This window comes from Cavia porcellus, unplaced genomic scaffold, assembly GCF_034190915.1.
Source record: "Cavia porcellus strain 051 isolate PalLab524CR breed Dunkin Hartley unplaced genomic scaffold, mCavPor4.1 scaffold_17, whole genome shotgun sequence".
NCBI lineage: Eukaryota > Metazoa > Chordata > Mammalia > Rodentia > Caviidae > Cavia > Cavia porcellus.
The window spans coordinates 51836851-51908939 of NW_026947500.1; the positions used below are offsets into that span (position 1 = coordinate 51836851).

Genomic DNA, 72089 nt, shown 5'->3' on the forward strand with positions numbered 1-72089 from the left:
TCTGGGAAGATATCCTGAAGAGGAATAGCTGGTTTGAATGGGACCTCTGATTCTAGTTTTCTGAAGAAGCTCCATACTGATTTCCACAGTGGCTGGATGCAGGAATGGTTTAACATATGCAAATCAATAAATGTGGTTTACCATATTAACAAAGCCAAACTAACAATCACATGAGCATCTCAATAGATGCAGAATAAGCTTTTGACAAAATCCAACACCTACTCATGATAAAAACCCTATAGAAAATTGGAACAGATGGTCTCTGTCTCAAACTGATAAAAATCACATGCTACAAAACTACTAACTTCATATTAAGTGGTCAAAAACTGAAAACTTTCACTCTATAATCAGCAACAACATAAAAATGACTACTATCACTATTTAATACAGTTCTGGAAACGTTAGCCATATCAATAGGACAAGAGAAAAAAGAAAAGGAATCGGGATGAGAAATAAAGAAGTTAAATTATTATCATCTTTAGATGACCTGATGCTCCTCATAGAACACTTCAAAAACTCCACCAAAAGACTTGTAGATCTAATAAGAAAATTCAGTTGTGTAGCTAAATACAAAGTAAACACTCAAAACTCAATATCATTCTTGTTACACAAACAACAAACTCACAGAGAGGGAAGTTAGGGAAACTACACTTTGCACAATAGTATCCAAAGAAATGAAATACTTAGCAAGTAGTATGGGACTGGGGGGACCCACCAAGAAGGCAATCAATCAGCTTTTAGGGCTTGAGACCAGTGTTCTGAGCATCCTTTGAGAGGATGACAGTATGCAATATAGCAAATATGGGGGATTCCCTCTATCTTGTCTTTGAAATCTAATGTTATTCTCACTGTTTTGCTTTGTTCTGGTTAATTGTTTTGCTTTTACTCAATATTTTGTTTTGATTGGTTTTATTCTGTTTTGCTTTGGTTTGATTTTGCTATACCTGATGCAATGGATAACTACTGTGAAGATAACAAGATACACTATGGTAGCTATTGTTGTTTCCTAGTATCCTGCCTTGAAGTTCTGTATCAATTTTGCTGCTTTGTTTGGATTGGATTTTACTGTTTTGTTTTTTGGATTTTACTATCTTTAAAATAAAATATAATAAATTATAGTACTCTGGAAAAGGATATTAGAGAGAAAATCAGACAAAGGAAAGATATCCTTTACTCGTGGCTAGGAAGAACCAACATTGTGAAAATTGCCATAGTCCCAAAACAGTTAACAGATTTAATGCAATTAAATTAAAATATCATTAGCATGGCTCACAAAGCTAGAGCATTCATTCCTAAAATTTATTTGGAACCAGAAGTGTCATAAAATATCAAAAGCAATTCGAGACAATAAAGGCAGATCAGGGCACATCACAATCCCAGACTTGAAATCAGATTACAAATCTACTGTAATAAAATCAGTATTATATTGGTAAAAACACACATACCTGGGAATCAGAGGAACAGATAAGAATATGCAGAAAAAACTCCCCACACACTCAGTCAACTTATCTTTGACAAACATAACAAAAATTTTCCATTGGAAGAAAACTTCTTTCATAAATAGTGCTGGAAAAACTGACTCTCCTCATGCCAAAAACTAAAACTCACACATGGCTTTCACCATGAATTAAACTAAAATATAAATGGATCAAAGATCTAAATATTAAAACAGAAACACTAAATCTTCTAAATGGATGAATAGGTAGAACTTTTGAAGACACATGCGTAGGCAGAGGTGTCATGAGCAAAAACCTGATGGCACAAGAAACACTACAAAGAATCAACAGCTGGGATCTCATCCTATCAGAAAGCTTTGCCCAGCAAAAGAAATCACCAAGAGAGCAGAAAGACATCACACAGAGTGGGAAAAAATTTTAGCCAGTTGTCCCTCAGTCAAATGAGTAGAACATGTGTATAACTGAAAAATTCAGACCTCTCCCCAACTCAAAGACATAACCCAAAAATGAGCATCTGAGATGAATATGCAATTCTCTGATGAACAAATACAAAGAGCAAATAACTATACGGAAAACTGTTCAACATCATTTGTCATTCGAGAGATGTGAATTAGAAAACACTGGCAGTTTCTCTCAGTCTTGTAAGAATGCTATCATCAAGATCACGTTTCTCTATTTGTGTGAAAATTAAGTAGGACAATAAATAAATAAAACAGTAAAACCATGTGCCTTGAACACATTGTGGGGCATGGTGGTGATGCTCTGATTTGTAGGGATGATATTGTGGTCCAGGCAGATGCTGGCATGCAGGGCTGTAGCTCAGGTCAGTAAAAATTCTTGAGTATTCTCTCCCATTTGCTTTGTATCTCACACAAGGTCTTTTGAGAGTTTCTCTGCTCTCTAGTGATGGTCAGTCTCCCTTTTCTCCAAGAATATGATCGAAGCTCCCGCAATTGCATTTAGAGCATTTTTTTCAACACTGCATTTTGGAAATCATGTTTCAATTGAGATAAAAGACTCTATTGTCCTTTCACTTGCTATTATCAACATAAACCCAACTCACAGAAAGCAAAAGATGACACTTTCTAGTTTAGGGCTACTGTTAGCTCACAGACATGATATGGGAATGAGTTGCAGATTTTAAATGTTTTATTTAAATGTTGTGTAGTAACAAAATTTAAAATTCTCATATAAGTTTCAGTATTTAGAATTATGTATGTGCAAACTAGCTATTATTTCCTGCTCCATTTCTTCTAAATTATTTATCAGTTCAAATTAATTCATACGTTAAATTAGCAATTTTAATTTATGAATCATCACCAAGAGATATCATGTCCACCAGTCTTAATACAGGCAACTCTTTTTAACACTTGCTGTGTTTAGTTAACTAAGGATAAGTTATTTACATAGCAGTGGCATGTGTATGTGTGTATGTATGATGTTCTTATATTGCCATTGAGGAAACTGCAAAATTGAATAGTCTTGTTATGCTGCAAGAGATCCGTTGAGAAACTCTCAAGATCCAAGGGTTAAGACAACCTTGCTCAAATTATGCTAAGTCATTTAGATCATGTTGCATTTTTAAAAAGAGTCATTGTAGTACTCTGGGATTATGTGTGTTTGTGTTGGAAGTACAAAGTGAAATCCTGATGTCACTAATCATTCAAAGCATTATCCTACTTTTGGTTAAGAAATATGTTTTCTCATAAATCACAGAAAACTTTATGATAGGCATCTTGATATTTATATACCATGCTCACCTCGCCTTCTTCTTGAAGATATCCTTAGGTTTAAATAACTCATCATAACTACAGTTAGGCTGCTGCTTTTGCGTAAATTACATATCTGGTGAAAAAGGTTATACAATGTGGAAGCTTACCAGTCTCCTGGAAGAGAAAGAAGGTAAATGTAAAGTAGCAACTATGAAATCTTAACAAATTCCAAAGTAGAAGACTTTCTCTTAGAGGAAAGGACTTTCTCAGGAGGTAGAGAGTATGTTTCCATTACTCTAGGACTGGAGGGGAAAACAGAGAAACTTAACATGCATCTACTTCTAATCTGCCATCAATTATTTCTGTACCATTGGAACAACCACTTCTCCTTTACTTATATATAAAATAAATATCATAGGATTCTTTCTCTCGTATAATGTACTGCAAGATATCTAAATGACGATCGGTCTACAGAACTTTTTTCAAAGAACTTATCGTTTAAGACATTTAATATAATATTTACTTTTGAGTGTTTCTCCTATGTAGCATGCTCCCTCGTTGTAAATCTTCAGATCAGAGAAAAGTCTTCATGTATTGACAATGACTCTCTCACACAATAGATGGTACCTAAGACTCAAGAAATATAACCTGTGCCTTCTTAAAGGATGTCATCCTGTTTGCTATTGAGATCCCAGACACTTACAGAAGAATGTCTGGAGACAGTTGCAAAGATGTCAGGCTCCCTTGAGAATTTCCTGTGGGAATAACTGCAGATTATCATTTCTCTCTTCTAGGGAAGACAGATTGAACTGTCCACTGGGGCCAACATTATCACTGAATTTTAAAAAGTAAATGTATTTTAGCTGATAAATGAAAACGTTAACATTTTATAATTGAACAAATTATGCTGACATGAATTTGGGGATAAATAAGTCCTATAAATTTTAAATGAGTTTAGAAAAACTGTGCCTCCTAAAGTATTTTTCATCTATTTACAACAAAGTCTTTCAGTATCCTGTCAATCTAGTTTGGAATTATATGTCATCGAGGTAAGCCACTTAAAATGCAACAGAGTGGGCCCAAACCATTGTATAATAATCCACCAGTCATCTTTCTATCTAGAAAGTGCCATAAATTTTCTTTCTGTGAATAAAACCTAAACTTTTTATTGATTCACAAATCTCTCAGGTGTGCACTCCCAAAGCACAGAAATAGCCCCAGCTCCAGACTGTGCCCTACAGCTCAGTCAAAGTCCCATGCTCTGTGTTCTTCAGGTGCTAAAGTCTGCCTGGTCAATCCCTTAGTCTCGGTTTATCGTTACCTATAGCTCTCCTACTCTGCAACAGAATCTGATAGCTTCCTGCTCCTATCTAACAACATCTTGGAACTAATTGCTCCACACTTCCCCCTCCCTCCTTCCCTACTCCTCTAGTCTCTGGTAACCACTGCTCAGCACCCTGAGGTGTGGTCTCTGGTTCCTCCCTTCTGGCTGTGCTCCCAGCTTCCACTTTGTGAGCAGCTGTTCTCTACCCAGGCCCTTTCACTATGTGCTTCCTGCCTTGCAGACAGCTGACTATGGACTGAGTCCTCTAAAAACGTAAACCACTTGCTAAAACCTCCTGTGAGTCAATGCTTTGAGCAGACTACTCTGGGGGAGAGCTAGATGCCAGCCCTCTCCTGTGAGTCTGCACACTTTGCAGCCTGCAGGGGAGGAGAGCAAGAAGTCCTCAAGAAGCTAAGAGATTCTGTGAATTGGTGCCATGAGCAGGTTAACTAGGAGAGAGCCAGACGCCAGCCCCTTTCAGTCCATGGGCATGGAGAGCATAAGAGCCAGTGTTCCTCCCTCCCACTCCCCTGTAAGGATCAGCTGACCCAGAGAAACACAGGCTGCAGTGTTGTCTATTGAGGTAAAACACAACTTAGTGTTTGTAGTGTTTAGTGAGTGTTTCACTGACTCTGTAGGCCTAAAGCCGGTAGTTTGATCATCTATTCACAGGATAACAATATGCAGTGTAGCATCTATGGGAGATCCCCTTCTGAAGGTGGTAGCCATTGTTAATTCCCTATTACCTTGTTTTGAAGTTGTGTATCATTTTCTTTGTTTTGCTTGGTTAGGTTTTATTCATTTTATCTTGTTTGACGTTGTTGTATCTGATGGCAGTTAGTGATTTGAGAGGGAAAAGAATGATATAAGGAATTTGAAAATAAATCAGTTCCTGTGGTATATATAAACAACACAGAAGACGAAAACAAAGGGGAAAACATTTATGGATCTCAGGGCCACGTTGCACATCACCAAGTGACCAACAGATGCAGGATTTGAGAATTCCAGCAAGCCGTTAAGTGATGAAGAAACCAGATAAAAATTTAGCAGCAAGTCTATAAAACCAAATTTTATAAAACATATGAACATCTCCTTGCAAAATGCTCACAGTTCTCAGGAAAGAAACACAGAAAAAATTAACACATAGCTTGTATTCAAAAACTTACCATGAGGGAGAGAGGATCACAAACACAACAAGAGCACAACGGCATGTTTCATCCTAGACTCACAGGCACTGCTGGCCAGAGTGACAGGGGACCTCATGAAGGCCATATGTGCTAAGAAGAGTTAGTCTAAAATAAACACAAAATGCCAAAGAGCAGCCCTTCAAAGATAAGTGTCTTTCAATGAAACTACTTTTCCTGAAACATGGGCAGCACGAAACCTTTGAGGTTAAAAAAATTGGAGGACCAGTCACTGTTAGAACTACCATGTAAGAAATGGCAAAAAATTACCCCTATGGAAATTAATACATCCCAAAGCATAAATAGATTCCAAATGAATGCTGCACTGTATAGCACAAGCATATAGAATCATAGTTTATCAGCAGAAAATAAAACTAAAATTAAATAAAGACGTTTAAAGAAAGAAATGTTGATAACTGGCAAAGATTATTTCTGAAACATTACAAAACAGAATAATATTTTTGGATTTGTGATTTCATTATTATTCTTATATAGTTTTATAACCTATAGGCAATGAAATATAAATCTGTGTCATGGAGACAAGGTATATAAAATGTACTTGGTGTTGATATTAACTGAACTGGGGAAATGTAGCTGGATCAGAGTTGAGATTTGGTATGGCATTGAAGAATCTTTGTCATCGCACTGTTATACCAGAAAGGGAACCCTCAACATTTCTAGGTCTTGAATATGCTTCTAAGCTGTGTGTGTTGGTTTGTACACTCCCAAGTCACAGGGTCCAGGTCATCATGTGAAATGAACGTATTCCAAGAAGCGCTACCTTGTATGTGCACATTCTATTCATTCTGACTATCTGCAAAGCCTGTAGACAAGATTTGGTCCTAAAGGACAGTGTCTTAAGGATGAATTTCTGAACTGGTTCTTGAGTTTCAGGATTTGACTCTAAACTGATCAGATTTGAACATATTAATGAGTTTGTAGTGAGGAGAGACTCCTAATCTACGGTGTGTTCTGAAAATACAGGTACGTGGCAGACCACTCTAGAAATTTCTAAAGAAACTCTGCAGACAAAAGAAAGATCCAGGAGAACTCCTGTCTCAGTGTGAAATTGTGTGTCCCCTGACAAATTCCCATGTTGAAACCTAAGACCAAGATTATTCTATTAAAAGGCAGGACCCCAGAAGTTGATGAAGACATAGCAGGGAACTGTGTAATATTAAGTAAAATAATCAGATCTTAAATATCATGTGACCTTTCTCTTGAGTAAGGCTAAGTGTAATGAAAACCAAAATGAAGATTCACTGGAAGAAAATGGGGACAAATAAGAATTAAACAGACAGAGGACGAGGTGGGGCAGGAAGCAGAAAAATTTAAGTCACTGTCATGTACAATGACTGTCTATATTAAATGTTGTAAAAATAAACTAAAATGTTAATATTAACAACAATAATGAAAGTGGGGAAAGGGGATCTAGAGGTGGAGGGAAGGAGTGAGGTGAGTGGGAAGAGGAGTAAAAAAGAATCAACCCATATGATGTGAGTGCACCCACGCCCAACGGGAAACGTGCTAACAAAATAAAATTTAGAAAATCTGAACCAAGAAGATGTAATAGCCCTGGAAAATCCCTCAGTGGGCAAAGACTTGAGGTAGTAATTTAAAAGTCTTCTAATTAGGTTTAATTCTTAAACAATCTGAATATGGGTGGTAATATATGACTATATTAAACATGCAGCAATTTCTCCTGCATTTTCATGTTGTTTTATCCTTCTGACAAGTAAAATATGAATATGTTGGTTGTACAAAGTGATTTAGTAAAAACAAATACTAATTCATATGAGACATCATATTTATGCATCTCTCACTAAAATATGTAAGGTATATATTTTCTTTTAAAAAAAGCATAATTATACAAAAGTAGGAGGGCACACACAGACACACAAGAGCAGATTTCTCATGGCTATCAGCTCACCTGACTTGGAGACCACAGCACCCCTTGATGTGCTCTCCACAGGCTGGCAACCAAGCATAACATATGGTGAATTCAGAATCAAAGGCTTGAGACAGGGGAGGGAGATTTAATTGGTGTAAGGGTTGGAGACCAAAGTTCTGGGCCAGTTCCAAATGGGTAAATATGATGTTAAAGGGGGAAAAAAGATAGATAGGAGATACATGGTGGAGGGGGGGGGGAGAAAGAGAGAGACAGACACAGAGAGACACTTGTTATCTCTGTTTTTAGTTGTATACTTGCAATGAGGATGAGAGATCTTCCTTTCTAATCCACATCTTCATTCTTGACTCTTGAGTGGAGATCAGAATAGCACTTAAATGTTTTATGGGCTACCTGGGCATGATTAATGCAGTAACACCAAGATAGCCTCCTTCAAATAGACTCATTACATTGAAGTCTGGAAGAAGCTGACTTTATTCATGTGTGTGTGATAGCTTGGCATACCTGTGTGACTTTTTACTTTTCAGGGGCTTCTGTGAGTCTATTTGGTACATCTATTTGGTTTGATGTCTAGTAGGAGATAAATCCTGTATAATGCCTGCAACATCAATATTGTTAAGGACGGTTTTGACAAGTAGAATCTTGTCAAATACTTGAGACATTATCACACAGATATTTATTTCAATACCCAGTAATGTTTTTTCTTTTTTATTTCAAAGAGTTTTGCAAAGGTGAGTATCACTACAAGAATCTATTTTTAATTTAGATCTCAATGGGTAATAAAGTATTTGGAGAAGATCTGAGAAGAACAACTCTTGGAATTGTGTAAGTCACAAGGCCTAAAGCAAATCCCTACATATTATTTTGACTCCAAAAAATGAATGCACAATTGACCTTTAAGAATGCACTCTTAGGGGCTGGGGATTTAGCTCAGTGGCATAAGCGCCTGCCTTGCAAGCAGGCAGTTGTGAGTTCGATCTCTGGTACCGATAAAAAAGAAAAAGACAAAAAAAAAAAGAATGCACTCTTGGGGGGTGGATAGAATATGGCAGATAGGTAACAGCAGCTACAGAGGCTCTCTGAGATAGGCAGCTTAGATTCCAGGAATGGTACGGTGTGGGGAGTCCTAAGCAGAGGGAGATACACCCTGCCGACCCAGGAACAAACTAAGCTGAGAGAAAACAATCAGAAACGCAATCCTGGTGCTACTATTGGAACAGTTAAAGTCTTGGTGCCACTGCTGGAACTTGTGGCTTGAACACCCTGCCACTGCCGCGTCTGAATCAGCACAGCGGGGATAGAGATGTGAATGCTCTGAGAGTGGGAATCAGCAAACTGAATTGAGAATAGAGCTGGCAGGGAACCCTGCATCAACCTGTGGTGAGTGAGAGGAACAGGGATCCTTCCATAGACAAGGAGGCTCCAACAGAGGACATTCTGAGACCGGGAAGACTGGCTGAAACAGGGCGCTGCAGTGACTTCAATCACATATGCCCCTCTCAAGTGGGATTGGTGGGGAGTTACTGACCTGGGTGACACCACAAACTGAGGCCCAATAGGCTAGCCCAAACCAGGTCCCTGCACCTGGCAGTGCACCCTAAGGCAGTGAAGCCTTCAGTATGTTGACCTGGAGGGGTGGGCCCAGCATAGGCTGCCCGGATCTGTACCTCCTATTACACTGCAGTGGGCAGGAACACCTAGTCAGCATGCCTCAGACAAACTGAAACCAACAAAGAAAGAAACTAGGCCTCCTATGTATGCCTATATGGAAGGAACAAAAAATATGCGAAAAGGAGGCAACAATAAAGGGTCCTCAGTCCCTAATCCTGAGAACACTGATACAGAAAAGGCAAATGTAAAGGAGAATGAGAACAAAAAACATGCAATATCAGGTGTGGCACCAATAGACATAAAGCGATATCTTTGGGACCTCATAGATGAGTTCAAAAGTGAAGTATTTAACCAAGTAAAATAAGATATAAGTAGAATAGTTAAAGAAATGCTAAGCACTTCCCAATAAAAAAAACAGATGGTAGAATGGAAGAACAGAAAAAAGGGAGAATTGTTTGATGGAGAAAATAGAGAAAATAGAAAATAGAATACATATGAATGAGAAATACATTTCTATGAGAAAACATAGCAGGAAGCAGGTTCAAAGAGATTACCAGGAAAATAAAACTCTATTGAAAGCTGGCATAACAGCTTGAAAGAAACTAAGGATAGATTATCTGAACTGGAGGACAGATTTATAATGTGGGAACATGAAAAGAAAGACTTCTTAAAAATAACAAGGAAACAAGCAGTAACAATACAAAGGCTAGAATATGACAAGAGAATCTATAACTTAAGAATAAAGAATGTGAAAGAAGAAGGAGGGGTATAAACAAAGGAGCTGCAAAGGCTATTCACAGAAATAATGAGGGAAAACGTCCCAAGCATAGGAAAAGGGAAATATGCTCAGATGTATGAGGCATACCAAACTCCAGCCACCTACAATCAAAACAGAGCTACACCCAGGCATATAATAATCAACATTCCAGAAATGCAATATAAAAATAGAATATTAAAAGCTGTCAGAGACAAGAAACAGATCACTTACAAGGGAACACCCATCAGAATTACAGCAGACTTCTCAGAACAAACCATCAAATTGAGAAGAGCATGGGGCGAAATAATCCAAGCCTTGAAAGACAATAATCTCCAGTCAAGATTGATATATCCTGCACAACTGTCCCTACAAATTAATGGAGAAACAAGGTGCTTCCAAGATAAAGAGGAACTAGGGGAATTCGCAACCACCAATCCAACTCTACAGAGAATATTGTAGGACATTCTAAAGAGTGAGAAAAGTACCAGGATTCCAAAACAATGGCAGAGAGGCCAAAATGAATAGAACAGTAAGTGAAATGAAAAAGACAGACAGACAACTAATGACAGAAAAAGAGCACAAAGAAATGAGGCAAAGAAGGTTGAATATAATTTCTAATATAGATAACCTGAATACACTAAATTAAGGGAAAAAAAGAGAATCACAAGCAGAGTGGATCAAGGGTTAGGGTCCACTGAGAGGCTTTTTATAGGAAATATAATTTCAAGAAGGTTATATAGACCAAAATCAAATATGAGAACTCGATGTGATAGGGAATCAGAGAGTAATAGGGGTAACTGGGCCAGTATTTGTGGATAGGTTGAACAGACAGGCTTTAACAAATGAAGAAATATAACTAGAAATCCAGCCCAGGAGTGAGAAAGTTCAGAAATACTTAGGTAAATAGCAGGTTGCTATTACTAAAACCATGAGTGATGGGGAGACCTGAAAATACACAGTTCATTCTGGGGGAGTAAAAGGGAGTCTTCAAAAAAAAACCCAGCAGAAGATATAGCTAATATTGTGTCAGGAATTAAAATCCTTATTACTCGCTCCACTCTGCTTGGTTAGAACTTGTTCCATCCTAGTTTGTGTACAAGCACTGGACCTGAGGGCACAGACAGCTGTCTCGACGATATCAGGACCATAGAACAGTGGTCATCTTTAATTTCCTATTAACTCAGTCAGGATCCCTGTATGACTTATACTATTGTGTTATGACTGACCTTAGTTGAATCTGACTTGTTCGAATACTGCTTATTACTGACAGATTTTATTCAAAACTGTTAGGTTGCTGGAATCAAGTTGAGGAGTATAGACAACTATACTGAAAATGACAATGATTCACCATGATATCCATTCTGATTTAATTACTACCTGTTTTTGTAGCTCTACACTATCTACAAAGTTGTATTTCTGTTAATTCTGTTATGCACTGATATATTCAATTATACTTTATCTGATGTTATAGCCAATTCAGTTGATAAAAAGAAACAGCACAGTGACCATGGTAGAACTCCTTATACATCAGTTCTATATGTATCTTTAGTTTTATGTTTCTATAGGAATATGTGTAGTTCTGTCTTGCTTTATTCTATTTCGCCCTCTAATATAGAAAGGATAGAAATACATGTTAAGACTCATGCTTGCATAAAATCTATAAAAAGTTCATGAGAACTGATCTTATGATACATGATGAAATGAAAAAATATTTTGAAGGAAAGAAAGGGGCACTGCAGTACACAGTGCTGATTCCAGAATGTTATTATGTGAAATCCAGCAATATTACTAATCTTTGTTCAGAGGATTTTAATCTAATAAATTTTGTTAGGTCTCCACATAAATGAAGATATGCATACATGTCTAAGTGTATAGGATTGATATTCATATTACTTTGTTTTTGTTGGATAGTTGAACAGAACAGTTTGCAGTCTCTCTGGTTGAATTCCCATTTATATGTTCCACTTTTGTATCTTGAACAACTATTTGTGTGATGTATACAATATGTATACATCAACTAGTGATTTATTAGTTTATCTCTTTTCTTTGAAAGTATGTACTATTTCTGCCCATTTTCTATTCTGTTTTATCTTTCTTTAAATAAAAAAAAAAGAATGCACTCTTGACCTCCTTGTTCCTCAGGCTGTAGACCACAGGGTTCAGCATGGGGATGACAATGATGTAGAGCACAGATGCAATTTTGTCCATGTCCATGAAGTGACTGGAGCTTGGCTGCAGGTACATGAAGATACTCGTCGCATAGAAAATGGAGACTGCCGTGAAATGTGACTCACAGGTTGACAGAGCCTTCTGAGCTCCTGTGCTTGAGTGCTTACTTAGGATGGTGATAAAAATGAAAGTCAGGGTAAGAAAGAAGGCAAAAAAGATATGGAAGCTCACAATGTAAACAAGAACCAGCTCACTGACCTGTTTCTCTGAGCAAGAAAGAACCATGAGTGCTGGAATATCACAGAAAAAGTGTTGGACCACGTTGCAAAAGGAGATACTGAACATGTTCTCAATGTGGAGGGCAGCATTGAGGAAGCCACAGGCATAGCAGCCTAGGACAAGGCCTGTGCACAGACTTGTGGTCATGGTGGTGGTGTAATGCAAGGGTTTGCTCATTGTGGCATAGTGGCCATAGGCCATTGAAGTCAACTGATAATTTTCCACATCAATGAATGCTACAAACAGGAACATCTGAGCAGCATAGGCATTGTAGGAAATGACTTTTCCTGCTAGGAGGATCCCAGCTATGACTGTGGGAGTGACAATAGAAGGGGAACAGAAATCCACCAGCCACAGATGACCGAGGAAAAGGTACATGGGGCTGTGCAGATGAGAGTCTAAGAAGATGAGCAGGGTCATCCCCAGGTTCCCAGCCAGAGTGACGGTGTAGATGAGGCGGAGGGTGATGAAGAGGGGAAGCTGCAGGTGCAAGTCAGAGTTCAGCCCCAGCAGGAGGAACTCTGTCACCTCTGTTCTGTTCTCCAGTGTTGTCTAACTCTTCATTCACCATAGCAATGAAAAAAAGTTAAAGAAATTAAATTAACTGGAAATGCATATAAGTTTTCTGTCATTGTGGTGATAACCTTGAATAGTGTCCAAAACTTGACTTTGTAAACCAAGTTGATTCCCATTATTTTCAGATAGAATTATATGCTGTCTAATCAGAAGAATTTTAATGGATCATGCAGATTCTTTTTAAATCTGTAAATTGTAAACTGGTATGCACACAATTTAAATACTTGACGATAACACTGCACAGGTATCTATCAGGTAGGTATCCAGGCATCTCTTTGGGATATAATAAAATCTGACTTCTATATTGCTCATCCAGAGAGAGCTGCCACCTGCTAGATAGATGTGTATACTGTCTCTCGTCAGTAGTATTGTAAGTTTGTCTCTCTGTCACATTCATGTAGTTGTGATCATGGTGGAACTTCAGGCTGTGTTGATGGGCTTCTAAGTCTAAGGTTTTTAAAGTGAGGTTTGATCCAATCAAGTTTACCTAAAGGTATAATTACTCCTTGTCTCATTCTTTCAAATTCAATATTTGAGGCTTCATAGTATACTAGCTGACCCCTTGATTATACAATAATTCCATTTTCTTTTCTATATACTTGCCTTTCATTGGAGGGAAAGCTAACAAAGAAAACTCAGCAAGTGAAATGATGAAAGGTACTTTAAAGAGTTACCAAGATCTGAATTACACTGGAAAATTTGTTCTACTGTCTTGTATTTATTGACAACACCTACACGCATGCCAACATGGGTGTAGCTGTGAGTTTAATTCTTCAATAGTCATAGCTCACTTATATGTGCAGTTAATGAGGTTAGATAATCAGAGTAGAGCATGCTTGTTGGTAGATGAATCCTAAGGGAAGGTGTAGCATCAAACACAAGGGGCGAGCGAGTTGAGGATCTCAGAAAAGGCACATCTGCCCTGACATTTACCACCTGGCAAGCGTTTGTCTCACATCAATTCCAATGAACACTATGTTTTCATTCTGCAAAATGCATACAGTAGTGAGGTCAGCTTTTGTCCATTAGTGTGAAAATTAAAAATAAATAAAACACAGCTGTTGGAGGAGTACTACATTCCTCATGGTAAGTGCTGTCTTTGTGTTAAGAGTAATGGTTTTTCTGTTAGTTTGACCCTGGGAAACATTGACATGCAGGGTTCTAGCTGCAGGTGAATTTGAATTCTTGAAGTTTCCTCCCCTGCTTGCATTTTTCCCAGATGAGGCCCTCTGGGAGCTTCGGTGCTCCTTAGTCTCAGCTCACCTTGAGTATGATCGCCCCTCCCAGCCCCATGCAGACATCGTGCTTACCAATCTGAACACACATGGTCATTTTAACATAAAGGACAACCATTTACATAGTAATGGTGTGTGAGTGTGGCGGGGAGAGAGATCCAAGTTTATCAGTAAGGAAATGAGAGAAGTTGTGTTATGTTGCATGATGATAGAAGTCTAATGAGAAAAACTGAGTTCCAAGGGCTAAAGCCACCCTAACCCTTCTAGGAATAAGAGCTTCAGATTATATGAAGTCATTTAGATCCTTTTGCATTATAAATTCTGGGATTATATCTGGTTTGGTATGGAAATAAATATATTTTGAAAAAGTTAACATCACTAATCATCTAAAGCATCATATGACTTCATTTTTATTTGTTTTTTAGGGTTAACAAGATTGTTTTATCATGAACCACAGAAATATCTATGATGCATATCCTGATATTTCTACCACATTTTCATCTCAACACTTACAGTTTTTTTAACACATGCTTAGTTTTCAATAACCTATCACAGCTATAGTTAGGCTGCTGCTTTTTCTAAATTATATTTCTGATGAAAGTGTTTATGAAATATAGAAGCTACCAATTTTCTAAAAAAGAAAGGAGAGTCAATCCAGAGCAATTATTATGAAAACCTAAGAACTTCCATGAAAGAGGAGCCCCCTCTCACTCAGGAGCGATGGAAGGATCTCGTTTCTTTAAGGTAGAAAGGAAAAACCGAGACAAGACCATTAACGTGGATTTAGTTCCAATCTACCACAGTTGCTTTCTACATCACTGGAAGATTTACCTTCTTCTTATATATAAAAAAAATCACCAGTGAGTTTCTTCTTTCATGTTTTATGGCAGTATGCCTGTAAGTAGAGGCTCTAAATATTTCCTCAGAAAGCTTATCATTTACAAGTCCATCAATATATTTTTTCTTTGAGTATTTTTCCTGACCAAGAATGCCAAGTCGTAGTAAACCACAGGTTAGAAGAACGCCTGCATGTAGTGATAGTGACTCTCATGTAGAGCTACAAGTAAAGCCCAGAAGCTCATGAAATATAACACAAGTTCCTCCTGAAAGGATGTCATCTTGGGTTCTATTGAGATCATAGAACATAGTCAAGGAAATTATAACAAAACGCACATGTGCTCTGGAGAATTCCCCCTGAGAATAATTGCACATTCTATCTCTCTTAGGAAAGAAGGGATTGAACAGCCTACAGGGATAAAATAATTATTATATTTTAAATATTAAATGTATTTTAACCAAAAAATGAAAATGTAAAACAAACATTTTATATATTGAGTAACCCTGAGATGTGTCTATGCATGTATACTCCCTATAAAGTTTTAATCAGTTTAGAAAAAGTATGCTTCTTAAAATATTTTTCATTTCTTTTCTTTAAAGTGAAGTCTTTCAAAATCCTATTGCCTTAGATAATTATCATCTACATACCCCACTTAAAAATACCACAGGAAGGACCCCAGCCTTCCTACTCCATGATTCACACTGCGCTGTACTGATTTCCATTTCCATTGACAGTGTACATATGGTCTTCCCTTTTGTCTACATCCTTGCCCACCCTCCCTAACTTTAGTGTATTTGCTAAATCCATTCTTTCTGGAGTGAGGAGATGTCTAAACATTGCTTTGCTGTCATTTCCCTGGTGGTTATTGAGGCTGAGTACTTTTCATATACCAGCTGACTTGTGTGTCTTCTTTTAACTAATGTATAGCTCTATGCTCAATATTAAGTCAGTTTCTACATGCACACAGAAGTGTATAATTTGGTACATGTAGTCACTGCTAAAGTATAGACAGAAATGGACCCTATTTCCAATTTAATGTGTTTATGAATTATCACCTAGTACTTATTTGAAGTCATATGCTGCTGAATAAGACATCAATTTTAAAGAAAAACTATGAGAAACTTTAAGATGATCTGCTTGATGTTGGGATTTCCAGTAATTCATTTTGACTGTGGGTGAGGAGCATGAGAAATGAGTGAAAATGTATCACAGTATGATTCATAAAAGCACAACATTAGCAGTGTCTCCTGAATGCTTGTCAAGGATGTTCTTGTCATACATAGTTCACTCTCACAAGCAGTGACTCAAGGACTTGACGTGTGGTGTGCTTAAAATGAAGCTCAGTTAATTTACTCATTGAACAAGCATTTACTGAGAATCTTCAATGCAACGGGGATGTATTCAGCTACTGATCATCCTAGTATTAAAAACCCGACAGATTAGTACTCTTGTGGGGTTCACATTATGGCTGGGGAAGGTAAACAGGAGACAAGGGGTTGTGAGGAGTGCCTCAGGGGTAACAACCATGAGACTGAGTTTGGGTGAGGACAGTGGGCAGGGCAAGCTGATGAAGGTGTCAGGGAGGACATCACGGCAGGGCCACACTGAGTCAGTGACAGTGGGCACAGCCACACTGGAAGCCACAGGCGCAAAGGCCCTGTGACATGGGCTTGCCATGGGCATGAACCTAATCCATAGGAAAGAGCAGTAGAAAAAGCCAGTGAGGGGAGAGTGGACTTACTTGAATGGTTCGAGGGACTTACGGAAGGTGTTACTGGGTTTTCTTTGGTTTAATTTTTAAATCATGTAAACATGTAAAGTAATAGATGACTATGTTAATAATATGGCCATTTCCAAGATTTACTGGTTCTGATCATTTTATCCTTTTGAAAACCAGAGTCTGAACATGTTGGTGACATAAAATAACATAGCTGAATGGAAACACTAATTCATATGAGAAACCAGATTTATTATCTCAGCGCAATGTACATAGGAGCTCACATTTCTCTTTTTAATACTATATATTACCTCAAACCAAGACAGAATAGCAATATAAAAGAATTTTTAGCAAAATTATACATTAGTGCTGACATAAAATCTTAAGTTATGATTATGCAATACCAGTGTTTCTGTCAGTTCTACAATGAAAGAAAATGAATGAGATAGAGGCAGACAGAGACGAGGTTTGCTGTGAGAGTTGGATCTTGTGGAGATAGTACATCCCTGAATGGGCTGACTGAAATGTTAAGAACAAAGTGTTGTTATTTATATTATGGGTTCTCATGCAAGAAAGTAAGTTGCAATATTTAACTTGTGTGGCTGATTTATTTCACGTAACATTGTGATCTCGAGGTGCATCTATTTTCCTACAAATGACTCAGGTATATCCTTCTTTATAATAAAGCAGTACCCTACTGTGTTGAAATACTCATTTTCTTTATCTATTCATCTGTTAATGGACATACTAGCTACTACCATTTATGAATTATGCTGCTATAAACATGAGCATTGTGGATCACTGTCAAGTGATGTCTTTAACTTTCCTGTTTTTTTTTTTTAAGGAATCTCTTCACTGATTTTCATCATGCTTGTACAAGGGATAATATGAAATAGGAAGATATATTTTCCAGTGGGAAAGGGACCAAGATAGAAAGAGGAACAGAGAGGGAAAAGGGGCAAAGAAAGAATTAAGATGTGTTATGTATAGTAGCAATCCTCAGAAGGAGGACATCATGGAGATGTGTTATGTACATACAGCAACTCCCTGTGAGAAATGGAATGATTGTGTACTACAAATGTGTACTAATAACAAATAATAAGACTGAGATTGGGAACGAGGGGTGTGGCTGGTTAAGCGCTAGAGACCCAAAGTACAAGGACAGGACCCTGTCATGAATTCTGACTGCTCATAGGGAGAAAAGGTGAGTGACCTACTTAAACAACATGAAGGAAGGGAAAGAGAATTTCCCCTCTCTGTTTTCTGTTGCATCCCCTACAAGGAGGACAGAGTTTTCTAAGTCTATTACTGGAAACATTACACTTTTCTGGAAACAGCTTTTAAGACACCATACATACATAGAGAAATGTTTTAAGACCACATGAATATTCCTTAATCCAGACAAATTAATACAATAAAATTGAGTACTATGAGTGGCAGTAATACGTATGTTTGGAAGAGGGACCACATATGTTTGTCTTTGCCATCATGAGATAACTGGTGCCTTTCTTCTATGTGTAGGTTCTCTGAACCTGGCTTATAGTATTTGTACTGACATCTGGCAGCAAAAGAAAAAACTTACATAATGAGGGTGAACATCAATATCCAGAAAGATTGTTTCACAAGCACACCTAAGATCTCTCAGCCATTCTCACTCAGGTATTTATTTCTAGACAAGTATTTCCTTTTTATGTGAGAAGAGTTTTCACAGGTGAGAGGATCGCTTTAAGAATTTAATTTCAACTTGAACATTAAAATGTAACTGAATTCTTAGAAAACATCTGAAAGTAATGAATCCATAAGGTGTGCATTTCACAATGCTAAAACTTAAAACGTACACATTTTTTCCAAAAAGTGAATGCATAAATGACCTTTAAGAATGCATTCCTAACATCCTTGTTCCTCAGGCTGTAGACCATGGGGTTCAGCATGGGGATGACAATGGTGTAGAATACAGAGGCGATTTTGTCCGTGTCCATGGAGTGACTGGAGCTGGGCTGCAGGTACATGAAGATGGCAGTGCCGTAGAAGATGGAGACAGCAGTGAGGTGGGAGGCACAGGTGGACAGAGCCTTCTGATGTCCTGCACCTGAGCGCATCTTCAGGATAGTGACAAAAATAAAGAAGTAAGATATCCAGATAATTAGGAGGGCAAAGCAAACAGGGACACTGACAGAATAAAAAAGAACCTGTTCATTAAGATGTTTATCTGAACAAGAAAGAGCCATGACTGCTGGAATATCACAGAAAAAATGGTGGACTACATTGGAATTACAAAAGAAGAGACTGAAGGTTTCCCCAGTGTGAAGGCAAGCATTCACTAAACCTCCAACATCGCAGCCTAGGACGAGACCTACACACACACTGGTCCTCATGGTGGTAGTATAGTGCAGGGGTTTGCACACTGCGACATAGCGGTCATAGGCCATTAAAGTCAAGAGGTAGTTTTCCACACCAATGAGGGCTGCAAACAGAAACATCTGAACAGCACAGGCATTGTAGGAAATGACCTTGTTTCCTGTGAGGAACCCAGCCATGACTATGGGAGTGACAGCGGAAGAGGAACAGAAATCCACCAAGGACAGGTTGCCAAGGAAAAAGTACATGGGGCTGTGCAGACGGGAGTCCAGGAGGATGAGCAGGATCATCCCCAGGTTCCCAGCCACAGTGATGGTGTAGATGAGGAGGAAGGTGATGAAGAGGGGAAGCTGCAGGTGCGGGTCATCAGTCAGTCCCAGCAGCAGAAACTCTGTCACTCTTGTACTGTTTTCCATCACTGTTATCTCTAGATTCACTACAGCAATAAGAAAGAATAATAGAAAAATAGAGAAATTGAGTTAAAACTGGAAAACAGAAGTATGGTAAGTTTTCTGTCATTGTGATGATAACATTTACTTGAATAGTTTTCACAACTCCTTGTCCTTGTAAACCAAATTGATTCCCATTATTTTCGGGTAGAATTACTTGCTGTCTGATCAGAAGAATTTTAATAGATCAGGCATATCTTCTGTAAATCTATAAATTTATGAACAGGGATGTACACAATTTAAATATTTGATAACACTGCAGAGGTATCTATTAGGTAGTAGGTATCTGGGCACCTTTTTGGGATGTAATAAAAACTGACTTTCACATTGCTCACCTGGGGAAGAGCTGCCACTCACTAGATATATGTGTATACTGTCTCATCAGCAGTATTGTGAGTGTGCCTGTCTGTCACATTCATGTAGCTGTGGGACACTGGAGGATAGTTGATGCAATTCTGTTTTGCAAGTGGCACATGGCAAGCTCCTCTCTGTACCCAGGTTAAACTTCATCCTATGTCATTTGGCTCTTAAGGCAAAGGTTCATAAGTGAGGTCTGATCAAATAGATTTAATTGAAGGAATGATCACTCCTGGCCTGTTCCTTTTGAATTCAGTGTTTGAGGCTTCATAGTGAATGAAGTGCCTGGTTGGTTATATAATGATCTCATCTTCCTAGGTGTACATTTGCCGCCCACCAGAGGGAAGATTAAGGAAGGGAAATTAATGAAAATGACCACTTTGTGAATGACAAAAGGCACCTGAAGCATCAAAAAGCTCCGGATTAGGCTGGAAAAGTTTCCCCTCTGTCTCACACTTATCAACAGTCTCCATCCGTGTCAGCAACTATGTATGAGATAATGGAAGGGGCAGCATGCTTATGGGCAGATGAATTTGAGGATGGCATGGAACTGAGAGCTCATAGTCATGGAAGGGCACCAATCAGGCCTGACACTCAGTAGTGATTGTCTGTCCTGCATCAACGCCAGTGAACATTATAAAAAATGAATAGAGCAGTGAGATCAACTTTTAAACATTAGTGTGAAAACTATAAAGGACCATCCATAAAACAAAGAAGTTGAATGTGAAGCACACCTTGACAAGGGCTGGTGATAGTCTTGTTTTTTAGGAGGAACAGCCTTCATACTGGTTTGATCCAGGTCAGTGCTGGCATGCAGGTTTCCAGCTGCAGATCAATCTGAATTCTGGAAGTTTCTCTCTGCTGCTTTGCTGTCTCCCACAGTAGGACCTTAGGAGGTTCTACAGGTTTTATGCTCTCCAGATTTTCTCAGGTTTCCTTCACTCCAAGTACATGATTGCTGCTCCTACAATTTCATGGGGCACTTTGGTTTTCAGCATTGCTTTCTTGGAATCTGTATTTAGTCATGAAAATGACCTCATCTTCTTTAAACTCAGTTTTTCACTCACTATTATAATTTTGCAGTAAAATAACAGAGATACAAAGTTGAAACTTTTTGCTCCCTGGGCTGCCTTTATCTCACATATATGATGTGATAGCAAATTGCAGACTTGAAATATTTTATGGTACTTTGTTTGAGTATTGTATGTACCAGTGTTTAAGATTTCTTTTTTAAACTGCAGCCTTTGTGATTGCATATATCCATATATAACTGTGGTCTTCTACTACTTCTTTTCCCTAAAACTTTAGCAACTTTATTTAGAGAATGAAATATGTGAAGGTATCATATGCACCAATACGAACACACTTTTTTGTTAGTCTAAAATTATTATTAAAATATTTAGTACATGCTTTCAGTGCATGCAATTTGTATTCATCTTGGGGAATTGGCACGTGAAGTACGCAATACAGCTTGGTTCTCTCTTTTTTAATATCCATCTTCTTTCTTCCCACCTCTTTCCCTCCTACTGTAAATTACATTTTTCCATTTTCATAATAACTTCAATGAATACAAACATTGTATGGCATAAGCGAGAGATAAGATTAGTAATGCCAACACGTAATTATTTTTAACATACCTTCTACAAGTAAGGCTAAGCAATTTACATGGTAATGGCATGTGTGTATGAAATGTTCATAATTTATCCATTAAGAAACTAAAGAATCGAGAAGTTGTATTATGCTGCAAGTGTACAGAAATCTTATTGGAAAATCCGAAGGTCCAAGAATGAAAACTTTTTTCCAGGAATAAGAAGTTGAGATGCTATTAGACATTTAGATCGTTTAGCATTTTAGAGAAGAATAAGGCTACTATTCTGATATTACATTTGTGTTTGAAAATATATATGAAAAGATAATGCCACTAATCATTCAAAACATCATCTTCATTTTGGGGAGGCTGAGAAGTATATTTTGTCAAGAATCACAGAAAACCTGTGGCAAATATCATAATATTTATACCACAGTCTCTCTTCTCTAAATGTTTTTCAAAACATCTCTAATTTTAAACAACTCATAATGACTATAGATAGGACCCTGCCTTTGCATAATTACATTTCTAAAAAAAAAAGTTAATGAAATCTAGTCCTTAGTCTTACCTCCAGTTTGCTCAAAGAGAAAGAAGAGTCAATCCAGGAAAGCAATTATGATATCATACAAACTTCCATCAAGACTTGCCCCGTCTCTCTAAGACAATGGTTAGAACATTCCCCTTTCCTGAAGGCAGGGAGGGAAAAATAGAGGCATAAATGTGGATCAAGTTCCAGGCCACCATGGAAGCCTTTTGTGCCACTGCAAGAATCACTTCCTTCTCCCTTACATAGAAAATAAATATGATGAGATTCCTTCTCTCCCATAATTCACAGAAATGTATCTCAATAATCAATATCTGTAGGATATTTTTTTAAACAAGGGACTTATTATTTAAAAGTCCACCAATGTCAATTTTATTGTCGAGTGTTCTCCCTGACCTAGAATAGTACCTCAGAGCAAACCCTCAGGTCAAAAGAAGGCCTGCTTGTGTGACATCTTTCTTCCAGATGGACAAAGGATGACTGATGGCTCCTGTAATATAAGGTGCCCCTTCTGTGAGGATGTCATCTTGCCTTCTGTTGGGATCCCAGACACTTATGCAACAAAGTCTGGAGAAAATTACAAAAGCTTTATGCTCTCTGGGGAACTCCTCTGAGAATAGCTACAGATTCTCATCTCACTCTCTTGGGGAAGAAATAATTAAACCACCTAATGGGACTGAAATAGTTATTGTCTTTGAAAAGTCAAATGTATTTTAACTGACAGATGAAAATGTAAAATAAACATTTTGCATATGAATGGGTAACCCTGAGTTGTGCCTATGCAGATATACTCCTTATAAAGTTTAAATCAGTTTAGAAAACTCTACTTCTTAAAATATGTTTCTTTTCTTTACAGTGAAGTCTTTCAGAATCCTCCAGCTCCTTAGGTCTGTATGAAAATCCTCTTCATTGACTATGTTTTTCTGGCTTCTTCCACGTGATGCACAGATTGAAATGTCTGTGGCAATTTCTGTCAAATGAGAACTGCATCCTCATTCTCCTTGTTCACCAGATCTGTTACTTTGTGACTTCTGTCTTGTCATGTAGTAAAAATGACCAAGCCTATGCTAAGTATAGATGAAGGAAAATTAAACTTCCTGAGGGGAAAAAAAGTATAATTCAGGTGCTTTCCCCAGTGAATCTACCCAAAGCAATGCTCCGTAGTTCTTAAGATTGGAGCTTAGAGGAAACCAGCACGGGTTTTCATCACACTCCTATCATGACTGCTGGACAAACTTCTGCACACTCAGAGGTCACATCAACTCACATTGATTCTTTCTTGGGTTGTACTAATCCCAGGAAGCTGACACCCCTGGTCTGTCAGGGCCAAGTGGTCCCCTCCTCCTCTCCGGAGGACTCCCTTTTCTGCCTCTCCTATCCATCCACCGGAGGCTGCCAGCTTCCGCAGCTGTGTCTCATCCCTCAGGCTCTGCCCAGTCCTCAGCCAGCTTCCTGTGCCCTATGGCTAAACCTTCCTGATTGTCACAGGGACACACAGAGTTTCTATGCGGGCATATGCAGTAGCCCCGAGGGGGGCTGTCGTCCCTCAAATCTTGCAGATTTTGACATCTGCATGGGGCCTTGGAGGGGGTGCTGTGTAATACTGAAGTGTTTCAAAAGGAAGACTTTGGTCACTTGAGGGTCATCTTGCACTCACCACAGGGACACATGGGAGCATTCTGTCTTTGAAAATTCTGTGAATCAAAAATATTCTAAATCCAGTACCTACTGATAAAATTATTAGAAACAATTCTAAGTGAACGGTCACGATAGGCACAAAAGTGAGTGAAAAGAAGCTGTGCAAGGACATACATAGCAGTGCTTAGGTTTTGTAGACCCTGAGTTCTCAGAAGATCAAAGTGCAACATAGAAAGACTGCACTTTCAATAACACTTGAATGTAACATTTTCTACTGACAAATAGAAATAGAATTGTTTTTTACATAGACCTTTAAAATCATTTCAATCAAGCGTATACTTTATGTGTTTGTAGAAATAGCTCAAAAGAAACCAAGTGTGGAGTCATTAGTTTATTTTATATCTAATGTATCTTTACAAATCACAAATAGTAGACACATGATGTCATCTTCCACTGAATGAGTTAGCCATTGTAAGTAATGATAAAGAGCGCCAAAACGATCTGTATGATGATAGATTTTGAGGCAATCATTTTGTCTCTAAAGAAGGACTGTGAGAATGGAGGAAAAATGTCTCAATAAATCACAAAATGAACAATGTCTCTTCAAATGTGCTGAAGCGGCTGTGATTCACTGTCACCAACAATGAATAAAGGGCTCAATAGATTGGTACAAATCATATCAATGCACAAGTATATTTTCATATATTTAAATGTTGCTGAGTAATCTGCAGTGCAATAGATCTGTTCTCAGCTATGGGTGACAGTGTTATGAAGGATCTGATAAAGTCACTGCTGTCCTGGAGTTCACATTCTCTTTGGGGGAAGATAAATAAGCTACACGTGGGCACGGCTAGTAGTGAAGGGTTGATAACAACTGCACAGAATGAATTGGGAGCAGCAGACAGGGGGCTTGATGAACGGAGACTGAGCAGTGATGGAGGGTGGGGAAGAGCTCCACGATGGGGTCCCCTGAGTCAGAGTCTGGAATGGAGAGAGGCCACTCACCCTGAAAACAGCAAGCACAAAGGGAATGCTGTGGCATGAGCTTGGCTGTTATTGTTATAAAGATATGGTAAGAAAATCAATGCAAAAAAAAAAGGGCAAAGATAGCAGAGTGCAAGAGAGAACAACTAAACTGAAGTGGAAATGATGGCAAATGTTACAATTTAAAACACACAGAAAAAAATACAGTATTATTGAGCTTTAGTTTAATTTTTAAACTAATGTAAACATGCTGGATGTATAAATTGATGTACTAAAAATAAATATCAATTTACCTCAGATGCATTTCTCGTTAAACTCCAAGACGACCTTTTTTTATTTTAACACATAATGTTTTTTCTCAAAATATCACCAAAAAATTAAAGAAATCTTAGCCACAATTGAACACATAGATATTATATATATTATGTAAATATACATATATTACAACATATAAATATATATGACATAAATGGTACATTTGTGTTATGTGCAATATTCTTGTATTATCCAAAATTGCAGTGCAGAATTGAGAACTTATGGTGCAAGGTAATAGAAATAATAGGAAAAGTACAGCCTCCAAGTCCAAGAATAAGCAGCTTAGATTATGTTAATATGTTTATAACCTTTGCAAATTAGAGAAGAATCATCTCATTATTCTGCATTTATGTTTGCATTTGGTTTTGAAAGTTCAATTAACATACAAATATATGGTAAAAGAGATAATGTGGTAGTCATTCCAAGCATCTTTCATTTTTGTTCTAATTTTTTGGGAAAGAAGCATTATTTTTCATATGAATCACCAACGTCTCTATGAAAGATATTCATACCATAGGCTCACCTCATCATTTAAAACATATTTAGAAAACATCTCTATTTTTAAATAATTTGCTGTAAGTATACTTAAGATACTGCTGTTGCTTCAATTACATTTCTCACTAAAGTGTTTATGGGATATAAAAGCTTATTTGTTTGCTAACTGAGAAACTCAGTACAGAATAGTGATTTGAAATAAAAATAGCTGAGGAATATTTCTGAAGCCCTAGGAGAGGAGCTCTCTCTGTCTCATGTCGTGTTCCGATTTTTCCAATGTCTCTAAGGCAGGGAAAGAAAAAGGAAGCAGAGGACATTCATGTGGATTCTGCTCCAAATGCACCCTGAATTCTTTCTTTCCCTGAGGAGCACCACAGTGTGATGCTTCTTCCCACATTACTCACAGAGGGGGTCTGTACACAGTGAGAGGTCTCCACATTGGCTCTCAAACACCTTAATGCTTAAAAGTCCATTAATGAGGTCAAGCTCCATCCATTTAGTAATAGATGTCTCAAGTTGATCCTTCTTTATGGATATACTGCATTGTATGAAAAATTAAGTGAACTAAGTTGGATACACATCTGTAAATATCATATTGACTTTCAGGGTGAGAAACTAAAAGTATCAATAAGAACTAAAATGTGTGATAAATACTGTGATATAGGAACAAATTGTCCAAAAGGAAAGGGGAACTAGGGAGGGGTGAGGGGAATAGGAAGGGAAAAGAAAAATTAAATAAGAAAAAGATAAAATGGGCCAGGAATTTAGCTCAGGGGCATAAGAGCTGGCCTGGCAAGCATGAGTCCTGAGTTTGATTCTCCATACCAAAAAAGAAAAAGAAAGACAAAAGATAAAATGAAAAGGGGACTGGGGGGGGTGGAGAGAGAGAAAGAGAGAGAGAGAGAGAGAGAGAGAGAGATTAAAGGGAAAAGAGGGGAATGGGGGAAAACACGAGGAACAAAGATATATCATGTGCAAATTCCCCATGATAAATGTTGTCATTATGTATATCTAAATTATACCAACAAACTTAACTTTTTAAAAAGTCTATGAATGGAACCTGTCTTTGGGGGATTTCCCTTGCCATGGCTGCAGGCTCACAGCCAGCTCTAGGGTCAGAAGCTCTCCTGCAGGCAAAGACTGTGACTCCCCCTCAGATGGGTCAGTGACAACCAGCAGCAAAGGCAGCCATGCATCCCTTCTCAACTGTCCTGAGTTCGAGTCCTGTTGGGGCCCAGAGGCTTCTACCTGGAGATCTGGAGACAATTATGGAGACACTGTGCTCTCTGGAGATTTGCCCCTGAACATAGGTCAGTTTCTCATCCCAGAATCTTAGGGAAGAAGCTGTTAAGCAGCCTACAGGGACTAAGGTCATTGTATTTTTCAAACAATTAGTTGCAATTTTAACTACTAAATGAAAATGTAAAGAATTTACATATGAAGGAGTTACTCAGATGCAAGTATACATGCACACTCTCTGTAATGTTTAAGTCTCAAGGTGAACAAGTCTGCTTCAATGAACACTTCCAATTCTTCCCTATGTTGGAAGAGTACAGTGCACATGTTATCTGTGGTCACTGTAGCCTGCAGTAGGTCTACAGTGATTCCTGCTCCTGACCGTGACTTAGTATAAATTTGTCCACCTTCCCCAGTCCTCCCCACCCCCGCTGTCTGCAGCCTCTCATGAACTCTGCCTGTGACATCAACTTCATTAGATGCCTAAACAAACTGGATTCTTGTGTAATTGCTTTCCTAGTCTGGTGTATGTACTTAATATAACGACTTCTGGTTTCATCTGCATTGTCACAAGTGACAGAATCTCACTCATTTTACAAATGATGAGTGTTCCACAGTCCACGCAGTCCACATTTTCTTTTATTCATTCAGGATGGACCCAGGGATTGTTTCCATTTCTTAGCTACAAGGAACATGGAATCTCTTTGGCATTCTGATTTCATTTGCTTTATAACTGAACTCAGTAGTAGGAGAGCAGGATTGTGCAGTAGTCCAATCCTTAATTAATTTGAAGAGTCTGTGGATAGGTTTCCATAGTTTTATACATGTTTGCATTCCAAAGGAGAGTGCAAGGCTTCTGCTGTCTCCACATTCTTGCCAATCTCTTTCTCTTTGGTCTGTTTGAAAAGGCATTCTTTCTGACCTGAGATGTCTAAATGTGGCTTTGATTTGATTTCTTCAGTGATTCATGAAATCAAGCATTTTCAGATATCATCGGTCCTTTGTATGATTTCTTTTGAGAAATATGTACTTAGTTTGCTCTGTCTTTAGTTAGGCTCTTTGTTTCAGTGATTGACAGTTTTGAAGTCCTGATGTACACTGGAGATTAATTCCTTTTAAATAGTAGAGTTTTCAGATATTCTCTCTCCTTCTCTAAGCCATTGGTCTACTGGTTCTTTACTTGTCAGGAAAGAGTATTTTTTTTAATTGTTCTGAATGAGACTGCTTTCGTAACTCCTATTTCAGACAGTTTGGCAATGAAATAACCAGAGTTTTTATTTTTATGGTGGGTTTGCATCCTGTAGTTTGGCTGAAATAATGTTTCAGGTCCAACAGTTTGTTTTAAAGTTTTAAATCTCTCCCTTTCTCTCTCTCTCTCTCTCTCTCTCTCTCTCTCTCTCTCTCTCTCTCTCTCTCTGTGTCTCTGTCTCTCTGTCTGTCTCTCTCTTTGTCTCCTCCCCCAACCTCTTATTATCATGCAGGTCTTTTTCTCTTGGTTTGCTAAAGTGTGGCATATCAGTTATTGATTTGCACTGGCAGAGCAATCCTTTCATCCCTCGGATAACTCTCATTTTGTCTTCCTGAATAAACGCTCCAACATGCTTCTAGGTTAAGAGTTTTAGAAGTGTTCTGAGAAATTTTGTTTTTGTTTTCTCAAGGACTTGAAGCTGTTGTTTCCTTATTTGTGAATCCTTGTCTGTTTTGGTGACAAGGTAATTCTGTTCTGTCTTAACTGACATAAGCATGGCTAGGTGTTTTAGGCTCTGTTGGTAAGGCATGTGTTTCAGATTGTGTGCAGTCCTTAGATTTGTAGTGTTTCAGGTTATCAATATGTAACTGGGTAATTTTTCAAAACTCACACATTTACTCAGTTTTTCATTCCAATAATTTATTCTATTTATGTTCAAGTTAATTATTGACAGGTAGGTATTACCACAGTCATTTTATAAATTGCTTTCACATTTTATTATAGTTCTTTTCTTTATTTCTCATTTTTATTTATTATAGATGAATAAAAAATTTGTGTGCTTTGATTCATTGCTTATTATTTGATTTTTCTATTATAAATTTTTAATTTGTATGTACTACAAAGCTTATGAAAATCATATTTTCCTTATATGAAATTGTAGCACTAAAGATTATTGTGAAAGTTAAGAATAGAATTTCAGAAAAATGTGGATAAAAAGGCTTCACACTAGCACGCCATTCCCTCTTATCTTGTATTCTTGGTAGCCCATATTACCCTTTTTGATATTATCCAATTTTTAAGATATGTAGCAGTGTTTTTAACTTTCTTCAGCCTTTGTGCTAAAGGTATGAGCAGTGTTCACAAAGTACTTACCATCGAATAGCACTTTGAATTTGTTTACATGATTACTAATGTCAGGGACCTCACCGTAGTCTCATTTTTTTTTTCTTGTGCATTAGTGTCTCTTTAAATTGATACATTCCCTATAACATTTCTTTTAGGACAGGTAAGGTCCAGAGGTATTCTCATTTTTGTTTCTTTTGGAATGTCTTCAGCTCTTACACAATTTTATAGAGTATGGCTTGCAAAAGTAAGGATATTAACTGAATTCGCTACTTCCTCATTTCTCTCCCATTTTACTGAAGTAAGGCATGGAACAATTCCAGGTACGGGGGGAGAAGTTATTATGTTGTTGGTGCACACACAGATCTCCAGTGGTCCTCTCCCCTGCTGGGTAGTCATGGGACTTCCTGTTCCAGAAGCTGCTGCTGTGCTGGGCAGTGCATTGTCAGCAGTGTTTTGAGTGACACATGCAGAGGGGACCCTCCATTTACCCATACAACTCTGTACTGGTCAGGTAGTAGCTTAAATCACAAACAGACCTATTAGAGGGTAAATGACGCTCCCTCCCAATGAAACATCAGATTCTAATATGCAACACTGATATAGGGGAATGAAACTCCCAACCTACTAGATGTCTGGTAAGAGTCGTGTTCTCTAAAATTGAAGAATGAATTTTAGGAACAATGGAGGTTAAGAGTAGGCTATAATTATTGAGAGAAAGAAAGCTTCTGTCTGAGAAAGAGAGACAGAAGGGGTCCCAAGCAGGTTGCCAAAGACTGTGTTTTCTAGGGACTTTTACTGAGCAAAACTACAAAGTGAGGCAGGTCTAAGATGGGGAGAACATGGGAACTTGCAAGGCATGCAGGCATGAGGTGGGACAGAACTGTGGTCAACCAACCAAATTAATTGCTCAGGTAAAATTCATTAAATCAGGGACAAATGAGGAAGTAGTCACAAAGCAAGTGGGCATGAATACTGAATGGTGATTCCTTCTATATTATGTTGGGTGATGATTCCTCGATTCCTCAGGGTGATAGAGACCTATTTGGAATATCCATCCTTAGGATATGGGTGTATTCGCTTACCTTTTGTCTTGAGGTCTGGCCCACAGCAGGAGTGTCTGACTCCTTGATAGTTGCAAGGTTATCTGGTCTTCTGCACTGGTTCCTTCCAGGACCTAGCCCTGTCTGACCACCTTATGATATTTCTGTCTAACTGTAATATTTCTATCTAACTCAGTTGCTTGTAACAATACCTGTAAATATTACCTCATACAACATGGCTTTGGGGCAAAGCTACAATGTAGAAACACATGCATGAGATGGTAAACTTGCAGATATTTCCTGATCAATTAGAGGTCTCTGACCAAGTTGTTCTTCTGCTGTTTCTACTGAATTCAGTTGGTCTTGACAGTATCCAAGGCCCAGCTGCATATGAACACTAAGTCAGAGTAACTGCCTATACCTTAAGGCACCCTGGGCTGATTCATGTGGATTCAGTAAGGTGCCTCTTTCTAGAACATTTCTATATTATGGTAATGCTTTTAACTATTCTCATTCTGTGAGAGCCTCCTCCCCTGGTTTCTGGAATGCTTCTATTGCTTCAAGACTTGCCTGTATGTCAATATCCCATTCAGTGTATGTAACCAATCATGGAATATTTGGTCACTTGCTTTGTACTTCACACTTTTAATTCTATATAGACTAAACTCCTTCCTGATTCAGAACAGTTGTTTTGGAGGAATTAGCCCTGCAACAGTCCACTGGTACGAACTCCCAACTGTCTGCTTGTGTAAAGATTAAATGCTGCCTTGTTATCTCCTAGATGCAAAGAATCTTCCTGTTGGTTTATTTGGCTTGGCTTGGGAAATTTCCACAATATTTTGAGTGTGATTCAAACAAGCACAGTGGGGTTAGGGTTTAAGTGGGTTATTTAGGAGGTTCTGAGTATAGCTATAAATCCTTACAATATAGAAACTGCAAAATGTGATATTAAGGGTCTGTTACTCTGCAGAAAAAATCCTGGAAATGCAGACAAAAATATCAGTAGAAATTCCACGGAAACTTGAGAAATTCTGAAAGATGTACAGAGTGTAATTTGAGGTTAATTGAAGAAAAAAATGTGCCTTAATATGACTTTTATTAAAGCATTTCTCATGCTGAAAGCTGACACCCATCCGGAAAGGAACCTAGGCATCATAGCACACGTGACAACAAATGCTCTTCTGAAACTATTTAGGAAGCACACTGCATAAACAACAAAACCAACTGCAAAGAACAAAGCAGTAACCTTGGAAGGGCAAGGAGTTTCACTTGCACAGATACCACACTATCATGTTAAAAATGTGACAGTTTCATCAAAGATGTAAGACATATGCAAAGAACAATAAAGAGCAACTCATTCAGGGAATAAAAAGGGGAGGAGAAATTGACAGTTACAACATAGAAGAGACCTAGATCTTGACAAAAAATACAAGTGATCAAATCAATTCTGTAAATATACACAAAAACTTTAAGTGGGTATTTGGCAAATAACTACAAGAATCTTGGAAAATAAGTTTTTGACAAATAGTTCCTATTAATCAGGACACAAATCTTGTGAAATTGAACCAGAGAGATGTTGTAAAACTAAACAACAAAAAGTGAAATGTAAAATTTACTAAGAGATTTTAGAGTGATTTGGAAGGGAGAAGAATGAATCAGTGAATTTTGGGGACATATTAATGGCTCTAATTTTCTATGAGGAACAGAGAAGAAGAAAGAATAATAAAACTTCATGGAGCCCAGGGCCTCCTTGTTCACCATCAAGTTGACAAACAAATACACAATTGGAGCATCAGAAGTGTGATTTTTTTTTTATTTTTTTGTCTTTTTTACCTGTACCAGGGATCGAACTCACGACTGCCTGCTTGCAAGGCAGGTGCTTATGCCTCTGAGCTAAATCCCCAGCCCCTAGAAGTGTGATTTTTTTAAAAGGGAACAAATAATATGTTGATAGTAAGCCAATCACTTCAAATTAGATAAGAGGCATGAAACTCCATTTCCATAAAGCTGGCAAATCTCAAAGATAGACTTGAAGACATCCACATATATTCCACATTCAAACTATTCAAGAGAAGATAATAAAATCAGCAAGAAACAATGTTTTGTCCAGACATACAGGTTAATAGGCAGCTTCTCATCAGAAACCATGAAAGCCAGAGCAATGAGATGACTTAAATAAGAAAATGTCATTAAAATAAATGATAAGGCAAATTCAAATCTTTGAGACAAATCTATATTCATTAAACCCGTCTCTCCAAAGGGTATCAATACTAGACCTGAAATGCAGTAAATAACATTTGAGAATCAGACTAAATAGATCTTGTCTGAAAGAAATAATTTAAAAACATCTCTGCTGCCTGTAGCTGACAGACTCCAAAAAAATCTTTCAAAGCCATGTAAATACCAACTGGTACACCAGCAGCATATGACATTATTAGGTTTCAATTTTACATAAAAATTACATTGAAAACTGATTATAAAAACACAAAGGAAAACCAGTAAAAATAACTACATAAAAGTATAAAACTCTTAATGCATATGAACTATCAAAGCTGAACCAAGAATATATAATAATTCACCACCAACTAAGAAAACCTCAGGTCCTGATAAATTTACTACCTAATTGTACAAGAACTTCAGAGAATATATAGCACCCAATAATCTTGAAACTCCTTAATAAAGTCAAAAATAAAGCAGTACTTCCAGAATCATTCCTGGAAGCAAGCACTGTCCTGATTCAAAAACCAGAAAATGATTCAGCAAAAAAACCACTACAGATTCATTTCTTAAATGAACAAAGATGCAACAATCCTGACAGATACTGACAAGCAGAATGCAGTAAATCATCAAAAAGATCATACATCATTACCAGATAGGACTCATTCCACTGATGCAGGGATGGGTCAATACATGAAAATCGATAAATGTAATACACCATATAAATAAAAGCAAGGTCAAAAATCACATGACCATCTCAATAGATATAGAAAAAGCATTTGACAAAATCCAACATCCATTGATCCCTAAAACACTGAAGAAAATAAGAACAGTCTTTATCCCAATCTGAGGAGAGCCGTCTATGACAAATCAATGGCCAGCATCATACTAAATGGAGAGAAACTGAAAGTCTTCCCTCTACAATGAGACAAGACAAGAATGACAGTGATCACCACACCTGTTTAACTTAGTTCTTGAAAGATTTAGCCAAACAATTTGAAAAGAGAATGAAATAAAAGGGATATGGCTAGGAAGGGAGAATTTAAATTATCACTAATTCCAGATGACATGATCCTCTACGTAGGAGATCCCAAAACCTCCACCAAAATATTCCTAAAATTAATAACTAAATTCAGTAATGCACCAGGATACAAAGTTAACACTCAAAAATCAATAATGTTTCTCTCTACTAACAATAAACTCACCAAGAGAGAAGTTAGGGTAACAATGCATTTCATATTACTACAAAGAAAAATGAAATACTTAGGAATTAACGTAACCAAGGAAGTCGAAGACCTCTATAATGAACACTAAAGTCTTCTGAAAAGCAGATCAAAGAAGAAATTGGAAAATAGATAGGCAGGACCAAAATAGTTAAAATGACCATACTTCCAGAACAACCCCAATCTAAATACCAGCGCCATTCTTCATGGAACTAGAGAAGGCAACCATAAAATCCCTATGGAACCAGGAGTGACCTAGAACAGCAAAAGCAAAAGGACTTGGGCAGTAAGAAAAACACAGGGGACATCACAATGCCAGACTTCAAGTTATGCTACAAAGCTACAGTGATAAAAAGAGCATGGTAATGAGGAAAAATACACACAGGGTTGTGGATTAGTTGAGTAGAATAAAGGATGCAGAAACAAACCCAGGCCCACTCAGCTACCTCATCTTTGACAAAGAGGCCAAGTGGTGCTGGGACCACTTGTCTACCACATTCAAAGTTTGACTGTAGACCCATATCTCTGACCATGCAATAACTAAACTAAAATCAAAATGAACCAAGGATCTAAAGTTTAAAACAGAAACACTTAATTAATCTACCAGAAGACAAAAAAGGTAAACCTCTTGAAGACAGAGGTGTAGGCAAACACAGAATCCTAGTTACACAAGACATAACACTAAGAATCAACAAATGGGATTATTGAAGAGTGATGAGACAATCTATAGAACAGGAAAAAATTACCAGCTGTTCCTCAAAAGATTAATATCTAGAATATATGAAAATTTTAAAAATTAGTGTTCCAAATTTGAAGAACTAATCAAAATACAGGCATTTGAAAAGAATAGACACTTCTCAGGTGAAGTAAACATGGTCAATAAATACATAAAAAAGATGTTCAACATCTCTGGCTGTTTGAGAAATGCAAATTAAAACAACCCAGAGATTTCATCTCAGTCTGGAAAGAATGGCTATTTTCAGGAAATCAGCCCATCACAAATGCTGGCCAGGCTTTGGAAAGTGCAGACTGATACAAGCACTGTGGAGATCAGCATGGAGGCTCCTTAGAAAACTAAAGATAGGAATTTCATTTGACCCAGGTATTCTCCTCCTCTGTAGCTTCCTGAAGAATTAGAAACACCTTATTACAGTGATCCTGGAATACCGAGTTTATAGCAGCACAACTCACAATAGCTAAATCTTGTAAGCAGTCTGTATGTCCATAAATAGGTAAACGGATAAAGAAAATAGTTATTTATACATAATGGAGTACTACTCAAAGGTAAATTTCAGCCATTTTTCAGAAAGTGGATGCACCTTGAAACCATACTGTTAAGGGAATTAATTAGGCATGCAAACTCAAATATCACATGGTTTCTCTTATATTAGAAAAGTAATACATAAGTAAAATGTAAAATAAATGACAGGCAATAGTGAAAAAAGAAAAATAAAACCTTATTTTTGTAACTGAACATGGATAACATATCTAAGAGTATCCTTTGCTTTAATATAATTATTTTAAGTGCTTTATATGGTTTTTGACCTGTTAGTCTTACAGTTAATCTCTCGACAATGTCTTATAAATGAATGAATCTGATGTTGGAAAAAGGTATCTTAACAAAGGGGAAGATGGAGAATATGGGGAAGAAAAGAATTGAGATGGGTGATGTCCATGTACCAATTCCCCACTGTGAGTCAATCTCTTTCTACTGCAATGGTATACTAATAAAAATTTTAAGTTATAAAAATAAAATTAAAACTGGCTTTCAAGAAAAGTATAAAATTAAACATTATTTTTAGATTTGTAACTATTATGCTATCTTGTACAGTTTCACAATTGAATGAGATAAAAAATTCCAATTCAATGAGAAATACTGTGTAGAGATGCACTTTATGAAAATAATAGAATGAAGTATGAGGATGGACCTGTGTAGGAGCAGAGATTTTTGTATGATATTGAAACATCTTTCTTTCTACACCATTATGCAGGCATCAGTCCTCAGCTTTCCCAGATCATGAACATGCTGGGCACAGACAGATTTGAACTACTCAGCAGCCATAATATCAGAAACCAGAGATACACACACACACACACACACACACACACACACACACACACAGAGAGAGAGAGAGAGAGAGAGAGAGAGAGAGAGAGAGAGAGAGAGAGAGAAAGAGAGAGGCAGACAGACAGACAGACAGAGACAGAGAGAGACAGAGATAGAGACAGAGACACAGACACAGACACAGACACAGACACAGACAGAGAGACAGAGAGAGAGATTGCTATCGCAATGAAGAGGACAGATAATCTTTACTCATCAAGTGCTTTAAATGCCAGACTGTTTGCAAATACTGACAGACACACTTAAAAAGTTAAAAAATTTTACAGGCTACCCAAGTTATCTCTTTATTATGCTAAATAAAAACATAAAATGAATAGCCATAGATAGCACATAATATTCAAGTGTGGTGAAACCAACACACCCATTTCTACTTGACATCATGAGACTCACAGAATATTTCTTCTATTTATGAACAGCTTTAAGTGTTGGACATATATTTGCTTGATGTAAGATATGAAAAAGAACCCTTGTGGAATACATGCATGCATCAATATCTTTAAGGATAGTTTAGGGAGCAGATATCAGGATATTTTAAGCATCCTCACTCTGCATTTTTTGGGGAAACAGTAGTTTCTTTAAGGATCAAAGATTTTTGCACAAGTCAGAGTATATGTCAGTAATTAAATTTGAGCATGAGCCTCAAATGTGTTACAGTTAAACCTGAAAGAGAAAACCTGAAAGAAACACAGAAATAGTTCATTTCACAAAGTTACAGTCAAAAGCCTACAATATAATGGGCTTCGAAAAAAAGAATGCACTCTTGACTTTTAAGAAGGCACTCTTGACCTCCTTGTTCCTCAGGCTGTAGACCACAGGGTTCAGCATGGGGATGACCATAGTGTAGAACACAGATAAGATTTTATCAGTGTCCATGGAGTGACTGGATGTGGGCTGCAGGTACATGAACATCGAAGTCCCGTAGAAGATGGAGACAGCAGTGAAGTGGGAGGCACAGGTGGACAGAGCCTTGCGATGTCCTGCATCTGAGTGCATCCTTAGAATGGTGATAAAAATGAAGATGTAAGATGTTGAGATAACCGAGATGGCAAAAAAGATATGAAAGCTCACAAGGTAGACAAGAATCAGTTCGCTAATGTGCTTGTCAGAACAGGACAAGGCCATGACTGGTGGAACATCACAGAAAAAGTGGTGCACCACATTGGAGCTGCAAAAGGAGAGGCTGAATGTGTCCCCAACATGGATGCAAGCATTCAGGAGTGAGCAGGTATAGCAGCCTAGGACGAGCCCTGTACACACCTTGATGGTCATGGTGGTGGCGTAGTGCAGGGGTTTGCACACTGCGACATAGCGGTCATAGGCCATTGCAGTAAACAGATAGCTTTCCACACAAATGAGGGTTGCAAACAGGAACATCTGAGCAGCACAGGCATTGTAGGAAATGACTTTATTTTCTGTGAGGAATTCAGCCATGACTGTGGGAGTGACAACTGAGGAGGAACAGAAATCCACCAGGGACAGGTTTCCCAGGAAAAAGTACATGGGGCTGTGCAGACGGGGTCCAGGAGGATGAGCAGGATCATCCCCAGGTTCCCAGCCACAGTGATGGTGTAGATGAGGAGGAAGGTGATGAAGAGGGGAAGCTGCAGGTGAGGGTCAGAGGTCAGCCCCAGCAGCAGGAACTCTGTCACCTCTGACCTGTTCCTCATCAGTGCTGCCCAGAACATCTACATGCTCTTTAGTAATGACAAAGATAAAGAAACGAAACTGAAATTAGAAAGTTTAAGCACAATATATATTATATAACTATATAAGAATTTATGCTTCAAGATTTTCCAGGAAAGTATGTTTTAAAACCAAGCTGATTCTATTAGTTGCATGTACATTTAAATGTTTTTAAACTTCAGAATTTAAAAAATATCATCTGTGTAATCTAAAAAATTGTAAACTTATGAGCTGAGAATTAGTAAGTTTAACATGAGCATATATCTACTAATAAATGTCCTCCTTTTGAGTGCAGTAAAATCTGCCACTTCCAAGTTGCTGTGCTATTGAAAACTACTAGAGACATCCTCTGTGTTTTCTCTGTCTCCTGACAGCAATGCTTTTCGGCTTTTATTTATTTATTTATTGCTACACTTATTTATTATGGGTCACTAGAACTCAAATGACTCTGACACTTATACAGGTGTTAAATGTCAGTCTCTACTGTGGACCCATGCTAAACTTCACCCTATGCTGAGGTTTCACTATGTCTCAGGTTTTAAGTGAATTCAAGTCAAATTAAATTTATAATTATTAAGTTTCCCCTTTTTTTCAAACCTGGTGTCCTGGTTTCATATTGAATGGATTTACATGCTGTGTAGTAGCATGAATGAACATTATCAATATCAATATTAGTATCAATATCAATATCAATATCAGTATCAATATCAGAGGTTTCAATGAGTCAACAAGTTCTGAATGAAAGCGTAAAACTCTCTGCACTGTCTTATAGTTGCTACCGCAAGCGAATCTCCACTTGTTCACCATGACATACTAAAGATCTTCAGTTTTTGATTCAGGTGAGACTGAGCCTGACCCCTGTCCTACCTGCTCCTGAGTGTGTATGGCAGGTGTGGTAAGATCACGGTGGTTCAGAGCGCTCACTGGCTCAGAGAATTCAGAGGGAGGCAGAGCAGCAGGTACAGCAGACCAGAAGATTTAGGGTCCCTGGAGGGACTCCTGTCAGACCATACATCAACACTTAGTTATTGTTAGTCCTCCACGATCTGCAGGGGGTATGATATTACCATCTGCATAATAGACATGGCAATGAGGCTGACTTTTAGGCTTTCGTGTGAGAATAATTGTAACCAAAGGAAGGTAAAATCAAGGTATTAGGCTCACCCTGACAGGGCCAGCTATCCCATTACTATTAGGATGCAATGATGGTTTTGAAGAATTTTGACCCAGGTGGACTGTGACACCCAGGGATTCAGTTGCAGGTGACCTTGAAGTCTTGAAGTGTCTGTCCTCAGTTTCTCTTTTCCTCACATGAGGGCCGCTGTGATTTTCCGTGCTCTTCTGTGCTTCAGTTTCACTCTGCTTCATGTGTGTGACTGAGGCTGTTGCAGCGCCACCTGGGGCCACTGATGTCCAAACTGCTTCCTTGAAATCCATATTCCAGTTTGGGGAAAATCTGTGTTCTTCAACTTACTGCTGCATTCATTGCTGTCATCAGACAGCAAATTTGTAGAGTCATAGAAACTAGATTTTTTAATCTCCTCTGGAGAGCTAACAGTATTTAAAATTTCTTCATTTATTTTGTAATATTTGGTAGGTTACAACCCCAAATTGTTATATCCTACCATCCTTTTTTCTAAGTCTCTTTCATCCAACATCTGTCCACCATTCCCATGACGATACTACTTTGCACATGGTTTATTGAAAGTTTATCAATCTTATCATACATAGTTACTTTTGACATAGCTGCATTGTAATGCATTTGGTGAAAAATTTGTATAAAAAAAGTGTAGATGAGTTATGCATAATGGGCTCACATATCCATTTGTAAGAACTGAGAACGTATGCTATGCAACAAGATTCTATAAGTAATATATAAAAGAAGCGAGATTGAAAAGTTAAAGCCAGCTTCCAAGAATAAGCAATTCTGATTGTATAATTGTAGTAATTGTATAATTTAGTTAGTTATAACTTTTAAAATTAAAGAAGAATCAATTGACTATTCTTGGTTTATGTGCTCTTATTTTTTGAAACTCCATATAAGGTACAAATATAAGAAAAAGATCATGTCAGTAACCATTCAAACCCTTATGTCTCTTCATTTTTGTTCATATGCATGGAAAAGAAGCATTATTTCTCTTGCAAATCAATGAAGTTTCTGTGAAAACCATTTATACCAGAGGCTCAGCTCAGCTCACCTTTTAAAAAAAAATTTCAGCATCTCTATTGCTAGACAGTGTATCATAAGAATAGTTAGGACTTTACGTTTCTTACCAAAATGTTTTAATGTGTAGGAGCTTACCAGTTTGCTAAATGAGGAATAAGAGGCAGGACAGAATGTTTTGGAATGATAAAAATGTTCCCGGAACACTGCTGCTGTGAGAGGAGCTCCCCTTGTCTCAGAGAGCAGCCACGTTTTCCAGCATCCCTAAGGCAAGGAGGGAAAACTGGAGAGGTAAGATTAACGTGGACCATGACCCATGAGCATGGTTGAGTCGCTTCAAGAATGACGTCCTCCTCATCTATGGCATAAACATGGTGTGAATATCCACTCACAGAGGCATGTCTGCAAATAATGAAAAGTATCTGACTCACTTTCAGAGAGCTTATTTTTTATATAAAATTCCATGAATGGAACCTACTTTTGGTGGATTTCCCTGACCATAGCTGCAGGCTCACAGCCAGTCTTCAGGTCAGAAGTTCTCCTGCAGGTGGGGACGGTGACTCCTGATTGAATGGGTCAGTGATGTCCCAAAGGCAAGCCAAAGGGTCCCTTCTGAACTGCTGTCACCTTGAGCCTTATCTGGATCCCAGAGGCTTCTACCTGGAGATCTGGAGACAAATATGGAGATGCTGTGCTCTCTGGAGATTTCTCCTGAGAATAGGTCAGTTTCTCATTCCTGCGTCCTAGGGAAGAAGCAGTTAAGCAGCCTGTAGGGACCAAGATGATTACAGATTACAATTTAATGTAATTTTAACTGATGAATGAAAACATAGATATTTTACGTATTCTGGATTTATTCTGAGATGCATGTTGTGGAGTTATTCCAAGATCAACAAGCCTGTTCCTCCAAATATTTATTGCTGCTTTACAGTGAACTCTTCCTTTGTTCTACCTATTGGAAGAACACAACACATGATTGCTATCCATCATCATCCTACTCTGCAACAGCACACAGGAGCTCTCCGTCCTCACAATGACTCAGTAACAATTCATTCACCTTCCCCCCTCTCTCTAACCCAACTCTGTCCACTTCTCAAATTCTATGTCTTCATCCTCATTAGACTCCATAGATGGGTGAGAGTATTCAATCATTGTTTCTCTAACCTGGCTCCTTTATGTAGCATAATGATTCTAGCTATAGCCGCACTGTCCTGAGTAAGTGAATTTCTGTCATTTTTGGATGCCCCTTGCACCACATATACCTTTATGCATCCAGGTTGGACATACTGCGTGTTTCCAAACTGTCACCGCAAGGTTCATGGAATCTCTTTGGCATGCCAATTTCATTTCCTTTGAATTGGAATTTTGAAGACAGATGTAAGATCATGTAGATGGTTCTATTCTTCTTTTTTTGAGGACTATGCTTATAGATTTCCATAATGCTTCTGCTGATGCATATTAACACCCAAAGGCAGAGCTTCTCTTTCTTCACATCCTTGATAGGTGTCTTTATCTTCGATCTTTGTGATAAAACCATTCTTATTGGAGTGAGATTTCCAAATGTCTTTGATTTGACTTTCCCTCATGATTATGAAGTTCAACATTTTTCATATATCGTTGATCTTTTCCATGTCTTCTTTTGAGAAATGTGTCTTTTGACTCATTGGTATTCTTAATCATACTTTGTGTTTTTCTTATTAGCTGTTTTGGTGATTCTTTTTATTTTATGGAAAAAAGCTCAAACAAAATTTCATAGCAAGTTGAGAGGAGAATAGCAATAGTTAATACACTACATCTAGTCTTTCAAGTAGTTAGTCAGAGTACAAGATATGGGTATAAAAAATTCTCCCATTGATATTAACACAAATCCTCCTTTTCTATGAGCTGAGAGATTCTAATAATGTACCTAAGTTGCATTTTTTCTCCCTTTTCCCTTCCTTCTTTTCCTTTTTCCCTATCCTAGTTCTTTTTTCTTTGTGAACAATTTTTTGCACAGTATATTTTGTATATGTTATGGTTGTATATTACATATGTATATTTTATAATATATATATATATATATATATATATATATGTATAGTATGTTGTATATTATATATGTTACGTTGTGGCTCTGCCCAGTCATTCACCAGCTTCCTGTGCCCTAGGCCCTGTGTGCGAGGGACACACGGGGTTTCTATGTGGCATGTGCAGGAACCCTGTGGGACTGTCCTCTCTCAAATCCTGTGGTTGCTGATATCCATGTGTGGCCTTGGGTCCGCACATGTGAGTAATTCTGAAGTGTTCAGATTGAGGACTTTGGTCATTTGAGGGCCACCGTTGCCCTCATTACTGGGACACATGGGAGCATTCTGCACTGTCTCAAAAATTTTCATAAACCCAAAATAAAGCTAAAATTTAATTCTTACATGACACTGCAGTTCAGCTCAGTCAGTGGCATGATTTGTCTGTATATAGAAATTAATTAAGTATAACTAGGTATAGAGACTTAAATTTTTCATATTTAATAATCTTTAAGAATTAGCAAACAGTAATGATCTGATGTCATTTGCCATATAGTGTGTCAGTATTTAAAGTAAAAAAATAAATGAATGCTTTGGGATTGTATGTGATGTATGTATGTGATGATGTATGTGATGATGATATTTCCAGGAAATTATTTTGTCTACAAGTGAGAAGTGTGAGAACGTAAGAAAAAATGTTTCAGCAAATCACAAAAAGAACATTACCTCTTAAAATGTGCTGAATATTGATCTAGAACATTCTTACTGTGTGAGATTCACTGCCACCACCAGTGACTCAAGGGCTCAATGAATCAGCACAATTAATATAAAAGCACAAGCACATTTTCATACATTCAACAAATATTTATTCAGAATCTGCAGTGCAGTAGAGAAGTTTTCAGCTGCTTGTCATCATGTTATGAGGAAACTGATAAAGTCACTGCTCTCCTAGACTTCACATTCTCTTTGGGGAAGGTAACTAAGCAACATGTGAGCATGGGTAGTAGTGAAGGCTGATTGATAACAACTGCAGAGAATGTCTCGGGAGCAGGGGACACTGGTCTTCACGAACAAAGACTGAGCAGTGGTGAAGGAGGACAGGGAAGGACTCCATGATGGGGTCTCCTGAGTCCGAGTCTGGAATGGAGAGAGGCCACCCATCCTGGGAACAGTAAGCACAAAGGGCCTGCGGCATGAGCTTGGCTGATATGAAACAACAGCCAAAAAACCAGTGCAACAGAAGACAGGGAAACGCAGGGCAGTGCAAGGGAGAATGCAACCAAACTTAGAGAAGTAAGTGGCAAGTATACTACGCAAGGGATGTGCGGAAAGGAAACTACTCTATTATTGGCTTTTAGGATTAATCGTTAATATGAATTATATTTGAACATATTAAAATGGCTATATTTATTGAATTTTCTTGTTCTATTTTATCCTTTGAAAATATGATCATATTGAATGTACAGAATGGTGACACTGAAAATAAATATTAATTCATTGATGCCAAATTTGTACATGACTCATTAAATTAGGGAGAGTACCTCTTTCATTTCATGACATATGACATAGTTTTTCAAATTAGGCTTATAAGAATATAATCAAAAAATTAAACAAATAAGAACCCAAATTATAATCTATTGCAAAAATATATATCAAATTACAGTTTTTAAACAGCCATTCAGTAACTTATTTAGTGTTCTCAGGTGAAACAGAATGAACAGAACAGGTATAGACCTGTAAGAGGACATTTATTATGGGTACCATGGTACATGATGGACAAGTTGAATAGTTCTGTGATGTTCTGTCTGTATTCCTAAGAACAAGGCTAGCCAGGGCCTCACTGAGTCTGAGACCAAAGCCTGAGATAGAGGGAGCTGGGCATGGTGTGAGTGTGGAGAAGGAAGACCAAGAAGAGGCCCCAATCATTAACTGAGTTCTAAGACCAAGGGGATGTTCTTAGAAGAGAGAGACAGAGACAGACACAGTGACAGAGACAGAAAGACAGAGAGAGACAAAGGGAGAGACAGAGAGAGGTTGTTATCACAGTGCTGAGGACACATATCTTTACTAACCAACTGCTGTTCAAACCAGACTCTTTGCAAACACTCATGGACACAACAAAAACAGTTGCTTTCTTGATCAGAGCCCTAAGTTCCAACATGGCTGGGTCTCGGGAGATGCTGACTTATTTTACAATGATTAAAAAAACAAAACAAAACTAAAACTGTTTTTCAAGAAAAGTATAAAATTGAACATTTATTTTTTTAAAATTTGTAACTATTGTACAGTTTTACAGACACATGAGATTAAAAAAGGCCAATTTAATGAGAAAAATTGTGCAGAGACACACTTCATGAAAACAATAGCATGAAGTATGAGGATAGACCTGTGTAGCAGCAGAGATTTTTGTATGATACTGAAGCATCTTTCTTCCTACACCATTACGCGGAGAGCAACCCTCAGCTCTCTGAAACCATGAACATGGTGGGCACCAGCAGATTTCAACTACTCAGCAGCCATAACAATAGAAACCAGAGAGAGAGAGAGAGAGACAGACAGACAGACAGACAGACAGACAGAGAGAGAGACACAGAGAGAGACAGAGACAGATAGACAGTGAGAGACAGATAGGGACAGACAGAAAGACAGAGACAGAGACAGACGGAGAGAGAGACAGAGAGAGAGACTGAGAGAGGAAGAAGGAGAGAGAGAGAGAGGGAGAGAGAGAAGAAGAGATTGAGAGAGAGGGAGAAGGAGAGGAAGAGAGACAAGAGAGGGAGAGAGATTGCGATCACAATGAAAAGGACAGATAATCTTCACTCATCAAGTACTTTAAATTCCAGACTCTTTGCAAACACTCACAGAAACACTGAAAAGGTTAAAAATCCTTCTGCAGGCTACCCAAGTTATCTCATTATTACACCAAATAAAAAGGTAAAATTAACCCACATAAATAGCACATAACATTCAAGTGTGATAAAATCAACCACATCCATTTCTATTTGTCATCATAAGACTCACGGGACTATTTCTTCTAGTTATGGGCAGGTTTGAGTGTGCATACATATATTTGTTTTGACTTGAGAGATGAAAAAGAACCCTGTGGAATGCATGCTTGCATCAATATCTTTAATGATAGTTTAGGCAGCAGATATCAGGATATTTTAAGCATCCTCACTCTGCATTTATTTGTGCACATAGTAGTTTCTTTCAGGTTCAAACATTTTGCATAAGTCAGAGTATATGTCAGTAATTAAATTTCAGCATGGGCCTTAAAAATGGGTTACACTGTAGCAAGAGAAAACCTGAAAGAAACTCAGAAATAGTTCATTTCACAAAGTTACAGTCAAAAGCCTACAATATAATGGGCCTCGAAAAAAAGAATGCACTCTTGACTTTTAAGAAGGCACTCTTGACCTCCTTGTTTCTCAGGCTGTAGACCAGGGGGTTCAGCATGGGGATGACCATGGTGTAGAACACAGAGGAGATTTTATCAGTGTCCATGGAGTGACTGGATGTGGGCTGCAGGTACATGAACATCGAAGTCCCGTAGAAGATGGAGACAGCAGTGAAGTGGGAGGCACAGGTGGACAGAGCCTTGCGATGTCCTGCATCTGAGTGCATCCTTAGAATGGTGATAAAAATGAGGATGTAAGAAGCTGAGATAACCGAGATGGCAAAAAAGATATGAAAGCTCACAAGGTAGACAAGAATCAGTTCAGTAATGTGCTTGTCAGAACAGGATAAGGCCATGACTGGTGGACCATCACAGAAAAAGTGGTGCACCACATTGGAGCTACAAAAGGAGAGGCTGAATATGTTGCCAATTTGGATGCAGGCATTCAGGAGTGAGCAGGTATAGCAGCCTAGGATGAGCCCTACACACACAGTTGTGGTCATGGTGGTGGTGTAATGCAGGGGTTTGCACACTGCGACATAGCGGTCATAGGCCATTGCAGTAAACAGATAGCTTTCCACACAAATGAGGGTTGCAAACAGGAACATCTGAGCAGCACAGGCATTGTAGGAAATGACCCTGTTTCCTGTAAGTAGCCCAGTTATGACTGTGGGAGTGACAACTGAGGAGGAACAAAAATCCACCAAGGACAGGTTTGCCAGGAAAAAGTACATGGGGCTGTGCAGACGGGAGTCCAGGAGGATGAGCAGGATCATCCCCAGGTTCCCAGCCACAGTGATGGTGTAGATGAGGAGGAAGGTGATGAAGAGGGGAAGCTGCAGGTGCGGGTCAGAGGTCAGTCCCAGCAGCAGGAACTCTGTCACCTCTGTCCTGTTCTCCATCAGTGCTGCCCAGAACATCTACATGCTCTTTAGTAATGACAAAGATAAAGAAACGGAACTGAAATTAGAAAGTTTAAGCACAATATATATTATATAACTATATAAGAATTTATGCTTCAAGATTTTCCAGAGAAAGTATGTTTTAATACCAAGCTGATTCTATTAATTGCATGTACAGTTACATGTTTTCAAACTCCATAATTTTAAAAGATCATCTATGTAACCTAAAAAATTGTAAACTTTTAAGCTGAATTTTAGTAACTGGAAAATGATGATGTGTAAGCATCTGTTTGAAAATGTCTTCCTCCTGAAAACAGAAAAAACTGCCACATCCAAATTGCTCTGCTATCAACAACTACTAGAGACATCCTCTGTGTGCTTTCTCTGTCTCCTGACAGCAACGTTGTGGGTTTTTCCTGCACTCATGTTTGTTATGGGTCACAAGGACTTGAATGACTCATCGATATTTGCCTAGGTGTTAAGGTAAATGGCAGTTTACCATTTATATAGAAATGGCAGTTTCTGCTGTGTAACCGTGCTAAACTTCACCCTATGCTTTAAGGTAACTATGTCTAGGATTTAAGTGAATTCAAGTCAAATTGAATTAACAATTATTTGGTTTCCTCTTTCTTTCAAACGTAGTGTCGTGGTTTTATATTGAACTGATTTATGTGTTACGCAGTAATATGAAATGATCATTATCCATATCAATATCAAAAGTCTCAACGAGTTAACAAGTTGTGAATGAAAGTGGAAAACTCTCTGTACTGTCTCATACTTGCTACCACCAGCACATCTCCATTTGTTGGCCAGCATATAGTTAAGAGCATCAGTTTTTGGTTCAGGTGAGGCTGAGACTCACCCCTGCCCTCCCTGCCACTCCGTGTGCATTGTGGGTATCCTGAGATCATGGTGGTACAGTGCGCTCACTGGCATGGGGAATTCAGAGGGAGGCAGAGTAGGAGGCACAGCAGACCAGAGGGTTTAGGGTCCCTGGAGGGACTCCTGAGAGACTGTACATTTGTACCCAGCTATTTGTAGTCCTCCTGGATCTGCAGGGGGCATGACATTGCCATCCGCATAACACATACGGCAATGAGGCTGACTTTTAGGCATTTGTGTGAGAATAATAATAACCAAAGGAAGGTAAAATGGGGGTGTCAGGCTCATCCTGATGAATGCCACCTATGCTGTTAGTATTAGGGTGCCATGAGGGTTTTGAAGAATTTTGACCCAGGTGGACTGTGACACCCAGGACTTTGTTTGCAGGTGACTTTGAAATCTTGAAGTTTCTGTCTTCAGTTTCCTTTTTCCCCAGACGAGGGCCTCTGTGATTTTCTGTTCTTTCCAGTGCTTCAGTCTTGCTCTGTTCCATGTGTGTGACTGCAGCTGCTGCTGCGACATCTGGGGTCTTTGATGTTCAATCTGATTCCTCGAAATCCACATTCGAGTTAGGGGAGAGGTCTGTGTTTCTCAGCGCACTGCTTCATTCATTGCTGTCATACAGCAAATTCGTACAGTCATAGGACTTAAACTTTTTAAAATCTCCTTTGGTGTGATAACAGTATTTAAAATTTCTTTATTTATTTTGCAATCTTTGGTAGATTATTATCCCAAATTCTTATATCTTACCATCCTTTTTTCTAATTCTCTTTCATCCTACAACTGTCCAACATCCCCATGAAGACACTAATTTGCATATGAATTATCGAAAGTTTATCAACTTTACACACATGGTTACTTTTCACATGCCTGTATTGTAATGCATTTGGTAAAAAATTTATATAGAAATGGTGTGGATGGTTACGTAAAATGTTCTCACATAGCCATTTGTAAACAGAAGAACTGAGAATGTATGCTGTGTTGCAAGATTCTATAAGTAATATGTAAAAGAAATGAGACCCAAAAGTTAAACTCAACTTCCAAGAATAAGCAATTCTGATTGTATAATTGTAGTATAGTGTAATTCAGTTAGGCATCATTTTTCAAATTAAAGAAGAATCAATTCACTATTCTTATCTTATGTTTCTATGTGTTTAGTTTTTGAAACTCCAAATAAGATACAAATATATAAAGAAAAGGATCGTGTCAGTAACCATTCAAAGCGTTATGTATCTTTATTTTTATCATTTATATGGCAAAGAAGCATTATTTCTTTTGTGAGTCAGTGAAGTCTCTATAGGAAAGCCATTTATTCCACAGGTTCAGATCACCTCATCTCACCATTGAAAAAATATTTCAACATCTCTATTGTTAGGCAACTTATCATAAGTATAGTTAGGACATTGATTTGGCAAAAGTTATGTTTCTTATTGAACTGCTTATCGGCATAGAAGCTTACCAGTTTGCTAATTGAGGAATGAGAGGCAGGATGAAATGCTTTGGAATGATAAAAATGTTCCTGAAAATTGCTGATGTTCTGTGAGAGGAGCTCTCCTTGTCTCAGACAGCAACCATATTTTCCAGTGTCCCTAAGGCAAGAAGGGAAAATCGGACATAGGGGACATTGACATGGACTGTGACCAATGAGCATGGCGAATTTCTTCAAGAACGACGTCCTCCTCATCTATGGCATAAACATAGTGTGAGTATTTGTTCATAATAGAGGCCTGTCTAAAAATTATGAAAAGTGTCTGACTCACTTCTCCAAGAGTTTATTATTTATTTAAAAGTCCATGAAGGAACCTACCTTTAGGGGATTTCCCTGACCATGGCTGCAGGCTCACAGCCAGTCCTCAGGTCAGAAGTTCTTCTGCAGGTGGGGATGGTGACTCCCTCTCAGATGGGCCAGTGATGTCCAAGAGGAAAGGCAGTCACATGCCCTTTCTGAACTGCTGTGAGCTCGAGTCCTGTTGCAGTCCCAGAGGCTTCTACCTGGAGATCTGTAGACAATTATAGAGACGCTGTGTTCTGCAGAGATTTCCCCTGAGAATAGATCAGTTTCTCTTCCCAGAGTCTTAGGGAAGAAGCTGTTAAGCAGCCTGTAGGGACCAAGATGGTTACAGTTTTAAATGAAATGAAATGAATTGTTAACCAACAATTGAAAGTATAAATATTTTCTATATTATGGAGTTATTCTGAGATGCATATTATGGAGTTATTCCAAGATTGACAAGTCTGTTCCTCCAAATATTTATTATTTATAGTGAACTCTTCCTTTGTTCTACCTATTGGAAGAACATAATACATGATTGCTATCCATCATCACCCTATTCTGCAATAGCACACAGGAGCTCTCTGTTCTCACAATGGCTCAGTAACAGTTTACTCACCTTTCCCTTCTCTCTCCAGCCCAACTCTGTCCACTTTTCAAATTCTATGTCTTCATCTTCATTAGCCTCCATAGATGGGTGAGAGTATTCATTGTTTCTCTAACCTGGCTCCTTTACTTAGCGTAATGTTTCCAGTCATAGCCTTATTATTCCAAATGAATGAATTTCCATTTTTTATGGATGCCCCTTGCACCACATATTCCTTTATCCATTCAAGATGGACATATTGAGTGTTTCCAATTTACCACCACAAGGTACATGGAATCTCTTTGTCACACTGATTTTATTTCCTTTGAATCAGTATTTTGAAGACAAAACATAAGATCATGTAGCGGTTCTATTGTTAATTTTTTGATTACTATGCTTGTAGATTTCCATAATGCTTCTGCTGATTCATATTCCCACTCACAGGGCTTCCCTTTTCTTCACATCCTTGATAGGTGTCTTTATCTTCAGTCTTTGTGATAAAGCCATTCTTATTGGAGGGAGATGTTCAAATGTCTTGGATTTGACTTTCCCTCATGATTAGTGAAGTTCAACATGTTTCATATATCATCAATCTTTTGCATGTCTTCTTTTGAGAAATGTGTCTTTTGGCTCGTTCTTAATCATACTTTTTTTCTCATTAGCTGTTTTGGTGGTTCTTTTTTATTTTATGGAAAAAAGCTCAAACAAAATTTCACAGCAAGATAGGAGAATAGCAATAGTTAGTACACTGCATATTACTATCTTTAAAGTAATTATTCAGGGTACAATATATAGGCATTAAAAATTTTTCCCATTGATATTAACACAAATCCTCCTTTTTATAAACTAAGGGACACTAATAGTATAACCAAGTTGCATTTTTTCTCCCTTTTCCCTTCCTTCCTTTCCTTTTTCCCTATCCTAGATTTTTTTTTTCTTTTTGAACAATTTCTTTTATTTCACAGTATCTTTTGTATATGTTATGATTGCATATTATATACACATATTTTATATTACACAGACATATATGTGTGTGTGTGTGTGTGTGTGTGTGTGTATGTATGGTATGTTGCATATTACATATGTTGTGTTGTGGCTCTGCCCTGTCCTTTGCCGGCTACCTGTGCCCTTGGCCGTGTGTCCCAGGGACACGTGGGGTTTCCATGCAGGCAAGCACAGTAGCCCTGAGGGAGCTGTCCTCTCTCAAATCCTATGGTTGCTGACTTTTGCATGGGGCATTGGGGCCGTGTCATGTGAGTAATACTGAAAAGTTCTAGAACGAGGACTTTGGTAATTTGATAGCCATTGTGGACTTAACCACAGGGACACATGGGAGCATTCTGCACTGTCTCAAAAATTTTCATAAATCCAAAATAATCCTAAAATTTATTTCCTACATGACACTGCAGTTCAGCTTAGTCAATAGCATGATTTGTCTGTATATAAAAATTAATCAAGTATCACTAGGTATAGAGACTTAAATTTTTCATATTTAATAATCTTTATGAATTAGCAAGCAGTAATGATCTGATGTCATTTGCCATATAATGTGTCAATATTTAAAGTAAAAAAATCAGAGTTTTGGGGCAATGTATGAGATGATGACATTTCCAGGATATTATTTTTTCTACAAGTGCAAAATATGAGAATATAAGAAAAAATGTTTCAGCAAATCACAGAAAGAACATTATCTCTTAAAATGTACTGAATGTTGATCTAGAAGGTTCTTGCTGTATGTGATTCACTGTCATTACCAATGACTCAAGGGCTCATGGATCAGCACAATTAATATCAAAACACAAGTATATTTTCATACATTCAACAAATATTTATTCAGAATCTGTAGTGCAGTAGAGAAGGCTTTAGCTACTTGCCATCAAGTTATGAGAAAATTGATAAAGTCACTGCTGTCCTGGAGTTCACATTCTCTTTGGGGAAGGTAAATAAGCTATACGTGTCCACGGGTAGTCATGAAGGGTTGATAACAACTGCACAGAATCACTCTGGAGCAGGAGACAGTCAGCGTGATGAATGGAGACTCACCAGTGATGAAGGAGGATGGGGCAGGACTCCACGATGGGATCTTCTGAGGCAGCATCCGGAATGGACAGAGGCCACCCACCCTGGGTACAGCAAGCACAAGGGGCCTGAGGCATGAGCTTGGCTGATGTGAAGCAATGGCAAAAAAAACTTGTGCAATGGAAGACAGGGAAACGCAGGGCAGTGCAAGGGAGAATGGAACCAAACTTAGAGAAGTAAGTGGTAAGTTTACTATGTAAGGGACATACGAAAAGGAAACTGTCGTTGGCTTTATGATTAATTCTTAATCTGAATGTGGAATTATACTTGAATATATTAAAAAGATAGTTATATTCATTGAATTTTCTTGTTCTATTTTATCCTTTGAAAATATGATCATATTGAATGTACAGAATGGTGACACTGAAAATAAATATTAATTCACATGAGATCCCAGATCTGTACATGATTCGTTAAGTTAGGGAAAGTACCTCTTTCATTTCATGACATATAATATATTTTTCAAATTAGGATTATAAGAATATAATTAAAAAATTAAAGAAATCAGAACTGAAGTTAGAATCTGTTGCAAAAACCAAATATCAAATTACAGTTTTTTAACAGTCATTCAATAACTTATTCAGTGTGCTCATGTGAAACAGAATGAACAGAACAGGTATAGACCTGTAAAAGGACATTTATTATGGGTACCATGGTACATGATGGACAAGTTGAATAGTTCTGTGATGTTCTGTCTGTATTCCTAAGAACAAGGCTAGCCAGGGCCTCACTGAGTCTGAGACCAAAGCCTGAGATAGAGGGAGCTGGGCATGGTGTGAGTGTGGAGAAGGAAGACCAAGAAGAGGCCCCAATCATTAACTGAGATCTAAGAGTGACACAAAGGGGATGTTCTTAAGGAGATAGAGACAAGAGACAGACACAGTGACAGAGACAGAGAGACAGAGAGAGACAAAGGGAGAGACAGAGAGAGGTTGCTATCATAGTGCTGCGGACACATATCTTTACTAACCAACTCCCTTAAAAACCAGACTCTTTGCCAGCACTCACAGATGCACGAAAAACAGTTAAATTTTTTTAGCTACCTGAGGGTCTCATTATTCAGCCAAATAAACCCGTAAAAATAACAGCAAAATAACTTGAATACACTAGCACAGTGTATTCAAGTGCGGTGAAACCAATCACATCCATTTCTATGTGTCATCATGAACTTCCTGTGGACATGTCTTCTAGTTACGGGCAGCTTTGAGCCTGTTGTTTGTATATGTGCTTTAATGTGAGATATGAAAAAGAGCACCTGTGGAATGCATGCATCAATATCTTTAAGGATAGTTTAGTCAGCAGATATCAGGATATTTTAAGCATCCTCACTCTGTATTTGTGGACACAGTAGTTTTTTTCAGGTTGAAAGACTTTTGCACAAGTGAGAATATTATGTCAGTAATTAAATTTCATCATGGGCCTCAAAAATGGATTGCACTTTGTACCCAAATAAAACCTGAAAGAAACTCAGAAATGGTTCATTTCACAAAGTTACAATCAAAAGCCTACATTACGATGGGCCTTGAAAAAAAGAATGTGCTCTTGACTTTTAAGAAGGCACTCTTGACCTCCTTGTTCCTCAGGCTGTAGACCAGGGGGTTCAGCATGGGGATGACCATGGTGTAGAACACAGAGGAGATTTTGTCAGTGTCCATGGAGTGACTGGATGTGGGCTGCAGGTACATGAACATCGTAGTCCCATAAAAGATGGAGACTGCAGTGAAGTGGGAGGCACAGGTGGACAGAGCCTTGTGATGTCCTGCATCTGAGTGCATCCTTAGAATGGTGATAAAAATGAAGATGTAAGATGTTGAGATAACCGAGATGGCAAAAAAGATATGAAAGCTCACAAGGTAGACAAGAATCAGTTCGCTAATGTGCTTGTCAGAACAGGACAAGGCCATGACTGGTGGAACATCACAGAAAAAGTGGTGCACCACATTGGAGCTGCAAAAGGAGAGGCTGAATGTGTCCACAACATGGATGCAAGCATTCAGGAGTGAGCAGGTATAGCATCCTAGGACGAGCCCTATACACACCTTGGTGGTCATGGTCGTGGTGTAGTGCAGGGGTTTGCACACTGCGACATAGCGGTCATAGGCCATTGAGGCCAAGAGATAGTTTTCCACACCCACGAAGCATGCAAACAGGAACATCTGAGCAGCACAGGCACTGTATGAAATGACCCTGTTTCCTGTAAGTAGCCCAGTTATGACTGTGGGAGTAACAACTGAGGAGGAACAAAAATCCACCAGGGACAGGTTACCCAGGAAAAAGTACATGGGGCTGTGCAGACGGGGTCCAGGAGGATGAGCAGGATCATCCCCAGGTTCCCAGCCACAGTGATGGTGTAGATGAGGAGGAAGGTGATGAAGAGGGGAAGCTGCAGGTGCGGGTCAGAGGTCAGCCCCAGCAGCAGGAACTCTGTCACCTCTGTCCTGTTCTCCATCAGTGCTGCCCAGTACCTCTACCTGCTCTGTAGCTGTGACAAACAAAGAAACTGAACTAAAATTAGAAAGTTTAAGTACAATATGTATTATATAACAATAGAAGAATTTATACTTTGAGATTTTCCAGAGAAAGTATGTTTTAAAACCAAGCTGATTCTATTAATTTCATGCACATTTATATGCTTTCAAATTGCAGAATTTTAGAAGATCATCTATGTAGTCTAAAAAGTTGCAAACTTATAACCTGTGATTTAGTTACTTGAAAATAACTGTGTGTGTGTATCTATTAACAAATCCCCCCCCCCCCGATTGCAGTAAAAATTGGCACTTCTAAGCTGGGATTGGTGGCAAAGGCCTGTAGTCCTAGCATTTGGGAGGCTGAGGCAGGAGGATCATTGTAAGCTGGAGACCTGCATCTGCTACAATGTGGGCTCAAGGCTACCCTGAACTGCACAGCAAGACCCTATCTCAAAAAAAGATTAAAAAAAAAAAAGGAAAAAATGCCACTTCCACGTTGCTCACTTATCAAAAACTATTACAGACATGCTCAATGTACTTTCTCTGTCTCCTGACAGCAATATTGTGGATTTTTGCTACACTTATGTATATGGGTGACAAGAACTTGAGTGACACACTGATATTTGCACAGGTGTTAAATGTCAGCTTCAACTGTGGACTCACGCTAAACTTCACCATATGCTGAATGGTAACTATGTCTAAACTTGAATTTATAGGTACTAGGTTTCCTCTTTCTTTCAAACTTAGTGTTCTGGTATCATAGTGAATGGATTTACATGTTATGTAGTCACATGAAATGATCAATATCAATATCGAAGGTTTCCATTAGTTAACAAGTTCTGAATGAACCTGCCAGGCTCTCCTCACTGTCTCATGCTCATTCCCAGCAGCCATCTCCATTTCTCATCAACACCACCTGTTGATTCAGGTGAAGCTGAATAGGACCCCTGCCCTCCCTGCTTCTCTGTGTGCCCTGCGGGTGTGGTGAGATCGCGGTGGGGCCACGCAATCACTGGCACGGGGGTTTCAGAGGGAGGCAGAGCAGCAGGTACAGCAGACCTAAGGGTTTAGGGTCCCCGGAGGGACTCGTGTCAGACCACACATTTGTACCCAGCAATTGTTAGTCCTCCACAATCTACGTAGGAGCTTACCAGTTTGCTAAATGTGGAATCAGAGGCAGGACAGAATGCTTTGGAATAATAAAAATGTTTCCAGAACATTGCTGATGTCCTGTGAGAGGAGCTCCCCTCGTCTCAGGGAGCAGCCACGTTTTCCAGCATCCCTAAGGCAAGGAGAGGAAATCAGAGAGGGAACATTAACATGGACCATGACCCATGAGCATAGTGAGTCCCTTCCAGAATGACGTCCTCCTCATCCATGGCATAAACATGGTGTGAGTATTCACTCACAGAGGCATGTCCACAAAAAGTAAAAGTGTCTGACTCACTTTCAAAGAGCTTATTATTTATTTAAAACTCCATGAATGGGAACCTACCTTTGGGGGATGTTCCTGACCATGGCTGCAGGCTCACAGCCAGTCCTCAGGTCAGAGGTTCTCCTGCAGGTGCGGACAGTGACTCCCATTCAGATGGGTCAGTGACATCCAGTACCAACTTCTCCTCTCAACTGTTGTCAGATCCAGTCCTGTCAGGGTCCCTCTGGTTTCTACCTGAAGATCTGGAGATGATTATGGAGATGTTGTGATCCCTTGAGATTTCCCCTTGAGCCTAGTTCGTTCCTCCTCCAAGTCTCTTAGGGAAGAAACTGTTAAGCTGCCTGTAGGGACCAAGATGGTTACAGTTTTAAATTAAATAAAATGTTAACCAATAATTGAAAGTTTAAATATTTTCTATGTTATGGAGTTATTCTGAGATGCATATTGTAGAGTTAAACCAAGATCAACAAGTCTGTTCCTCTAAGTATTTATTGTTTCTTTACAGTGAACTCTTCTTTTGTTCTACTTATTTGAAGACCACGATGCATAATTGCTATCCATCATCATCCTACTCTGCAGTACACAGGAGCTCTCTGTCCTCACAATGACTTAGTAACAGTTCACCCACCTTACCCTCCTCTCTCTACTCTCTTCAGCTCAACTCTGTCCACTTCTCAAATTCTATTGACTTTATCTTCATTAGATTCCATAGATGAGTGAGAGTATTCAGTCATTGTTTTTCTAACGTGGCTCATTTATGTAGCATGATTCTAGTTATAGCCATACTGTAATGAGTGATCAAATTTCCACCTTTTTTGGATGCCCCTTGCAACTTATATACTTTTATGCATTCAGGATGGACATATTGAGTGTTTCCAAATTGTCACCACAAGGTACATGGAACCTCTTTGGCATACCGATTTCCTTTTCTTTGAATTTGTATTTGGAGGAGGGAAAGTAAGGTCATGTAGGTGGTTCTACTCTCAATTTTTAAGTACTATGCTTATAGACCTCCATAATGCTTCTGCTGATTCATCTTCACACCCAAAGGCAAGGCTTCACTTTCTTCATCCTTAGTAGGTGTCTTTATCTTCGGTCTTTGTGATAAAACCATTCTTATTGGAGTGAGATGTCCAAATGTCTTTGATTTGACTTTCCCTCATGATTAGTGAAGTTCAACATTTTTCATATAAAATCTTTTGTATGTGTTCTTTTGAGAAATGTGTCTTTTGGTCCATTGGTATTTGTGATCATGCTCTTTGTTTTTCTTATGAACTGCTCTGGTTTTTCTTTCCTTATTTTATGGAAAAATGGTAAACAAAGTTTCATAACAAGATGAGAGGAGAATAACAATAGTTAGTACATTGCATGTTATTATGTTTAAAGTAGTTACTCGCAGTACAACACATGGGCATACAAAATTCTCCCATTGATATTAGCACAAATCCTCCTTTTCTATGACCTGACACTTGTAGTTTAACCTTCTTAAATTTTTTCTCCCTTTTCCCTTCTTTCCTTTCCTTTTCCTCATCCTAGATTTTTTCTTTTTGAATAATTTCTTCCCATTTCATAGCATCTAATTGTATATGTTATGATTTGTTTCTGGATGTTCCCTCAAAGCTTCATGCAATCATGGGGGCAAGCCTCTAGAGTTTATGGTTGATTCATGTTCCAATGCTGCAGTAGTGGGTGTGAGACCTACACCTATACTAGTGTGGGTGTGATCTACGTACAATATGAGGGAAAGAAAACGTCTCTGTGTGCTCTTCCATTTTTGCTCTTGCTGCTTTTGCTGTCTTCTGCTACCATCAACAGTTGTACCTCGGCCATGACACTCTGCCTTGGAGCTGACTGAGTATGGGAAAAAACCTCCACAAACTGTAAGCTAACTAAACCTTTCCTTCTTTCATTTTAGGCATCAGGTATTTTGTCTTAGCAATGAGAGAAAAGTAACTAAGTATATTTTAGACTTTGTTTACTCTTTTCATTTCTCACACCAGGGTGACAACATGATGTTTATACATATAAGTCTGGTTTATTTCTTTATGTATAGTCTCAGATTGCATCCAATTACTAATAAATGTTTGGAGTTTGTTCTTTGCGGCTCAATAGTACTTTAATTGTATAAAAATACCACATCATTTGTATCCATTGCTCAGGTAATGGGCAATTGGATTTGTTTCCACAACTTATCTATCTCAAATTGTGCTGCTATATATATGAATGCACATAAATCACCGTGATATGATGCTTTTTGATCCAAGCAAGGAAATAGCTGGATCAAATGGGACTTCTAATTCTAGTTTTTGAGGAGTCACCACACTAATTTCCACAGTGGTTGCACCAGTCTGTACTGCCAAAGGTGGAGAAGGGTTCTTTTTCTCTCCACAGCCTCTGCAGCACTTTTTATTGGTGGATTTCTTAATGGCAGCCATTTTTTAATTTGCCTCTCTCAAGTGACCAATGATGTGGAATATGTTTTTAATGCATTTATTTACCATTTGTGTGTATTCATCTCAGATGCTTATGTTTGCACTGGTTCTTTGAATTTCAGTGATCTGATTTTTAACAGTTCTCTATAAGTTATAGATAGAAGTCCTTTGTCTAAGGAACAATTGGCTAAATGTGTTTTTTACCAAACTCTGGGGTGTCTTTTCACTCTGTTAGTGATTTCTTTTGAGTTGAAAAAGCTTTTTAATAAGATGAAGTTCAAGTTGTTGATTCTTTGAAATATTTCCCACACTGTTGGGATTTTTTTCATAAACTCTGCCTATACCTATGTCTTTGACTTTGACTTACTCTCCCTTCCAGTAGACTTAGTGTTTCAGTTTTAATATTTAAGTTTTTGGCCCATTTTGGCTTTAGTTCAGTGCATGGTAATAGATAGGAGTCTAGTTTTAGTCTGTGGCATGTAGAGAACCAGCTATTCTAGCACCATTTGTTAAAGAGGCTTTTTTCTAGTGAGTATATATTATATATGTCCTCTTTGTCAAAGATAAGGTAGCTTAGTGTCATTGTAGTTATTTCTGTATTTTCTATTGGGTTCCACTGGTCCTTAGGTCTGTTTTTGGCAGTACCATGCTGATTCTGTCAGAGTAGCTTCATAGTATAATTTCAAGTCAGGGATTATGATGCCTCCTACTTTTCCTTTCTTGCCCAGAATGTCTTTTGCTATTCTATGTCTCTTTTGCTTTCAAAACAACTTTGGGAATGTTTTCTCTAGCTTTGTGAGGCATTTTAATGATATTTTAATTGGAGTTGCATTAAATCTGTATATTGTATTTTAGAAGTATGGGCATTTTCACTGTGTTGGTTCTTCCTAACTCTCAGCAAGGGATATCTTGCTATTTTCTGACAGCCTCTTCTATTGCCTTTTTCAGGGTACTGTAATTTTCAGTGTATAGATCTTTTACATCTTTTGTTAGATTGATTTCTGAGTATTTCATTTTTTTGGATGCTACTGTGAAGGATGTGATTTTCCTAAACAATACAAAGAATTAATTAATTTAAAAGTTGTTTATTTGAATGAATAAATAAAATTGATAAGTCTTTAATTAACCTTATCAAAAAAGGTAATAAAAGACTCAAATTCATGCATTGAAGAATGAAATGGGTGAAATCACTACAGATCCTGTGGAAATCCAGAAGATCACCAATACCTATTTCAAAAATCTTTACTCTCATAGGATGGAAAACACAGAAGTAATGGACATATTCTTGTATATGTATGAATTACCAGAGTTGAATCAAGTAGATATAAAACTTCTGAATAACACAATATGCCAATTAAATAAAAAATGTGCTTGAAAACTTACCAACAATGAAAGCCCAGGTCCTGTTGTTTTTAAGGCAGAATTCTACAATACATCAACACTCCTCAAACTCTTTGATGAAATCAGAAGGGAAGCAATTCTCCTGAACTCATTCCTGGAGGCAAGTATTGCCCTGATACCAAATCCAGAAAAAGACTCAACCTACAAGGAGAACTACAGGCCAGTCTCTCTAATGAACATACATGGAAAAATTCTCAATAATATATTAGCAAACATAGTGCAGCAAATCAGCAAGAAGGTAACAAAACATGACCAAGTAGGATTCATCCCAGGAACACAGGCGTGATTCAATATATGAAAATCAATAAACATAATATATTATATTGACAGAGCCAAAGGAAAAAAAATCACATGATCATCTCATTAGATGGAGAGAAAGGTTTTGACAAAATCCAACAGCCAATCATGATAAAAACCCTATAGAAAATACTTTTTCTACATCTACTTAAATTATGTTTTCTAAGCAAATGTTACTCTTGTAGCAAAACCTGAGAAAGATCCAACTAAAAAAAAGAACTACAGGTCAGTCTCCCTAATGAACACAGATGCAAAAATCCTCAATAAAATATTGGCAAATAGGATGCAACAAATCATCAAGAAGATTATATACCACAAACAAGTGGAATTCTTTCCAGGCATGTAGGGATGGTTCAACATATATAAATCAATAAATCCACAATATCAATAAACCCAAAAGTAAGAATCACATGATCATTTCTATAGATGCAGAAAAAGCTTTTGAAAGGTCCAACACTCATTCATGATAGAACCTTACAGAAAATTGGAATAGATTGTCCTTACCTCAGTATGATAAAGGCCATCTCTGAGAAACCAACAGCCAGTATCATACTCAATGGCCAAAAAATGAAGGCCTTTACCTTAAAATCAGGCTCAAGACAAAGATGTCCCTTATCACTGCTCCTATTAAACATAGTACTGGAAATACTAGCCAGAGCAATTAGACAAGAGAAAGAAATAAAAGGGGTAAATATAGGAAAAGAGGAAGTAAATTATCATTATTTGCAGATGACATGATACTCTACATAGACAACCCCCAAAACTCCATTGAAAGATCTTAGATATAATAAATAAATTCAGCAATGTAGCTGGATACAAAATCAATATTCAAAACTCAATAGCATTTCTATACACTAACAACAAAATCACAGAAAGAGAAATAAGAGAAGCCACACCATTCGCACTAGCGTTCAAAAAAATGAAATACTTAGAAATTAATCTCATAAAAGAAGTAAAACATCTGGGGGCTGGGGATTTAGCTCAGTGGCATAAGCACTTACCTTGCAAGCAGGCGGTCATGAGTTCAATCCCTGGTACTAATAAAAATGAAAAATGAAAAAGAAGTAAAATATCTATACACAGAAAATTATAATGCCCTGAAAAAAGAAATCACAGAGGATCTCAGAAAATGGAAAGACATCCCTTGTTCATGGACAGGAAGAATGAATGTTGTAAAAACGGCCATTCTCCCAAAACTGCTATACAGATTCAATGCAATCCCAATAAAAATACCATCAACATATCTCATAAATCTAGAGAACTCACCCCTCAAATTCATCTGGAGCCAGAAGAGACTTAGAATAGCAAAGGCAATTCTAAGCAGCAAAGGCAAGGCAGGAGGCATCACAATTCCTGACTTCAAGTTATACTACAAAGCTATTGAAATAAAATCAGTCAACATGGTTCTGGAATAAAAACAGATCTGAAGAGCAATGGAATAGATTAGAAGATAGAACCACAACTACAAACACACCCAACCACCTTATACTTGACAAAGGGGCCAAACTTGTTCACTGGGAGAACGACAGTGATTCTAATAAATGGTGCTGGAAAAACTGGCTCTCCACATGCTGAAAACTAAAACTAGACCCATGCCTAAATTAAAATCTAAATGGATCAAAGATCTGAATATTAATAAAACAGAAACACTAAATCTGTTGGAAGACAAATTAGGTAAAAATCTTGAAGACTTAGGGGTAGGAGGAGAATTCATAAACAAGAGTCAAACTGCATGGGAAATACTTCCCAGAATCAATAACTGGGATCACATCTTATTAAAAAGTTTCTGCATGTCAAAAGAAATCTCCAGCACAGTGAAAAGAAAACTTACAAACTGGGAAAAAATCTTAGCGAACTGTCCCTCAGACAAAGGACTTCTGTCTAAAACATATAAGGAATTTTAAAAAATCAGACCCCCAAAATTCAAAGACCCAGTCCAAAAATTGCCATCTGAGATGAATACACAGTTATCAGATGAAGAAACACAAATAGCAAATAAATACATGAAAAAATGTTCATCATCATTGGTCATTAGAGAAATGCATATTAAAACCACACTGAGATTCCATATCAGTCTTGAAAGAATGGCCAGGATCAAGAAAACTACCAATAACAAATACTACAGAGGCTGTAGGGGAAAAGGAACACTCCTGCACTGTTGGTGGGAGTGTAGACTAGTGCAACCATTGTGGAGGTCAGTCTGGATATTTCTCAAAAAGTTGGGATTGGAAGTCCCATTTGACCCAGCTATTCTACTTCTAGGCATATTCCCAGGAGAACTGAAAGCATCATACCACAGTGATATATGTGCACCCATGTTTATAGCAGCACAATTTGTAATAGCCAGATCTTGGAAACAACCTAAGTGTCTATCAACTGAGAAATGGATAAAAAAGATGTGGTATTTTTATACAATGGAGTACTACTCAACTATAAAGAATGATCACATTGAGATATTTATAAATAAATGGACACAACTTGAGACCATACTCATAAGCGAAATAAATCAAACTCACGTGTATAAATATCATGTAGTCTCCCTAGTGTAAGAATTGGTAAGAGTACATAAGAGTTTATGATAATCATGATTCCCCATTACATTTCTTTGAAGCCTAATAATGTTGGCATTCATTAATTGGAATGGTTTTATCCTGATGTGTTTGATTTCATTATCTGTGATGGTATGAACAGTTATTTTGAAGAAAACAAGACATCATAATAGCCATTGCTGATTTAATATCATCTTATTCTGAAGTCCTACTATGCTTTTGTTCTTCTGTTTCCATTGGTTCTATCACTATTATATCTTATTGGATTTTATTATGTGTGATAGCACAAACAAATTTGCTATGGAAAATGAATAATGTAGTAGCCATTGTTCATTCTCTGTTACTTGTTCTGAATGCCCTGTAATGCTTTTGTTCTCTTGAATGGTTTTATACTGTTTTGTTATGTTTGATACTATTGTATATGCATTTATGCTCAACTATTTCAAATAAAGAGACATTATGGTAATTACTGTTAATTACGGGTTGTCTTGTGGTGAAATGCTGTGTTGCTTGCATTGTTCTGATCTGATCTGCTTTGTTATGTCTTTTGTCTTAATCTCTTTAAAATAAAGTAAATTATGTTTTCTTCTCCTTCATTCTACTAGTGGGCTGGTCTCTCACATTTATTGATGTATGTATGTGGAATCACCCTTGAGTCCCAAGTAGAAATCGCCCTTGGTTATGGTGAATGATCTTTTTATGCATTACTGAATTTGATTTGCAAACACTTTATGGATGAGCTTTGTGCCTATATGCACCAGGTATGTTGCATGGCCTAAAATCTTTTCCCTTTTTGTAGAGTATTTTTCTAGATTTGGTAAAAAGACAATGTTGGCCTTGCAAAATGAGTCTGGAAGTAGTATATCTTCAACTTTTTGGAGAGTATTTAAAAAGTGTTGGTAAGAAAGGAGTCTAGGAGGATATAGAAAGAATTAGATGGTATGTATATCAGCCAACTCCTCATGAGGAACATGCAGTACCATTATGTACTGCAAAAAGGGCTTGACAAAAATAAAAAATAGAAAAAAGTTTTGCTGGATTTAGCAGTGAAAGCATTAGATCTTGGGCTTTTCTTTGATGAGAAATTTTGTATTATGGATTCAATCTCATTACCTCTTATTGGTTAGTTTAGATTTTACATTTCCTCCTAATTCAGTTTTTTTAAGTTGTACATTCCAAGGATTTGCCCATTTCTACTGGTTCAAAGTTTTTGTAGTACTCTCCCATGATCCTTTGCATTTCTGTGACATTATACATTGTGTATCCTCTTTCATTTACAATTTCCTTTATCTGCAATCTTTTTTATTTCATGTAGCTAAAAGTTTGTAGATTTTGTTCTTTTCCAAAAAAATTTCATTTTATTTATCTTTTAAATCGTTTCTCTAGTTCCTGTTTAATTCATTTTTGCTCTGATCTGTATTTCCTTTATTCTGCTATCATCAGACTGAGTTTGCTGTTTTGTAATGAGTCCTTGATATGTACCATTACGTTATTTATTTGAGGCTGTTTTCCTTTTAATGCAGAAGTTTGTTGCTATTAACATTCAAAACTGCTTTGGGGCTGGGGATTTAGCTCAGTGGCATAAGCGCCTGCCTTGCAAGCAGGCAGTCGTGAGTTCGATCCCTGGTACCAATAAAAACGAAAAAGAAAACAAAAACATTCAAAACTGCTCTTACTGCATCACATCCTATTTGGGTTGTTTCTATGTTTATTTATCAAAAGATATTTTAAATTTCTTTTAAAATTTCATGTCTGACTTGTTTGACGCTTAGTAGGATGACATTTTAAAATCACATCTTAAAAAACATCACTCCTGGGGACTGGGGATTTAGCTCAGTGGCATAAGTGCCTGCCTTGCATGCAGGCAGTCATGAGTTCGATCCCCGGTACCGGTAAAAAGGAAAAAGACCAAAAAAAAAAAAAAAAAAATCACTCTTGCTATTAATTTCTAGTTTCAAAATTCTCCAGTAGGAAAAGATATCTGGCATGATTTAAACATCCTATGTCTACTGAACTCATTGCCTAGGCTATGATACCCAAGAGGAAGTCCCCTGGCAGGAGGTAAACTCCAGCAGCAGGCACATCCTGCTGCCGGCTGTCAGGTGGGTGAGGCAGATCCACTGCGCCCATTGAGCAACACGGGAACCATGGAGAGTCCAGGCTGGATAATTACCATGCGGTGCAGTCCTGACATCGCAGGCTGTTTGGCACCTTGCCCTCCATCTACCAATCATCATTAGCACTCCCTTCCCCAATGTGAGAAATGAAAATGTCTGCGGCCAACACTGAACAGCCCAAGGGGAGATAAATTTTCTTCTATTTAGAACCAATGACCCAAATAATTAGAATATCAAAAAAGAGAAGTTAAAATGACTAAGTTTTAGTGAATACTACCTTGTGCCATTTGTACTGATATAGAAGAATCTTTGAGACTAAGTGATTCATATAAAATGTCAATTTATTTCCTATCAAGGCACTGGCAGATTCGGGGGTCTGCAAGGCTGCAATCCTCTGGACAGAACGCTCTGTCTTCATGGGGAGGAGGGCAATGTAGGCAGATGCACGGGAACATTCTCTGCAAGGGCCTTACCTCCATCCATGAAGGAGGTTGTCTCTCCTGGAGCTACCACATCACAGCATCTGGCTTTCAGAGGGAGGGTACTCAAAGCATAACATTCTCCCCAGCCTTCAGGGCTCATGTTCTCACATGCAAGTACGTTCATTTCAGCCCAACTGATAAAGCCTAGATTGCCTTGACTTGTACAGCACCTACTGGAAAGTCAAAGGTCCTGAGGCTCATCAGCATCAGACAGGGATGGCGCTAAGTGCAGTCCTTCCTACAGTGGATTCTCCTTCAGCTGGCGCTGGCAATGCATAACAAGTTATTCACTTTGAGTTACCATGGTGGGGCAGGCATGGACTACATAACTATTCCAGAAAAGAAAAGCAGGCATGAGGAAAGGAGAAGCTGGTTAAAAACAAAAGGCGCACATGAGCTCACAAGGCTCCAGAATGATGATCTTTGACTCTTAGTTCCTGACCTCTGACACCGTGGCTCCTAAGACCTAGTGTCACCTCCATGGCTTTGCTGGGTCAAAGCTGTCACACAGCATCTCTGATGGTTTGTAGATGGTTCGTTGTGACTCCCCCAGGATTTGTTTGCATGCTTGGTTCTATAGTTCTGGTATCTTAGGGTTTTGCTAAGGACCCCATGGTTCTGCGAAATCATGCTCATGTTGGGGGTTGGCTGCTTTTCAGCTTTTCAGCTGTCCTGCCTCTGTCACAGGCCTCTAAATTGACCCCAAACCTGTGCAAGACATGCTCAGAAAGCTAGTTGGATGTGGCCCTGCCATCGCATGCATGCTACAGTCCAGTGGGAGTAGCACCACATTGATGCTGCCGAGGCCCATGGCTTGTACCCTGAAAGTGGTGGTCTGTGCTGTCCTGGGCTTACCTGAGCCACAGCTGGGACAGCCAGAGAATAGTGTGCAGGGATGGACAGCAGAGACTCTCGAGGTCTCCCTGGGCACCACGTTTGCAGGTTCAGTTGGCACAATAGCCCCTGTCTCAAGAGTGCTCCACCCCAACTCTCAGACCTAACATTGCAGGTTTGAGAGGCATAAATTAGCTCAAAGAGCACCACGATGCCTCCAGCAGGATGATCCTGTGGTATTGATGAGTAGCACTTGGCTTTCTTCTCTCCATATCAACTTCCCTGTCAAGAGGTCTTTGGGTCCCACTCTTGTTCTTCCTCCTAAGCAAGCTTTTTATTCATTACATGACCAGGCTGAAAACTTTCGGTCTTTACATTCTGCTTCGCTTTTAATTGTAAATTCCATCTTGAAACCATTTTCTTTTCTTATATTTCACAGCGAACAGTTCAGAGAAGCCATGTAGCACCCTGAACACTTTTACACTTAGCAATTTATCCTCTCAAGTATGTTCGTTCATCATTTTAAAATTCTGCCTTCCTCGAGGCCATGGGAGACAGACTTAACTCATCCAAGTTCTTTGCCACTTTGTAACAAGCATGGTCTCTCCTTGAGTTTCCCGTGAGACATCCCTGGTTAATTTCTGAAACCGCATCTGAATGAGATTTGCTGTCCATATTTCTACTAGCTTTCTAATCACAACCACTTACATCATTGCTAAGATGTCTAAGGTTCTTTCCAGAATGGCAGTTAATGCTTTATTCATGGCAATTTAGGCTTTGTCCAGCATAAACATACTGACCTCTACCCATGACTTAGCTATGGGCCGCTTTCTCGTTTTCAGGTACTTGTTATAGCAACACCAGCTTCTCTGGTGCCAATCGCTCTCAGTTCATTTGTGCTATAATAACAGGACACCTGACGTGGGGTAATTTGTGAAGAAAAGGAGTTTATTTCTTCTAAGTTTGGAAGGTTAAGATGTCCAAGATCTAGACTCGTTTTCTAACGAGGACTTCTTCCTGCAGAAGGGAGGAGCGCTGTGTGCATACACGGTGGAAGGAAGGAGGCAGCTGAGGAGGTGATGCCACGAGGGCTTTATCCCACTCATCAACGAGGAACCCTTGTGATCTGACTGGCTGCTCGAGGCTCATCTCTGACTACTGTCATACTGGCAATGCTTGAAGGTCAAAGGGGACACACTGAGACCATAACGTGCATCTGCTTAGCAGTAAACCCAGAAGAAAGGATGTTTTCTCATTTCTTTCCTCAGAGCTTTGTTCTCACAGATGAATCTTTAGCACTGAGCCATGCCTCTGTACAGTGTCTTCTGGTCAGGATCACCGTCATGTACCTAGACCACACTTGATAGTATCCTGGCTCCTGTCTTTCGGTGACAGTCTTAAGGACTGAAAATGAGACTCTGGGCAACAAAGCAGAGCAGCATATCTGTGTGTTGAGCTGCTGTTGTTTCATATTTATTCTTGTGTGTTGTTTGTTGAGTGGCCTCACTGATGTCTCTTCTCTGAGGTGCATGGACCCTGGAGTCTGTGCGCAGGCTCTTGATCGTGTGTGAATCACTGCCCGTTCTTTTTGGGTTTTCCACTGAATCATTTTTCAGCCATGATTTGACAGAAATGTTTCCTGGATAGCATTTGCTGAGGGGATCTGCATATGGGCTTGCACATGCATTCAAAGTTTTGGCTATTGACAAATATGCCTTGGATTTTGCTTTCTACTTGCTCTTGGTCTCTAAATTAACTGGAAGTTAAAGGAAAAGAACTTTTTTGTTGTTCTGTACTAATCACTGGAACAGCTGTGAACATATACACATTGTTACTTATTTTTAAATCAGAATTGTTTTATGTATTTATTAAAATATTAATTGCTAACTTTAAAGGGAAAAATGCATAATTTGATATGCATATACAGCACCAATAATAATAAATCAGGGTACTTAACATGTATCTCTCTTTGAATGTTTTTAAAAATTCCTTTGTTAACATGTAATAACTGTACATCTATATGGTACACAGCGTGGTATTTCAATATGTAAGGTGCATTAATTAAATTAAGGCAAGTAATGTTTCCATCTCTTTATTACTTTATGTATGAATGCTCTGAACTGTTCTTTTAATTATCCACAAAATATGTAATAGGTTGTGATGACCTCTCATCACCCTTTATGTTACACAACACTAGAATCTATTACTTTATCTGCACTTTAGTACCTGTCACCCAATCTCCCTTTAACATCCTTCCTCCTTACCCCTTTCCAAACTCCTAGTGATCACTATCTTGTATTCCAATAAACTTTAACACCTAAATTTGAGAAAGAACATGTGGAGTTTTCTTATTGTCTGAATTATTTCACTTGATAAATGATCTCCAGTTTCATCAATTTTGCTGCAGATGATAGAATATAACTCATTTTTATGACTGAATAATATTTCATATATATATTACTTTTTAAAAATCCACTTATGCATTGATTAATATCTAGGCTGACTGAATCTTAGCTATTGCAACCTGTGTAGCAGTAAATACAGGAATTCAGGTATCTTTTTGATATGCTCACATCATTTCTTTTGGGTATTTCATAGCTGTGGAAAATCCATATGCCTATATCATTCCTTACATAACTCCTAAACTTTTGAGTGGTCTCTTGAGTTTGCAAGTGTATCATATATCTGTGACTTAGTCTTTGCTAGATTAATTGTTAGGGCCAGTGAACTCTAAATTCCCGAAGCAGCATAAATTCTTTAAAGCCTTAAGACTTTCAGGGTCACAATTCTGTTAAGAACATATTTTCTTTTCTCAGCCAGATAAAGGTCAGCAGCCACATGAAGGGACTGAATTTATCACGCACTACCAGTGGAAAGCAAGATGGTATATTTTTTTAAAAGTAGTATTTGGAGGTTTTCATGATGGGTTTGCTGTGAAAGTGCAGGTATAGTGAAAACCACCACTAAATCAAAGCCAACATGGAAGAGAAAAGACTCACATTAATATTGTTGTCATTGCACATGTGGATTCCAGCAAGTCCAACACTGCTGGCCCTCTGATTTACAAATGTGGTGGCATCAACAAAATAACCATTGAAAATTTTTTTTGTCTTTTTCATTTTTTTATCGGTACCAGGGATCGAACTCACGACTGCCTGCTTGCAAGGCAGGCGCTTATGCCTCTGAGGTAAATCCCCAGCCCCCCAATGAAAAATTTGAGAAGGAGGCTGCTGAGATGGGGAAGCGTTCCTTCAAATATGCCTGGGTGTTGGGGTATCACCATTGACGTCTCCCTGTGGAATTTAAGACCAGCAAGTATTATGTGACTGTACCTGGACACAGAGACCTTATCAAAGACATTATTACAGGCACATCTTAGAATGACTGTGCTGTCCTCATTGTCACTGCTGGTGTTGGTGAATTTGAAGTTGGTGTCTCTAGTAACAGGCAGATCCATGAGCACATCCTTCTGGCTTACATGCTGGGTGTAAAAGAACTAACCATCGGTGTTGACAAAATGGATTCCACTGAGCCACCCTTCAGACAGAAAAGATACAAGGAAATTTAAGGAAGTCAGCAACTACATTGAGAAAATGGGCTACAACTCTGATATGGTAGCTTTGCTGCCAGTCTCTGGTTAGAATGGTGACAACATCCCGGAACCAGGTGCTAAAATGCCTGGATTCAAGGGATGGAAAGTCACTGGTACAGAAGGCAACACCAGTGGATCCACACTGCTTGATGCTCCAGATTGCTTCCTTCCACACACCCTGCTGACAAGCCTTTGTGGCAGCCTTCAGGACATCTCTAGGATTGGTGGCATTGGTGCTGTCTCTATGGGCCGAGTGGAGATGGTCTCCTCAGATCTGGCATGGTGGTTGGTCACCTTCTCTTCAGCCAGTGACCCAACTGAAGGAAAGTCTGCTGAAATGCACCATGAAGCTTTGAATGCAGCTTGTCCTGGGGACAATGTGGACTTCAAAGGCAAGAACGTGTTTGTCCAAGATGTTTGAAGTGACAGTATTGCTGATGACAGAAAAAATGACCCACCAGTGGAAGCAGCTGGTTTTACCACTCAGGTGATTATGCTGAACCATCCTGTCCAGGCCAGGTCAGTACCAGCTGGACCTCTGTACTGCACTGTCACACAGCTCACATTGCCTGCAAGTTTGCTGAGCTAAAGGAACAGACTGATCACTGATATGGTAAGAAGCTGGCAGACGGGCCTAGATTTTTGAAATTTGGTGATGCTGCCATTGTAGAAATGGTTCCAGGAAAGCCCATGTATATTGAGTGCTTCTCTGACCACCCACCTCTGGGTTGTTTCGCTGTTTTTAATATGAGATAGACAGTTGCTCTGGTGTCATCAAAGCACAAGGAGGTTGCTGGAACTGGCGAGGTCACCAAGTCTGCCCAGAAAGCTCAGAAGGTGCAATGAAGATTACCCCTAACTCCTGCCACCCCAGCCTTAATCAGTGTTAGAAGACTGGTCTCAGAAATGTTTCTCCCAATTGGCCATTTAAGTTTCATAGTGAAAGACAGGTTAATGAGAAAAATGTATCATAAAACCTTCAGAGGGAAAGGAAAATGCTTTGTGGACCGTGTGTGTGTGTGTGTGTGTGTGTGTGTGTGTGTGTGTGTGTGCGTGTGTGTGTGTGTGTGTGTGGTAGTTTTTAAGTTATTAGTTTTTAAAATCAACACTTTTTAATGGAAACAACTTGACCAAATATCTGTCACAGAGTTTTGAGACCCTTTAAAACAAAGTTTAATGAGAAAAAAATATTGGAAAGGTTCTATCATGTTAAACGTGACTGTACTGTGTCAGCCCACAATTTCAATTTAATGTACTCATTCAAATACAAGCCTATCCTATAGAGAACTATGTGTGAATATTCAAAATAAATTTAATTGCAATTACTAAAGATTAGCAGCAAACATTCTGGATGGACCAGGTAATGAACGTTAGTTCAGGAATAGCGAGAACCAGAACATCAAGAAGCAACCCACTGAGAAGGCGTAAGTGGAAAACCCCATGTATGCCTTCAGGAAGGTGAAAGAAAGCAGACTTGAGGTTGCATTTTACGATTTCATTAAATGAAATATTGATGATATGATCATCAATAAAATCAATAAAATCGTAGACTTTAGGAGCTCACTGTGGCAAAGTGGTTTGATTACAAATAAGTATATGAAGTGTTTGGCCGGACAGGTTTGTTCTTTGTTCGGCATGTGGCAGTGCTTACACTATTATACACATTTGTGCAGGCTCAGATCTGTACTATAAATGTGTGACTTTTACAGTATACACATTATCAACCAAGAAAGCAAAGAACCAAAAATCAAACGAAAACAAAGCAGATACTAATTCAGGTAGGTCCCACAGGTATCTTAATCATTTATTCATTAAGTTAGTGGAACAAGACCCTGGGATGGCTTGCACAGAGGACCTATTCCCCTGTGATCTTCACGTCTCTGAAACACCCTCCTGGTACCGTCCCTGACACTAAAATCCCTGCCTGGTTCTTTGGGATCACTTTAGCAGGACCAGGCTGTGTGCAGAGGCAGGAATTTTAGAACACAGAACAGTCTTCCCCGATCAGGGTTTTTTGTGGGGCTGTGCCCACTAACAAGAAAAACACCCGATCATAAAAACTATGTTGAATGTGGTTAACATTATAACTCTTTCCTCAACTTCATTGTAGAGGTTCTTATATTTACTATTCACAGACACATTCCTTTGAGATATACAGGCCTGTTCATGACATTATATTTATTTTACAATTTAAAACAACTGAGATTCTAATAAGGTAAGTAGCAAGTAGAGGAACACTTTTTGCCTGGTTCCTAAAAAAACAGCTTTGTGAAGAGGGTTTGCTCCTTGTTTCCTGAGGAAGCTTTATGTTTCTGAATAAGGTAAGCTTTTACATCCCCAACTTTTTTTTAGTGAGAATTGTAATACATGTAAAGCAATCGAGAAATTGGTATTAGGGATTGTATGAGCTCAGCAAAAAATTCTGAGAGCAGCTTTTGAAACATGAAATTCTTAATGGCAAAATACTTCCTTCAGTGGGAAGTTCAGGGATCATGTGTATTACTGGGCTGTGTTCCCAGACAAGATGGAAAAGATCATCAGACAGATGAAACTCTTATCGGCTGGGGGGTCTTTCATCTTTTGCACTATCTCTCTTTGTAATTATGAGAGAAACTAATGAAAATTGTTGGAGCCACAGTTCTTTAGACTCCAGAAGGGTCCTCATGAATTTCTTTGCAGTCATATTCTTTCTCAATATCCTTTACTTCATGATTACATCCTTATTATATTCAGAAAAGTAGACAGACCAGTTGTTTGCAAAACCCCTTGTAAGATCAATTGGATCTGCACAGAAATTCTGACTCTGCTTCATATGAAACTGAAAATTTATGTTGTGAAAAGTAAGTGAAAAATACTTATTTAAATCTATAATTCTTTTATTCATGTTCATAGAACACAGTATATGCTATTATTATCTTGTACATTAGAAATTTGTGAACATAAATGGGTTTTGGGCTGCAGTTTGAGCTCACTCAGTCTCTAAAAGTTTTGCTATCGCTGACTTAGATTCTCACACAGGTGGCCAGTGCCTCACTGGAAGGCAGAGAAGTCCTTGAGTACCCCTAGCAAGCAGGGAGAATAAAATCAAAAGAAAGCCTACCAGACTTCCAGCTGAAGTGGGTGCCGAGGTGCTGTGATAATACTCAGCTTCCAGTGCTACGATGGAGATCACCATCCCCCCAACCCTTCTGTGGAATACACTCATCAGAGTGTGCTGAACACCTACGTTGTGTGGTCTTTTTAAAATCCATGTTATTTTAGCTCTTATAATATCCCCTTTTGAGAGATCTCATTATCATCTTCATTTTAATAATAGAGAAAGTCAGGCACAAGGAAGTTGACGTAGGGCTCACGCTTTCCAGGT

General features: G+C 38.4%; 3 protein-coding genes and 3 pseudogenes across 3 annotated transcripts; 1 reads left to right on the forward strand and 5 right to left on the reverse strand.

Moving 5' to 3' along the window:
• Nucleotides 1–12096: 12096 nt before the first annotated feature.
• LOC100729050 (olfactory receptor 5B3-like) lies at nucleotides 12097–16734 on the reverse strand (the record flags this gene model as incomplete). The annotated part of the gene is made up of 2 exons (XM_023562639.2): nucleotides 16498–16734; nucleotides 12097–12882 (listed from the first exon to the last, which is right to left on the reverse strand). Coding segments are annotated over exons 1-2 (1023 nt in total), but the record flags the coding sequence as incomplete, so codon positions are not given.
• A 1854-nt stretch (nucleotides 16735–18588) lies between these two features.
• LOC100728776 (olfactory receptor 5B2-like) lies at nucleotides 18589–19545 on the reverse strand. The gene has a single exon (XM_003464294.4). The coding sequence runs from the start codon at nucleotides 19540–19542 to the stop codon at nucleotides 18589–18591; it is 954 nt and encodes a 317-aa protein (XP_003464342.2). The 5' UTR covers nucleotides 19543–19545.
• Nucleotides 19546–29565: 10020 nt separating this feature from the next.
• On the reverse strand, nucleotides 29566–37318 carry LOC100728495 (olfactory receptor 5B3-like; annotated as a pseudogene).
• Nucleotides 37319–40074: 2756 nt separating this feature from the next.
• Nucleotides 40075–45800, reverse strand: LOC100728208 (olfactory receptor 5B2-like). Its single transcript, XM_023562638.2, has 4 exons — nucleotides 44898–45800; nucleotides 42354–42377; nucleotides 41762–41888; nucleotides 40075–40265 (listed from the first exon to the last, which is right to left on the reverse strand). The coding sequence occupies exons 1-4, from the start codon at nucleotides 45798–45800 to the stop codon at nucleotides 40075–40077; spliced, it is 1245 nt and encodes a 414-aa protein (XP_023418406.2).
• Nucleotides 45801–52623: 6823 nt separating this feature from the next.
• On the reverse strand, nucleotides 52624–53567 carry LOC100727921 (olfactory receptor 5B3-like; annotated as a pseudogene).
• An 11493-nt stretch (nucleotides 53568–65060) lies between these two features.
• Nucleotides 65061–69571, forward strand: LOC100727645 (elongation factor 1-alpha 1-like; annotated as a pseudogene).
• Nucleotides 69572–72089: the final 2518 nt, after the last annotated feature.

Excerpts from the sequence above, each read along its gene's own strand:
- LOC100728208 (XM_023562638.2), bottom strand. The coding sequence starts at position 45,800 with ATGGAGAACAGGACAGAGGTGACAGAGTTCCTGCTGCTGGGACTGACC. Across the intron at positions 42,378-44,897 it reads TCAAGAGTGCCTTCTTAAAA|ATTCTGAATAAATATTTGTT; the intron begins GTCAAGAGTGCA and ends ACTGCACTGCAG. Across the intron at positions 41,889-42,353 it reads TGAATAAATATTTGTTGAAT|CTTTATTTTGGGTTTATGAA; the intron begins GTATGAAAATGT and ends ATTAAATTTTAG.
- LOC100728776 (XM_003464294.4), bottom strand. The coding sequence starts at position 19,542 with ATGGAAAACAGTACAAGAGTGACAGAGTTTCTGCTGCTGGGACTGACT.